This window comes from Silene latifolia, chromosome 2 (assembly GCF_048544455.1).
Source record: "Silene latifolia isolate original U9 population chromosome 2, ASM4854445v1, whole genome shotgun sequence".
NCBI lineage: Eukaryota > Viridiplantae > Streptophyta > Magnoliopsida > Caryophyllales > Caryophyllaceae > Silene > Silene latifolia.
The window spans coordinates 132646589-132718677 of record NC_133527.1 but is presented as its reverse complement, the minus strand read 5'-3'; the positions used below and the strand labels follow the sequence as shown (position 1 = coordinate 132718677).

At 37.9% G+C, this 72089-nt stretch overlaps 2 protein-coding genes and 1 non-coding gene across 3 annotated transcripts; 2 read left to right on the top strand and 1 right to left on the bottom strand.

Annotated features, from left to right (window-relative positions):
* Positions 1–16950: 16950 nt before the first annotated feature.
* On the top strand, positions 16951–24232 carry LOC141643001 (beta-galactosidase 3-like). Its single transcript, XM_074452020.1, has 19 exons — positions 16951–17342; positions 17524–17619; positions 17707–17819; positions 18176–18242; positions 18371–18463; positions 18819–18962; positions 19414–19502; positions 19603–19708; positions 19784–19871; positions 20140–20258; positions 20352–20516; positions 20634–20812; positions 21083–21192; positions 21547–21656; positions 21743–21853; positions 21943–22056; positions 22254–22456; positions 23068–23416; positions 23682–24232. Exons 1-19 carry the CDS (start codon positions 17184–17186, stop codon positions 23835–23837), a joined length of 2571 nt encoding a protein of 856 aa, XP_074308121.1. The 5' UTR covers positions 16951–17183; the 3' UTR covers positions 23838–24232.
* A 5440-nt stretch (positions 24233–29672) lies between these two features.
* On the bottom strand, positions 29673–32519 carry LOC141643002 (protein RTE1-HOMOLOG). The gene is made up of 3 exons (XM_074452021.1): positions 32364–32519; positions 30664–30939; positions 29673–30296 (listed from the first exon to the last, which is right to left on the bottom strand). Exons 2-3 carry the CDS (start codon positions 30928–30930, stop codon positions 29871–29873), a joined length of 693 nt encoding a protein of 230 aa, XP_074308122.1. The 5' UTR covers positions 30931–30939; positions 32364–32519; the 3' UTR covers positions 29673–29870.
* Positions 32520–58269: 25750 nt separating this feature from the next.
* Positions 58270–58377, top strand: LOC141645197 (small nucleolar RNA R71). The gene has a single exon (XR_012544781.1). It is a non-coding gene; the product is annotated as a small nucleolar RNA R71 (small nucleolar RNA).
* The last annotated feature ends 13712 nt before the right edge of the window (positions 58378–72089 follow it).

Genomic DNA, 72089 nt, shown 5'->3' with positions numbered 1-72089 from the left:
TCCTCATTTTTCCTATTTACCTTCAATTTTGCGATTTTTCGACGCAATTTTCAGTGCGAATCTTACAACAATGGCGACGAAGTACATTATGGTCGAAGCACTCCCCATATCTTTTGTAATTGCTTATTACTGCGATAATTTAATGTTTGATCAGAAGATTTTCGGAGGTAAACCCTAATTTTATGCAATTGTTTTGACGATTAAATGGAAATGTATGTGGATGATCTGATATGAAATTGTGCGTAGGAATGACGCCGTCAACGGTGTCGAATAAGGAATTGTGGCCCGAAATGGACAAGGCATGGCTGAGAACTGCGGGTCCACCTGTTGTTATGAATCCTATCAGTCGTTAGAACTTCATCATTAAATCTAGTGATGATTCTTGATTGTGCTTCTGTGTTTTCGTTATTATTGGCATCGTTATAGTTTATTTTTGTAAATGAAAGCTAATTGAGTTAGCTTTGATTTCCACTTTGAGTCACACAATATAAGCTTCTAGGTTATGAGATTTACTCATTTCTTTGCTGACTGACCTGTAGAGAAATCGTTCTGCGCAGTCTACTTATAATGTCCATATTTATAGTTATAGAGCAGCTATGCATATGAATCCAAGTTCTAGACTTAAATGACACTTCAAACTTTCCAATGACATAATAATCATAGGATTTGAATGATTATAACTACTTATAAAGCCTCGAACTCGGTTTTGTAAACTGAAGGTTACTGTACAATGTTGCATTCCAATTGTTCATAGTGTTTGGGTTGTCTCAAGGCCATTTGTATTAGTATGTAGTTCAGCGGCCTTACCCTTTAGCTCCTACTGTAGTTGTTATCAGCATTAGAACTCGATAGAGTCTTATCACTGGACTTAAATTAACACATGTTGAGGCGGATATGATATGTTCCCTAAGGTATGATTATCCCTTACAACGGAATGGAGTGTGCCAGTAACGTTGTTACTTTCGAGCTTCTATGTATGACGTTGTTAATTCGATTTCAGGCATGTTCATTAACTGTCTCTGCCTTGGTGCGCATCTTCTTGGCCAAGTCCCGCGAAGAAAGGATTGGTGTGGACTTGGATACACATTTCAGTTAGGTTACCAACTACCTTTTCTCTGATAATGCTGTAATGCATTTTGATTGAACGACATTTAATTAAAATGTTATGGCAACATGGCGTGTTGAGCAGAGAACTAGACGATCAATTTTGTATCAGGTAAGAACTCTGAAATCCACATACCTTTGTTATCTATTATATTCAGTGTTTGAAATCAGTTTTATTTTTGTGTCATTCTAATATAATTAGAACTCAGAAATGGCTGGTTATCCGATTGATCAAACCGCTGAGGGCCTTACGGGTTCCCTTCTCTGCTTATTGTTTGCTTCTAACTGCAATGTGGAACTGAAGTGTTACTCTTGCAGGAATATGTGACGAGTATTGCAGAAAACGGAGTGCAACCTGATCATGCTTTTCTAGGCCAATTCGGAGTATGTTGGAGATACAGGATAACCCAAAGAGAATATGAACATATCTGATCCGGCAGGTTCCTCGTATTTTTCATTCACGGGAGGTATGTTTTATGCACTAAATAGGGGTGAAAATGTGACGGGCTATGCCGCCATTCAGTGTGCCATTTAACGTGCCACGCTCAGATTTTGTCAAAAATCACACCTTATACAAAATAATAGCACTATTTCACAAGTGCTTTAAATGACACTCCAATTTTGTGATACTATGAAACAATATCAAAACCATTAAAATAAAATACCACAAGTTCTTAGAAACAATATCACAGTTTGTTATTAATGTGTTTAACTTACTACTGACATTATGTTTTTGTTCTTTGTTTTCTTTTTTTTGCAGATTTATTCACTTGCGGATGTTGATTAAGAGCTTGTATGCATGCTGAGAAAGTCTATATTACATCATCAACTTAGCAATTTTGTCTTTTTTTACTCATTATACGCACATATACAAATTTTTTTATGCTTAGATGTAATTCTAAATGGCAACAATTTTGTATTCTTTCTCCATTTTTGGTTAACAATATCATAAAACTTTAGAATCAATAATATAGTGTTAACAAGATTTACCTTTTGTATTTTACAATATCACACGTTATTGTAAACAATCTCACACTTCATTTGAAACAATATCACCATTCTTCAGAAATAATATCATCACATCACGCTTAATTATAGACAATACTCCTTGTGTGATATTGTTATACAATATCACATGTACTTATAAACAATATCACTCTGTATACAAAACAATATCAAGGTTAAAAGTGTTTTAAAAAGAGTCTCCAATTTTGTGCTACTAAGAACCAAAATAATAACCAGGTATATAAAATACCACAAATCATTAGAAACAATATCACACTGTGTGTAAAACAATATCACACTATATACAAAACAATATCATCACATCACGCTTAATTGTAGACAATACCCCTTGTGTGATATTGTTATACAATATCACATGTACTTATAAACAATATCACTCTGTATACTAAACAATATCACGGTTAAAAGTATTTTGAAAGGGGTCTCCAATTTTGTGCTACTGTGAAACAATATCACAACCAGGTAAATAAAATACCACAAGTCATTAGGAACAATATCGCACTGTATGTAAAACAATATCACACTATATACAAAACAATATTGAAGTAAAAAGAATTTTTAAATCCCTATCCACTTTTGTTATATGAGAAACAATATCTAGTACGCTTGTATCATTGTGTCTGGCTGCATTATAGTCTAGATAACTAAGCTTCAAGCCAATACAAGAGAAACAGTGGATAAACAGCTTTCATTTTCACATTTGCTTGAGAAATTAATACATCTTAATATACATAATAGTGTGAAATACATATCTCAATCTGTTCATCGAACAAAAAGAAAATGGAATGTACAGAACATCGGTAAAAGAAGCAATAACTTGGGTATTCAGTTGCACTATTCATCTAAACCCGCCTAAAGATAACTATTAACGTAACGGGTTGGTACATAACATGGTTAATTCTATTGTGCGTGCTTCAACTGTGATTTTGATGTTGTCTTTCTAACTTTAATCTGCAATAACAAGTTCAGAAAATTAAAAAATTAGGACATTAAAATTAGAGTTTATAGAATAGTCTTCTTTTTTTTTTAACCAAAAGAAAAATGTTCCAATTATCAAAATCCGAGACAACACTAATGTGTATGTAAGTAGAAAATTAAAACTTGTCAAAAATAGTTTTGTTGATAAAGATGATATTTGAAGTAAGCATGTTCATATTACTGTGCCTCTCTTGTTTGATCAACCTGCGAATTTTCAAAATAAGAAATAGTAGACCAATTAAAAATTAGAATGATATACCTTTAGCTTACAGATAAGCTAGTCAGTATAGCGATAAAACCTTATACCATCTCACTTTACTAGACATGAAGTTGTAGTAAGGTATACATGAGTCCTAAAATAGCCTCCGCAATGTAACTATAATGCTAAGCGGAAATCTGACTGACTTGTACTTACTTTTCTAACAAGAAGGGATTATTATACTCAGAGATAAGACCAACTATAGGGATTTGAGATGCTAAATTCTTAAACAACACAAGAATGATATCACAAATGTCAAACAGGTTTTGCTGCACATCATCGAAGTCGCATTTGTCAAACACCAATCAGTAGACCAAGAATATGGAACAACAAACCAACCAAAACACATCAGACCAGATATGCTGCACAGCACAACAATCAACTTAAACATGGTCTTACCTAGTTTTGAACTAAAAAATCAATAGAAGAAATCAACAAGAGATTTGAGTAATATACCTATTAACAACCATCTTTATTCTTAGGATACTGATTCAAAAATCAAACTTTAATCTCGAATCACACATGAAATAATCAAACAGAAAAATGAAATACATGTATAACAAAGAATTACAGTATTCGTGTTATTCACTCAAAACAACCGATAATATCAATTGATTAAATATAGCACAAGTAGCCGAATAAATTAATCGACAAAGACCTAATTTTTCCAATCTAATTAGTTGAATGAATAATCAATCTATACATAAAGATGAATATTTAAAATATCGAATCAACGAACCTCTATCACTGCGAAACTCAAATTGAGAAACTGAAAATCGAAGTTGAATCTCCAGTGCGGTAGTGATTTAGGGATAATTATCGATTAAAAAGGAAAAGAAATGAGAACAATACATCAATTAAATAATAAAAGATGATAACAATACCTGACATTTCAAGTGCTAGAAGTGATGAAATCAAATTTTATAGCTTGATTGAGAAGAAAACAATTGACGTAGCAAGTTAGGTCATGAACTAAGAAGCGTTAGAGAGAGAGAGAGAGAGAGAGAGAGAGAGAGAGAGAGAGAGAGAGAGAGAGAGAGAGAGAGAGAGAGAGAGTGAATGAACTAGAATGAAGGAATTACTGGTTATGATAGTATATATAATAAGCTGTAAAATGACGAAAAAACCCTTACTAATCCGCGAGTGATCTAAGTCGTTGATCTCTTAGATCTAACGGATGGTATTAATCCTCAATCTCAAATATATGAGCCATACTTACATGATTCCATTCCCATATATATATATTTATATTATACATAATAATAAGTTTCTAAATAATCAAATTAATCAAAATCAATCGTTATAATGATTATTATTGTTATTGTTGTTAAATTTGGAGGTTTTAAATTTGGAGATTGTTGATTTTTCGAAAGTTAGGATTTGTTTGATTTAGGGGTAATTTTTGGGACGCGAATAACTAAGTTGTTATTCCGGCTTAACGAAATAAGTTTAATGAATAATTACAATGATGCAAAGGATGATCTGTGAACTCTCTTTTTTTTTAGCTTTTGGTGAGCATTGTTAGTCCAACTTATTTCTGGTGCCTTTTAATGTTAATATATTTTGCGGAAAATATTCGGTTTGATAACTATGGCGAATAGTATTGTAAGACTCGAATTTGGGTTTATAATTTGGAACCTTTGATATTTTTATTTAATTTTGTAAGACTTGAATGCTTATTTAAATTTGGGTTTCATTTAGAAATTTGTAGTTTTTAAGACATGTTGATTTTAACGTATAAGACATTAATATTGGTTGTCATTTTACGATTTTGTGGCCTTTAAATTACCAAAGTTTAGATATAGGTTATAATGTTCTTCAAATTCCCTTTATTTTAATATGTATATTGATTTTTTTTTTTGCCATGTCCGTGTCCTAAAAATTTTAAAGTGCCGCATCGCGTGTTCGTGTCGTGTCCGTTTTCGTGCAACCTAGACGAACACGAATTCAAATGGCAAATGACATATGCAAATATCCAAATATTGCGAGACCTTCACTACTCTTAGACTTATTTCCCCCCATTAGGACGACGATAATATAATACGATACTGGGCTAACCTGGCCAGACTCTCGGGATGAACGTTTCCCGATTTGACGTGCGATAAATGTTTTGCATCCAAGACTCGATCGACAAAACGGAAATCGAGTACCCCAATTTCGGCAGAACTGCATGAAAGAGGCGGAAATAGAATGAGGTAGCCAAATCTCGGCAGAACGGCACGAGAGAGACGTAAACAAGTCAAACAAGAATGTATAGCATGATAACATTTCCACGAGAATACGACTCATCACAAGTAAATGTTCAAGATAAGCATTCCATACTTGAAACTTGATAAACAGCCGATATTGAACAAGTTATAACTCGAATATAAATTATACTACGCCATTTCATACTCTCATAACGTGAATAAGCATTAAAGTTTATGTTTGCACGTTACTTGAACAAAATATAAATAATGATGATTAAGTTAAGCGTAAGAATCACAAGTTGAATTGGCGCATAACTCGGGCGGGATGTTATCATCTCGGGCGAGTTGCGAGTTGGTCCTTAACTTGGGCGGATTAAGACTGTCACGGGCGAGTTGACGCTCAACTCGGGTGGGTTGCTTCCAACCCTGGCGGGTTGACGAGCAGCTTAAGGGTGTTTGGTCCCTAGTCAGTATCTCGGGCGAGACAGCCCTGGCTCAGGCGGGTTGACCCGAAACCCGTGAAAGAAGGGGTAGGTCAAGCTTAGGACGAGTTCTTTTGAGACGGGACTCGTTCTAAGTTCATTCCACCCACTTCATATACGAATGAGACGGTTTTATTCATATTTTTCTACCCATTTAAGATCATAAACATGTCTAACTCAATCTCTTCCAATTAATTAACTTGACATGTAATTAAAACAAAGCAATAATCATATGACATAATGAACATGTTAACTAGGCATATTTAAGACAAATTTTCACTAGTTATCATATGTAAACAACCAATTTCACCCAATTAAAAGTAATTATAGCGACATGCTCAACATTCCTCATATATTTAAGACAACATTCAACAACAATTATGCAAGTAAGAAACACGTATTAACATGTAAAGTTACCAGCTTTAACAATCAAAAGACTAATCTTTCACAATTAAAGCACATAATTGATGTAATATCTAGTAACCTATCACCGTTACCTTTTTGCTCTTCTAATCCTCCAACGACTCGTCTATCTCGTAGCTATCCGCTTCCAGGTCGTCCAAGTCTCTTCCTAGAACGCACAATTCAAAGAAAGTTTAATATACTTCAACCCTAAAAAGATGAGTTAAAGGAAAGTAAGAAAAGCTGCATATTTCTTACTTAGGAAGATGGAGAGCGAGAAGAGAAAAAGAATGGCGCGAAAATGGAGGAATTTGGTTAAGAATTGGAAGAGTTATGTGAGGTTTAATGTTTAGAAATGGTGGGTTTTCAATGGTAACTTGAGAAGAAGAAAAATTCAGAAAAATAGGTTGAAGAAGGAGATGTTAGGGAAGGGTTTTTATGTAAAGAAGGTGGGCAAAGAGGCCTAATAACAAGTATAGGTCCAAAAAAACTCAATTTGAGTCGAGAATGACTAGAAACTCGACCAAAGACTAACAAAGTGTCCTAAATGGCCAAGATGCGTGGTCATTATTATTATTACACATCTAAAGCAATATTTTTATAACAATAAGTTTTAAATATATTTAGTAAAATAAAACGACTAAAGCATTTTAAAACTATAATGTGGAAAGCGCGGGTGTTAGAGAGAGAGAGAGAGAAAGAGAGGTTATTGTGTCAAGGAAAATTCGGTCATTCGTAATGAAAACGTGGTCTACAGTTACTAAAACGTCGTCTACATAAATTAGCTCCTTTTCATAATCATAAGAAATCCAACTGCAACATGAAATGCAAGACACTTAAACCAAATAGGAATTCAAACTCAAGATGATCCACAATACTTAACCAAGTATGATAACAAGTAAAGGAATCACAATACTAAATGACTAAGAACAACATCAAGGTTAGACATTTATGATAAATGACACAATACCAAGCAAACCAAACCAATACGATAAAACTCAAATCCTCCTGATACAGCTACGATACCATATATGTCCCTAGTCTAAACCCGGTATCAGACTCTCAGTACGAACGTTTTCCAATTCGACGAGCAATAACATATTGCATTTACGTGGCCCACACAACCATGACCAGGGGTCGAGTAATATTAATCTAGAAATGTGACCAGCACTACTATGGCTAGAGGTCCGAAAGGAGACGGAAAGTACAAATCAAATAAGTAAAGCAAAGTACCATGACACCGTATCGCACAAGCACATTTGACGATCGGTTTAATCAAAGCAAGCGTGAGTGTGAGAATGGACAACCACCATACAAATATTCCTCTTATTTTGAGCCGTTGCAAACGAGAAAAGGAAGAATTTTCAGAATTTTAGAGAATTTTCATTAATTTGTCTCTCATCCCTTTAAAAAAAAATTGGTAAATTTTGGTAAATAGCTTATTTTTCCAAATAGTTAACTGAAATAAAAAAAATTACGTAGGTTAAAGGCAAATATTTATTTTTATGTTGTCTTTCTTTTTTACCCCTTTAATTTGCAATATTAAATAACTTTTATGTAAGTTTAGGTCAACTTTACCAAGTATTAGCTACATTTTCAACCTGTTTGTCAAATATTTTTTCTATAATCAACTAATTTATCCGCTCCTAATTTCTGACTACCTTTTCAACATGCTTTGTAGTTTTTAACTAATTATTTATGTTTCAACTAAATTATTAGTAAGTTTTACCAAATAGAACCGATTACCTAATTTATCATTTTCCATCAAATTCTTCCAAAATAGAAAGAGTAATGACTTCACGTAATATTTTAAAGGATTGATATCTAACTCATTTCAAAATTGAAATTTAAGCAAATTTAAATAATTTTTTCACTTACCTCATTTCATGAATAGATCATTTCCCTAAATTTTTTTCGCACTCTAGCAACAAATCTTGTTCTGCCACTACTCAAACAATCCCTCAAATTCTTAACACTTTTGTTCATATTCAATAACGATATGCACTCATATCAGAATACCTATCGGTTCAATTTATCATTTCACCAAATAATACTTCGTCAACCATGAGGCACTCACCTCATAATACATTTGTTCAAAAAAAAAGTATCCTAATTAATAAGATTATTATGTCAAAAATATAAAACATAAAATAAATACACTGATAGAATCTTTATTAATGATTTAATGTATTAAAAGACTAAAAGTTAAAAATTCCAAATAATCAATTTAATTTTGTTTCGCAGTATATTTTCTACTGGGTATAATATATTTTGTATCGTACTTTTCATTTGTCTACCCTTTAAATAAATAAAAACATATTATATCTATTTTTTTATATTTTTAGCCGTACTCCTCTCAAAATAAACAAATTCATTCAATAATGGATAATAATTTGAGTATAAAACATTTGTTAATTGTATTATTATTAATTAATTTAATATTTTTTTTATGGTCTTTGTAATTAATATAGGGTTTGTGTTTCAATTAATTTAGAGTCTATGGTAATTGGCGAAGGAGGTGGTGGTGGCTACCTGGTGTTATACAACGGTAAAGTGATGTCACATGCTGCTGGCGAGAGAGGCGGGAGAATGAGTGTTTTTGATGAATGGGAGAGGCATGACTGAATGGGAGAGGGAGGCATTAGAGGATGTACGCGAGGATGGGGAGAGGAAGTCGGTGGCCGATAGTTGGCGTTTCTTAGGGACACTAGCGCATGTGGTCAGGCGGTGGACAAAATGGAAGATGATCAAGGGTGGTGGTGTTTGGTGAATGGGTTTTATGTATTTTTACTTTTTTTTTGTTTGTTTTGTTTCCTTTTTTTTCTTGAGGTACTACACAATATGTTTGATTGTTACATTTATTTTCGCAAAATGTGTTATTTTTTCTTTTTGAATATTATTTACAAAGTACATTATATTAGTCGTAGTACAAACACGTCATACTATATGTACTACATCGACAAAAGGAAAATAATTAATGTACTACATTAAAAAAAAAGGTGACGGTCGTGACTCGTGGTTGACAATGATGGTTGACGACGGTGGTTGGTGAGAGGGAAAATGAAAGGAGATAGGAAATAGGAGGGAAAATGAGAAGAATATAATGGTCTAAAGTGTATTACAATGAGTAAATGCGTATTTGATGTGCCTAATTTAGATATGATTTTTTACTCCCTATTTTAGCTCAGTTTTATTTGATTATTGCACTTATATAAGTATATTTGTGAGCTAATTCCGTGTTCTAGGTGTTTTACTTGTATTCATCTCATTTTGTAGGAAATGAAGCATTCGGTAGCTTTTTCCCGTCAAGTTAGCAAGCACCAAAGTTCACGAGGCTAATGAAAACGAGACTTGACCATAGAGGGGCATTTTGGGAAATCCCGAGCATGGAAATCTCGAGCATGAAGAAACCGACTTTGGTTGGTGGACAATTAATGAAATGAAGCCTAAAATAAAGATTAATGAGCAAGCTTAGGATTCCCATTTTGCATTTAGACGAGGGAATTAAGAAGAGTTGAGACGGGTCATTAGATTCCCTATGCTAATTAATCAAGAATTATAAGAAAATAGTCGGAATACCATGACCCCGATCGGGGTGGAGTGTCCTCGATCGGGGTGACCCCTCTTTATGTCATTTACGTTTCAACCTCTAAGTCTTATATAAGGAGTGTTGAATCCGTCATTTAGGATATACTTTTCATACACTTTTACATACTCCATACGCTTTATTTCAGTTTTCAGAATAAAATTTAGATTTCCTTTAACTTTCTTTAGTTGTTACAAACATTTCCTTTAAGAATTTGAAGTTATAATACAAGTTGCATTTCAAGTTATTTGGGTTTTTATCTTGTTCTTCATATTCAAGTTCCATTTACATTGTTACGGTAATTTAATTTCTAGTATTGTTTCGTCTAATTTATATGTCATTTTGTTGTTATATTGTTATCACTATCATCATGTTTATTATATCATTTGTTGTTAGCTTGGTTTTTAGTTTGTGTGAGTAGTTCATTTGTCTAGGGATTAAGGGAGTCATGCATAAATAGTACTTGTAATTATTGAAATAGGATGCTATAATATCGATTAAAAGTTTCTATCACATGCTTGTATTGTTTTAATAATCTTTGGTTATTGATCACAATCCTAGATTAAATTTGTTAATTCACTTTTAAAAGTCGAGAGGCACGAAATTGAATTAGACTAAGTATGTTTTAGTAGACCGATCTAGTAATAGCGAGAGCTCGCTAGAACCCGTTCTATGGTTGACAATATGGCCGAGAGGTGGTTGTCATTAGACCTAACCAATTATCGTTATTAAGAATTCCTAATTTGACATGAGCAATTACATATTTGCATGCGTGACCCGATTCCCCTAGGCTCTTTATTATTATTGATTTCTTTCATTATTTTATCATTGTTTTACTAATCAAACCAAACATCAATTGTAACCAACCTCTATAAAATTCGCTCCATGACAACTTGTTTAGCAACTCTCGTCTCCTTGTGTTCGATCCCTATTACTTTAGTACATTCATTTGTTAGCCAAGTCTAGGGTATCTTTGTTAGGTGTGCGATAGCCTATCAGTATTGCGAAAATTACCACTTGTACGTAAATATCAAATTCACAACTAGCTTGACAAACGAGTGAGGCATGAAAGCAACCACGATCCCATCATACAACGTTTTAAGTCATCCGATCGTCCCACAAGGATCCCCATGATGAGCAATTTTCTCGTATTTGGAAGTACGGGCACTTCTATAATCTAGTGTATTTGTGTCAGACACGGATACTTACACGATAAACGGAAATACGTGTCAGACACTTAACAAACTGTGTCTAATTTTTTATTAATATTTTTAAAATTTGACTACTTCAATCTCTTCATATAATATAGATATTACATGATGCAATTTAAAGACCTTCCATAATAGAACTATGATTATATTTTGCATACATGACATGTTTTCATATGTTGGGATATGGTTCTTATTAATCAAACCGTTAGGTTTTAATTAATTAGCATATATAGTAGTATATAATTAATTTAAATTTTTATTTAACATTTAATATGAAGTATCTTTACAAAAATAAATTCTTCTTTTATAGCTAAAAAATATACGTTCTCCGATTCTTAGGAATTGCCCCATTTAACCAAATAGTGTCCTCACAAGCCTTAGAGAAATGGGGCAATTCCAAAAAAATCGAAGGTAATACTACATTTTATCAAATTTAAAAAAGTGTCGAATCGTGCCCACATTTCATGTGATAGTGTATCATGCGTCCGTTTCGTGTTTGTGTTGGCGTGTTCGTGTTCGGGGCGAATCTAGAAATAAAATTTTAGGGTAGCGAATGTTTCTAATATTATTTTATATTTATGTTAAAGTCAAAGGATATAAGAATTTTGGGGTAGCAAAATTGTAAATTTTAACTATTTTCTGAAATTTTGAGGAAGCCTCTACTAGTTAACTTCCCCTCTGTTCGTGTCTATATTTGTTTCGGTGGTACCTAACTTCGTACTCTAAATCAACAAGGAAAATGAGATGGCGCCACCCGGTGGTACCGATTTTGAATCACCAGAGGTAATTTTGTAAATTTAACCATATTTTAATATTTTTTAAAATTAGGCAAATAAATTACCACAAAGGTAGAAATGGAATATTACGTGCTTATGTTTAGTGATCCCTTCCTCCAACTTACATTTGCCATGCGACAACCACCATATTTAATCTTTGATGAGCCACCGCTAATTATACACTCCACATTTCAACCGAAATGCGATAATGAAACATCTCAAGGAAATCGAGTCATGATTATTTGAAATAAAATTGTTTAATAAAGTTGCACGATGACGGTTGTCGGCGAAGGCGATTCCAATAAAATCATGGCAGAGAACTTGTTTGATTGTAGTTAGCTAATTATAATTCCTATAATCGAGATTTGCATAAGCTTTGTATGAGTTAGCAGGAGGCTGCATGTAACTATGTCAATTCCACGACAAACATAAGGTGAAAACAAACAATCTTCCGTATCTGCCCTTCTGCTGAGTTAGCAAAAATCTTAATTAATTTTAAAATTATTTATTATTTAATTATTTTAATAGGGTGGCATCGAGTTTGTGTGCCACCTGGTGACGCTCTATCATTGTCCAATCAACAATTTAACATATCAACTCACTTACTCTTACACAGTAATCTTCAAATGGTATAAACTTAAAATTATCAACAATTTAGGAGTCGTTTGGTTACATACGGGAACTTACAATGCCTAGGAAGTGTCATATCACATGATTTTAGAATTCATGTGAATTAGAAAATGTTGTTTGGTTACATGTAGGCATTGTAATTCACGTGTGGCGATTACACTTACCAGGAGATCTAGGTAAGCAACTTCCTCCATTATGGAGGAATTGGAATTCATGGAAAGTTCCAATTCATGTGAATTGGGGTAACCAAACAACCTACCCATTTTGCAATTCACATGAATTAAAGTTCATGTGTAATTTAGTGGGCAACCAAACGACCCCTTAAACAGCAGGCGTACCTGAATCGGAAGTTTAGATTAGACCTTTAAACTTAAGTTAATGGAAGTCGTTTAAAATGACGATTCCTTGATTATCGGCTGATTAGATAGTTGGTCCATTTTAGTTAGTCATGAGTCGCAAACAAAGTAATATTAAAATATTAATTTGATCCCATGTCAAGTTGTCAGCCCTTGTAAATCTCGCCGTTTATTCCGGCACTAACTAACAACTGTGAGTGAAAGCAAATACGTACCAAGTCAATTAAGCTTTTTTTTTTTTTTTTTTGACAATTAAGCTAATACAGCAGAATAAAAGAAAATTTGAAGGTAAGAGCATTTCTAATTTTTTTTTTTTTTTTGGTTTATATGGGTGAACAATGCTTCGGATAAGAATAAAACTAAAGTTGATGTGAGTGATGAGGACTCGCATCTCTAAAACAAGTGGTAAGAGATTTGATTCATAACCCTTGCGAATGAAAAAGTCAAACTTGAAAAGGATTAACCATTAAATTGTCTTCAGTGCCCGAAGGAGATTGCCCCCGCTGTCGGTAGGGATACTTTTGATCAACACCAAAAAAAAAAAAATTGAAGTAATAAAGCTCTTACTAATTTAGCTAACTCTTGTTCTTTAAAATCAAAATTGTGATATCACGCCACCTGTTTTACTTGTTAGGCCTTGTTCTTTCTGGCTTATTTTTACTTACTTTGATTCAAACTCAACTCTATTCGATTCGATTGATTCATTTCGATTGACAATTTTTCGATTATTCTATTGATTCGATTCGGCTTCGGCTCCATTGATTGATTATTCGATTCGGCTCCATTCGATTCAGTTTATTTCGATTCGATTCAAATTCGGCTCGGCTCCATTGATTGATTATTTCGAGTTTAGTTGATTCACTCCATTCGGTTCAACTCGGTTGATCACTCTAAAAAGCAAGAAAGAACAGGGCCTTATACCCCCTATTTTTTCAATTATTCCTAATTTGCCCTTGAACATCCAAATTAAATTTAGTAAAATTAATTATCGTTTTATCGCATATGTGTTTTAGAGAGGGTTTTATAATAACTAATTATCGTAATGAAAAAAAATAATGAACTAACAAATTAATTTTTCTTTTACATATTTATCAACGACAATTAATAACAAAAATAATAACAATAACGATTTTAAATTTGCTATTTTTTGCGATAAAAACATAAAGCTTAAAACGGCCATAAAAATTGGGACAAAAAAAATTGACGATTAAGAACAAAAAAACTTAAAACGATCATAACTTTACGCTCGGTGTCCGTTTTCGATGAATTCTTTTTCAAATCGCTTATCTCGACGAGACGAACGCAACGGAGAAAAAAAAAAGTACTTGGTCCAGTCATATGAAACACACGACCTGGCCTAGGCTGCGTCATGTGGTTTACCCCTTAGTTCGAGATCTTAAATCCAACCTTTAATTGAATAATGTACATCTTATCATATTGAGTAGACAACTTGTATTAGGAGTAAAAGTTGTAATCTTCTGCTTTAGATTATGGTAATTTTTCCACTAATCTTGGATTCATATAAGATTATGGAAGGCTAATTTCATTTCTTGGTGTAATTTGAACAAGTCCCAATTTCCTTAAGCTTTGTAAGAATTCCTAAATTTCCTCTTTATACTTAATACATTTTTCCTTAATTTAATTGTTATGCCGGTAAATATGTGTTAGGATTAGCTAACCTTACATATTCATGAAATTATTGCAATTCCTAGTTGTGTGATTTAACATTACTAGAAACACAAATTATAGAAGCAAACTTGTTTGTTGTAGACTTGGTTCAAAGTATGCAACTTTATGTGTAGAGAATGTATGTTAGTCTTTAATTGGTTGAGCTAATCCCATGAAAGCATTAGTCTTCGGTCCGTTTTTCTTAAAATCATTGCTTTTGGTTTGAAATAAGACGGGTAACATATTACCCGTCTTATTTCAGACCAAAAGCAATGGTCTTAAGAAAAACGGATCGTTATTTAGTGCGTCTTGCTTCAGACGGGCCTTTTTGGTCTGAAATAATAAGACGGGATTTTATAACCATTTTACAGTTAAATGTGACCACTATTGAAAAACCAGTTACCATAAGCTGTAACATTGTCTATACCATTGTGGTTACATTTAACTATAAAATGGTTACATATGCCCGTCTGAAAAATAAGACGAAAAGTGTCCGTCTGAAACAAGAATTTGTATTTTTATGATTAATGTATAGTTTAATATAGTAGTACTGTAGTAGTAGTGTCCATATAGAAGTGTGAAATCCCTGGAATTAGCAAACAAAACCTAAGTCCAAAACTGGCTTTTGACTGCCCAGAAAATAGTTAACTGTTGCGTTTATTTTATGTAAGTCGAGCTTACAGTTTCAGATGGGCAAAGTGGCCCAGATTTAATGCTTCTCTTTATCTTTTTGTCAGAATTTCGTGCTTCCTTGTTTTTTCTCCTCCACCACACCCCCTCCTTCTTTTCCATATACTTCCTCCATTCAACTCCATTCTACCATCTTTCCTTTTTCCAGGGGCGTCTTAAAACAAATGGAGGCCCGGTGCACCGAGAAAAAATGAGGCCCTAAATATGAATGCACAAAGGTACTATACTTCGATTTTTGTATTGAATTTAATCAATAAGGCTTATCAATTCGGTGTTCAAAACCGGAGGCCCGGTTCCTCCGCCCGTGGTTGCACGGGATGTTAGACGCCCCTGCCTTTTTCATCCATTCAACTCCACTCTACCTATTTCCTAAAAAAGAATGCCAAATGACCATTTTGTCCTCATACCCCATTACTTATTTACAATATTTACCACTCATACCCCACTACTTCTACATCAAACTCCACCCTTTTCCACTCATACCCCACTTAATTACATTATACTCCCTCCAATTCGCCATATTCTTCCCTATTTCCTAAAACGGTTATTCAGGTTTTCTTCCCCTTTCTATTTTTGGTAACTTTTTACTCTTATTTTATTCATACCTCTCTCCTATTACCTCACCCACCCAACTCTTTTAATCCTATTTTATTCCTTACTTTAATATTTGTGGCCCACAATTCATTATTTAACTCTTAATTATTCATCCCTCTCTCCTATCATCAAACCCCACCCAACTTTTTATCAATATAATACTCAATTTCTTAATTCTTGTGCCCAAAGTAAAGAGGAAGAAAATAGAGGATTGGAGGGAGTACCTCATTATTTATTTACAATATTTTCCACCCAACCCCACCCTTCTTAATATTTGTGCAAAATACAAATAGGTAGAGTGGAGTTGAATGGAGGAAATATATTTTTTTAAAGATAAAATATGCCATTCATGAAACGTGTACGCAGTACAATGGAACCCAATACAAATGTACAGTTGTACCCAAATCCTCAAATAACTCCTTTATTTTTTTTTGAGGGAACAAATAACTCCTTTATAGTATGAGTATATATATATACAAATGTGTCTGTCATGTGACGTGAGATAAAGAAATAAGTGGAAGCTTGGAAGGGGTTTGTGGGAGGATAAATGAAAGAGGGTTGGGAGAGGTCACAAACAAGATAAGCTGATAGTACATATACAATGGTTTATAATAAGAGTAATTAATATTACCATAAAATAACTTACATTGTACAACAAAAATAAAAAAACAAAAAGATAGACACAAAATCTGAATATCAAATTTAAAACATCAGATTAAATATCAAATATGATAGATGTAACAACAACAATACATTGTCAAGAGATTAATAAAAAAAAAAAAAGAGTTCTCTCTTGTGATAGGGAAATAATGTGACAATTTTATGATAAAAGTAATTATTCACTAATTTTTACTATTAGAAATGTTTATGTTACAAATAAATGATACTTAACCCGTTTTAATAGCAGTATAGCACTATAACCGAGAAATAAAATAGTCCGTATAGGGAGTAGTGACCGTAGTCCTATGAGTATTGAGTATTTCATTTGCATATATAGTCACGGCCTCCAAGACACATGAAAGTAAAGGGAGAGAGAGAGAGAGGGAGTGAGAGTGTGAAAAGGAAGAGAGTGTGAAAGTGAGGGAGTGAGGTCAGATTGAGTCTCTACTCAATACTCACAGAGTCACATTCACGGCCAAACTACACCGCTCAATATTTTACTTTTACATCCAAAACAACAACCTCCCCCGCCCTATATTCTCTCTTTCTCTCTACATTTTCAAGAGAGAAAGATGAAATCTTTGTTGTTGTTGTTTTGGGTGTTAATCTTGTTTTTAAATCTACATTTGATGCAATGTAGTGTTACTTATGATAGAAAATCACTTTTGATTGATGGCCAAAGAAGAATTATCATTTCTGGTTCCATACATTACCCCAGAAGTACTCCCGAGGTACTACCTACTACTACTACTACATTTTGTTATTAATTTGTCGCCTTTTATGTTAGCCCACCCCCAGATCATTTCCGGACTAAGTTCTATGACTTGAACCCTGTCGGTGCTACTGTCTTTTTTCTTTTTAAAATGTACAACTTTATTTCTTTATTTATTTATTTATTAATATCCTATGTAGATGTGGGAAGATCTGATAATCAAGGCAAAACAAGGAGGACTTGATGCTATTGACACCTATGTCTTTTGGAATGTTCATGAGCCTTCTCCTTCCAATGTAACTCTTTTCTATTACTTTTTTTTAAAATCATTTATTTTATAGTACTAATTTGGATCTATATGTGTAATGGGTGTGTGTTTTCAGTATAATTTTGAAGGAAGAAATGATCTGGTTAGATTCTTAAAGATTGTTCACAAAGCTGGCTTATATGCTCACCTTAGACTTGGACCTTATGTTTGTGCTGAGTGGAATTTTGGGTACTTTCTCTCTTTCCCTTTTTTTCTTATGCTGTATTAATTAATAAATCGGTGTGGTACTTAATTATATATCGCAAATTCTCATTTTAGACGGTTGTATCCATCTGAAATTAAGATGGATAAAATGTGACCATTTTACGGCAAAATGTAAACATTTAAAAAGTTACCATCAGTTTATTGTTAGAAAGTGACAATTTTAGTTATATTTTTTATCATTAAATGGTCACTTTTTATTATTATAAAATGCTCAGACTAACTGTTACAGTGAAATTCCGAGTAAGACATCAGGTAAAAGTAGGTCAGTTAGTAATGAGTAATCTGATTTGTGATTGAGCTTTTGTGTTGTGATTTTGTAGTGGGTTTCCAGTATGGCTAAAGTATGTTCCAGGCATCAGCTTCAGAACTGACAATGAACCTTTCAAGGTCTGCTACTCTGATTTTGAACACTTCACTCCCAAAATACAGATCCTGTATGCTAATTTACTAGTCGTACAAGGATTAACATTTTATATACGGAGTAATTGTTTGAAATGTGTACTGTTACTATACAGATAGCAATGCAAGGATTCACTGAGAAGATAGTGAGCTTGCTCAAGAGTCATAACTTATATCACTCTCAGGGTGGACCGATTATTCTGTCTCAGGTAAAAATCTAGAACCATTCCCATTAATTCTACGGAGAGCGGACAGCAGAGGGCTTCTACTTGTAGCCTATTGCACCTAATAGATAGAGTTAGGTGGCAGACAATGGGGAATCCAGAAAGTAATCTTTTTTGGAGTCCTTTTAAAAAGTTTTATTATTATACAAAATTAGAATTGTTTTTATTTTTTAGAATGAAAATCGCCGAACTGAACAAAAATGATTAGCGTGCGTTATGCTATTTTGAGATCCCAGATGCTAGCAAAATGCATCAATATGTGTAAAAGTTTGTAGTTGTTCTGTACTTTTTTTAAGAGAATGAGTCTTCCTAAACTATGGTTTTGGATCCCTTATGCAAGATTGAGAATGAGTATGGGAATCTAAGAACACATCTTGGCCAAGAGGGATATAATTATATGAGCTGGGCTGCTAAGATGGCAGTCAGTATGCAGACAGGTGTTCCTTGGACTATGTGCAAGGACGTGTCAACTCCTGATCCACTGGTAAGGGCCTTCTTACATCATGGATACAAGATTCTTGGTTTAATTAAGCATCTGTATTCTTGTTGCATTTACCATTATCATGACCCAGGGGACTTCAACTCAAGCTCGGGTTCCCAAGTCCGACACTTGGTATTCGGACACGAGTATTCGTACTGGAGCTCTTCGTTTTAACCAGAAACATGTGGATATTTCATATAGAATAGCTGAGCTGGACATTTAGACACACACCCTTATCGGACACTTGTAGAACGAGTCTGAGTAACATAGCCCATTAGAGGAAATGGGAGTGTATGAGACGACTATTTGCCATTTTAATTTACAGCCATTTGCATTCTAGTTTATATTGCTGCAAAACATACTGAGATAACTGTGCATGGTGGAATTACTTGTAGTGTAAAATATATTTTCCAAATTCTCATGGAAGGGTTTCGTGCATTGTTCCTGAGGACAGATTAACACCTGCAATGGCTTCTACTGTCATCAATTTACGCCAAATAGACCATATAAGCCAAAACTGTGGACAGAGGCTTGGAGTGGCTGGTACTGTTCTTTCCATGTAATTTTGATTGTTTCATCAGGCCATTTCCACGCTTATAAAGTTGAAAGAGTCACTCACACTAGAACTGATAAATCTGAGCAGGTTCAGTGAGTTTGGTAAGTCGAGCTCACAAAGACCGGTACAAGATTTGGCTTTTGCAGTTGCACGGTTCATACAGACAGGAGGATCCTTGGTGAACTACTACATGGTATGTTAGCACTGTGCGGTTCCCTCTGCCTTATCTTTTGGGATTTGTGTTTCTAACATCTACCATGTGAAACAGTACCATGGTGGGACAAACTTTGGACGAACTGCTGGGGGTCCGTTCATAACTACCAGCTATGACTATGATGCTCCTATTGATGAATATGGTAAAAAAAAAAAAACAATATGCTTGATGTTTTGTTAGTTGCACTGTGTTACTGCGACTTTCTTTTTTCTCATGTTCCTGTGTTTGATACTCGACTATTGGACATGTGTAAAACACTTAAGACACTTCATTTAAGCCAAAATTATAGATACTGTTATCAAAGTCTAAATAACATAGAAATTGAAGGGTTTAGGAGAGTTATGCACCATTGAGTTGCAATGAAAGACAGGGAACCGTTTTAACTAATTCCTTTGAATTCCTGTACACAGGCTTAATAAGGCAGGCAAAGTACGGTCACTTGAAGGAGCTTCATAAAGCTATTAAGCTATGTGAACCTTCTTTGGTTGCAGCTGATCCTATTGTTACTGAATTGGGGCCCAAACAGCAGGTATTCCATCTCCTGATACACTATCTACCTCTCTTCTTAGACATCATTCACTTATGGCATCACCTGACTAACTTGAATCTCTGTCTTATTTAGGCCCATGTATTCTATCCAGAGAAGGGGAGTTGTGCAGCCTTTCTTGCAAATTATGAAATCGACTCTGGTGTGAAAGTTCTGTTCAATAATAAGCACTATAACTTACCTCCTTGGTCCATCAGCATTCTACCTGACTGCAAAAATGTCGCATTCAACACTGCTAAAGTACGCTTCTGGAGGCTCCTTGCTTCATATTTAAAGTCTGAAGTTAACAAATGAAATTACTTGATTCTCTATTCTGACATTTTAATGATTTAACTATACTGTTGATTATGATAAAAGGTGGGGGAGCAAACTTCGCATATGGAAATGATGGCAAGCAACGCCAAAATATATTCATGGGAAAGTTATAATGAAGATGTATCAGCTGTTGATGATGGCTCGACTATGTCTGCTTTTGGTTTGCTGGAGCAGTTAAATGTCACTAGGGATAGTACAGACTATCTTTGGTACAAAACTAGGTAAGCATTGTTTGATTACCTTATTTATGTTTATAAAACCCCAAGTATTGTATGAGAGTGTCTCGCACTCTCGCTGCACATAAATGTTTGATTTTTCTCGTGAAATTATGTGTAATAAGACTGCCTCGCCTTGAGTCAGTCTCATATCAGTAATCAGAAGTCCTGTTGATGAAAATATTATGCCATCAGAGAATTTTTGAAGTCTGAATCATCACTATAGACCTCAGTGTGATTGTACAAGTGACTTGTTTTTCCATGGTGCTTCTACAGTGTTGATGTTAATCCATCAGACTCTTCCCTCCACGGTGGGGAACAACCCACGCTCGTCGTGCAATCTACAGGACATGCTGTTCATGTCTTTATAAACGGGCGGCTTATTGGTACTGCCTTTGTCTCATCCTTTTTTGGAACAGTTTTTTAATGCAAGCAAAAACATGTGGGTTAATGGTAATTAATAATGGGTTGATTAGATTTCAATAATGGTGGGTCCATTTGACACATCGTACAACTCAGAAAAAAAAATTCAGGGTTGATCAGTCTTCATACCACAAAAAAAAAAAAAAAAAACTCAACTAAACAGGTAGTGTAAACTTGTCGGTTGAGGCGGACCAAATAAGAAATTTTTAAACAAATGGGTAAGACGAAAGGAGTATTAGATACTATGAGTAACAAGTTCTTTGCACTTTCGTATAAGAATTATTTAGTTTCTGATCTAATGATTGATAACCTTGCAGGATCTGCCTTTGGGGACCGAAAGTCGAGAAGATTCACCTTTCGCAAAAAAGTGAATCTACAGCCGGGAACAAACAAATTCGCGCTACTGAGTATAGCAGTTGGTTTACCAGTAAGCATTCCCCCGGTTTTCTGCGTTTGTACTGAATATCTTTGTTTATTTGATTCTCACAATATTTCTAAATTTGATTACTGAAGAATGTGGGAGGACATTTTGAGACATGGGACACGGGAATTTTGGGTCCAGTGGTACTGGAAGGTCTTGATAAAGGCAAACTCGACTTGTCTTGGGAGAGATGGACCTATCAGGTGAGCATATATTAAACCAGTTACTACATTCTACTATTTATTTCTCTAACAAAAGGAACTCCCGGATAACGTGAGCTTCTTTCATACAGGTTGGTCTGAAGGGGGAGTCGATGAATCTTGCATCACCAAACGGTATATCCATGGTGGACTGGATGGACAGTAAAATAGCCATACAAAAAGGGGAACCGCTTATGTGGCATAAGGTATTGGGACATTACTAGAATTTACGTTAAACCTTCTTACAATAGCAACGTTGGCGAGCTTATGAAATTTCAAGTTGAAACTAACCCAAAACTTTAAATGCTCATCACATCTTACTGTCATTTCCTGTGACGATCTTACCCAAAAACTAGCTATTAGGAACATCCATTTTCATTCTTGGCTACTTCGATAATTGCAGGCTTACTTTGATGCACCAGAAGGAAATGAACCACTAGCTGTGGACATGCACAGCATGGGAAAGGGCCAGGTTTGGATAAATGGGGTAAGTATTGGTAGATACTGGACAACAATTGCCCAAGGAGAATGCAATGGATGCAGCTATTCTGGGAGATTTCAACCTCCCAAGTGTCAAGTTGGATGCGGCAAGCCGTCTCAAAGATGGTAAGTTGGTTACTCCCCTGTCTCATCATAAAACAAAATAAGATTGAAACATGGGCCAATCTTGTGCTCCCTCTGTACCACACCAAAGGTAACGTAGGGAAAATTGGAGTATTTAAGAAAAAGTGGAAAAAGTAAGGGTAAAGAGGGAAAAAATAGGTGGGGTATGTAATTGTGGGTTGGTAGGTGAGGTATGTAATGGCATTTTGTGTAAATATCAAATGGTTATAAGGATAACTTGGTAATGTTGTGGGCCAAATAAGGAATGTTACCTTTGGTGTGTTACGTCCGTTTATAGTAAGTGTTACCTTTGGTCTGGTACGGAGGGAGTATAATTTATTGTGAGACAATCTCATATGAGAATTTAACCTCACCTTTATTTTGCAAGACTCTGCAGATGTGAGGGTGAGGGTAAATTATGGTTAGAATCTCGTCTAATCTTATCGTGAGACCATCTCATATGAGAGTTTAATCTCACCTTTATTTTTCAAGACTCTGCAGATGTGAGGGTAATTTTATGGTTTGACCATATGATAGAAGTATCATGACTATAAATTGTGATTGTAAAGTGATCTAGTTATTAACGGAATTGCCAATTTTTTTTTTTTATCCAGGTACCATGTGCCACGGTCATGGTTAAAACCTACGAAAAATCTGCTTGTTGTATTTGAGGAAATAGGCGGAGATCCGACAAAAATTTCTCTAGTAAAAAGATCATTGAGCACGGTTTGTGCTCAAATCTCAGAATACCATCCGAACATCAAGAGCTGGCAGATTGAAACGGCTGAAAGCTATGGCAGCACACAAGAATTCCACACGACACCCAAACTCCGCTTACGTTGTGCAGCCGATCAGTACATCTCTTCCATCTCATTTGCAAGCTTTGGAACTCCTCTTGGAACTTGCGGCAGGTTTGAGCAAGGAACTTGTCATGCTCCCACCTCATATTCTGTTCTACAAAAGGTACAAATCACAGCTCCTTTTTCCTTTCTTGTAAGTATGATACTATAGTAATACGAATGACGTTTTAACCTAAACCCACAAAGAACCCACCACACCTTATCCAAATATATGGATGAAACCCCAAATAAACTAAGTGGAAGATGGATGGCGGGTCTGATCGGATTCAGGTACCTCCATCATACGCGGCTTGAACCTGACCCATTGATATCCCTATGTATAAACCACTTTACTCAGACGAGTGATTTTTGTTGTGTGTTCCCTACAGAGGTGCATAGGAAAGCGAACTTGTGCAGTGGCCATTACAAACAGCAATTTTGGGCGAGACCCTTGTCCAAATGTGCTGAAGCGACTATCAGTTCAAGCCGTGTGTTCTTTCTCGACATCAGCTATGTCGACTAACCAAACAAATCTACACAATTGATTACAAATGTTGATAAATTGTAACTTCAACCAAATGAGCTAGAGAAAAAAAGACGAGGATGCTCAATCTCAAGTGTAATTTCAATAGGTAGGTCACAATCATAGCTACCTGAATCATAGTTTTATTTCAATAGGTAGGTCACAGTTTGCTTGGGTTTGTGTAAAGTAATAGTTTTGTTTTAGGGTTAGCATGTTTGTTGAGAGGTTTCATTCATAGTCCCATTTCAATTCCGTGGTTCAGGAATCCGATCCCGGAGCCTTTAAACAAAGGCTAGGTGCTCTTTTAGTGTTAAAGACTCGAGTGTGTTTTTTTACTTGTTTGTATCCAGAAGTAAAAATCTCTATACTACGCTCAAAGTAATGTCTACAAAGGGCCTTTGGTGGTCATTGCATTAACTTGGTCTTTTCTTTTAGTTTTGTGCAACAGAATTCAGGATTTCATATTGAAATCGGAAATTCTATACACAAATTGGGACAATTGTAGGAGAATTTCTCGAACAAATTGTATTAATTGATTGAGGAAATTACAGAGAGAATTAGAGGAAGAATTACAGATTTTGAGAAGAGAAAATGATTACAAAATGATGAATGAATATTATTCTACAGAAAGTTAGTTTATATAACCACTTCCAACTAATTGACAGCTGTATTCTAACAACCTAACAACCCTCTAACTGATTTAGGCGCCATTCTTGAGTTTGTTATAGTTGGTTATTTAGCTGTTTGTTACAATACATTCCCCCTTTTTTTTAGAAGCTTGTCCTCAAGCTTAAGAAATCTGAAATGCAGGAAACTTATTTATGAAATCATCTGACAGTTCCCATGTAGCATCTTCAGTAGTACCATTAGACCAATGTACCAGAAAGTATACCACAGCCCCATTGCCTTTCTTCACCATCTTTCTTTCCAGTATAGCTATGGGCTCCGCCCTCAGCTGTAGATTGTCATCCATGGTAGGGACTACACTAATGACAGGCACACTTCCATGGTGTTTCCTTAACTGAGAGACATGGAACACAGGGTGAATTTTGGACTGTGCAGGCAATTTCAGCGTATAAGCTACCTTGCCCACTCTGGCAGTCACCTCAAATGGCCCAAAGTACCTTGGTGAGAGTTTCTGACAACTTCTGTATACCACTGATTGCTGTCTATACGGCTGTAATTTGACATACACCAAGTCTCCCACTTGATATTCTGTATCAGTCCTATGCTTGTCACTTTGACTCTTCATCCTATCTTGAGCCCTTTTTAGATGAAATTTTAACATTTGAATACATTCTTCCCTGGCATGTAGACTCCTATCCACTGCAGCTACTACACTGTCCCCATTAATATAAGGAGTATGTAATTGAGGTGATTGCCCATATACCACCTCATAAGGAGTTGTTCCTATGGCAGAGTGGAAGTTAGAATTATACCACCACTCAGCTAATGGTATCCACTGTGCCCAATCCTTAGGTCTTTCCCCTGTCATGCACCTAAGGTATGTTTCAAGGCATTTGTTGACCACCTCTGATTGTCCATCTGTTTGAGGGTGATAAGCTGAAGACATCAGTAAGTCCACCTTCTGTAGCCTAAAAAGTTCTTGCCAAAATTGACTAATGAAGATCTTATCCCTGTCACTCACTATTGACTCACTATTGACTTGGGATTTCCATGTAATTTGAAGATCTGTTCCAAATACACTCTTGCCACATCAGAAGCCTTGAAAGGGTGAGTGAGTAATAGGAAATGGGCATATTTGCTCAATCTGTCTACTACAACCAGTATGGTATCCTTCCCTTGTGACTTAGGAAGTCCTTCTATGAAATCCATGGAAATATTCACCCAAATTGCTTCAGGTATTGGTAATGGTTGTAGGAGACCAGCAGGTGATTGTAATAGGGCTTTATTGTGCTGACACACCCCACACTCTTTAACCCATTGTCTCATACTTTTCTTCATATTTTTCCAATAGAATAACTCTGACATTCTCATGTAGGTGGCATGAACACCAGAATGCCCTCCAAGAGAAGAGTTGTGCATTAAGGAGCAAATTTCCAATCTTAGGTCAGCATCAGGACCTATAACCAGTCTTCCTTTTCTTACTAATTGATCATTTTGCCATTGGAATTTGGTACTTGCATTAGGATTACTTTGGATTTCTTGTATTAACTGTATTATTTCAGGGATTTTCCAGCTGTCTTTGATCCTTTGTAAGAGGTCAGTTCTTACTTGAGACACCAAAATAGTCAATAATTCAGCCCCTTCCACTCTAGAAAGTGCATCAGCCACTGTGTTTTCCATTGCTCTCCTGTATTGTACTTCATAGTCTAATCCCATTAATTTTGGTAAACATTTGCTTTGAAATGAACTTGTTATTTTCTGTCCCAACAGGTACTTCAAACTGAAATGATCAGTTTTGATGATGAAATGTTGGCCTACCAAATAAGGTCTCCATTTATCAACAGCCAATATTAAAGCTAACAATTCTTTTTCATATGTAGACAAGGCTTTATGTTTATCAGCCAAGGCTTTGCTTATAAAGGCAATAAGATGACCCTTTTGAGCTAGAACAACCCATATGCCTACATCCGAGGCATCAGTTTCCACTTCAAACTGTGAGTTAAAGTCTGGTAAGGCAAGTACTGGAGCTGCTGTCATTGCTTGCTTCAAGGTTTCAAAAGCTATTTCTGCCTCATTACTCCATATGTATGCATTTTTCTTAAGTAAATTAGTTAGAGGTTTACTGATAATCCCATAACCCCTAATGAACTTCCTGTAATACCCAGTTAAACCCAAGAATCCCCTGAGTTCCTTAACTGACTTAGGAGATCGCCATTTAAGCATGGCTTGTATCTTGGTAGGGTCAGTAGCCAATCCTGTGGCAGACACTATGTGTCCTAAATATTCCACATGATCCACTCCAAAACTACACTTGCTCATTTTAACAAACAATTGATGTTGCCTCAAAATGGCCAATGTTATTCTCAAATGCACAGTATGAGAAACAATATCAGGATTGTACACCAATATGTCATCAAAAAACACCAATATGAATTTCCTCAAATGCTCACTAAAGATAGAGTTCATCAAACTCTGAAATGTTGAGGGAGCATTGGTAAGACCAAAAGGCATTACTACAAACTCATAATGCCCTACGTGAGTTCTAAAAGCAGTCTTCTGAATGTCTTCAGGGTGCATTCTAATTTGCCAATAACCAGATCTTAAATCTATTTTGGAAAATATGCATGAACCATGTAATTCATCTAACAGTTCATCAATGACTGGAATAGGGAATTTGTCTTTAACAGTATTTTTGTTTAACTCCCTATAATCCACACAAAATCTCCATGTACCATCTTTTTTCTTGACCATAACAACAAGTGAAGAAAATGGACTTTGACTAGTCCTGACCACACCAGCTTCTAGCATTTCTTTAGTAATTTGTTCAATGGCATTCTTTTGTACTACAGGGTATCTGTATGGTCTAACATTTATGGGTGGTACTCCAGGATTAAGATGAATCCTATGATCATGATTTCTATGGGGTGGCTATTCTTCTGGTTCAATGAATAAGTCCTCAAATTCATGTAAAACTTTCTGAATTTCAGGAAGTACAGTAGCTACCTGACTTTGTATTGGGGGTGGTGTTGGTTGAACTTGAATAACAAAGAATTGGCCCCTTTTATATGCTTCCCCTTTGCTTAGTTCAGCCACCATTTGCTTACCAGAAATCCATTTCAGACTGCCTTTTGTGAGGCCTCTAAGGACCACTCTTCTCCCTTAATACATGAATTCCATCTTTAACTGCTCAAAATCCCATATTACTGCCCTAAAGAGGAGAGCCATTGGACCCCTGTCACCATTTCACACCCACCCAAAGGCACCAACATGACATCAGTTGTGAACTCCTCTCCATGGAGCTGCCATTTGACCCCTTTGCACATCTTTGAAGTCACAATCTTCTCCCCATTGGCAACAGAAACTTCTAGAGGATATGTTGTTGTGATTTTACAGCTAAGCTTTTGTGCAATCTCTGTATCACAAAAATTATGTGTACTGCCAGAATCAATGAGAATGTGGACTGCATTATTCTTGATCTTGCCTTGCACTCTCATAGTCTGGTATGAACTTTGACCAGAGATAGCATTCAAAGATATCACAGGTTGTTCTTCTCCCATTTCTTCCATTCGAACTCCACTTTCTTCACTGAATTCAGGTGTATCCCACATTTCAGGGGTGTCCTCTTCAGCATCCACAGGAACCAATACCATAGTGAAGAGCTTGCCCTTGCAGCTGTGCCCTGCCACATATGGTTCATCACATTGGAAACACAGATTTTTCTTCCTTTTGTCCTCTATTTCAGCAGGTGTCAGCCTCTTGAAAGGTCTAGGCCTTGGTTCAGAAGAACTTGGGTTTGATTTTTGGAATGGTTGTGAAAATCTTGTATTTCTGTTATTCTGAAAATTGGATTGAAAATTGGATGTAGGATTCTTGGTGAAAGTTTGACTAGAAAATCTGGTGGAATTTTGATTGCTGTTTATGGACTTAGCTGCTGACAAACTTTCCTCCTGGCATCTTGCTAACTCCACTGCCTCTGCTATTGTTGTAGGTTGCAAAGCTCTCACAAATGGCTTAACCATGGGTTTTAGGCCCCCAACAAAGCTATCCAAGAAATAAGTTTCAGGCAACAATGCATTTCGCTGTAGCATCAATCCCCTCAGGTTTTCAAATTCATCTAGGTAATCTTCTAAAGATCCTTTTTGCTGCAATTTGTTAAACTCTTCTACCACATTACTCCCCAAATTCTCCTTAAATCGAGCACACAAATCGAGTACAAAATCATCTCATTCCACATTTGGTCTTATGGTCATATAGCTATGCACCCAAGATTCTGCCTTACCCACCATGTACAGGGAAGCCATGCTTACCCTTTGATTATCCACCAATTTACACAACTCAAAATATCTTTTGCATTTTTTTACCCAAATCCTAGGGTTATTGCCATCAAAAACAGGAAATTCCAATTTAGGTGAAAAATTGAAAGTTCTTTCCTGATTTCTGGGTGGAGGAGTTGGTATTATAGGAAGTCTGTGTAGTAATTCCCGAAGTTGATTACTCAATTCTGTCATGCTTTCCTGCTGTTGTTGCTGCAATTGTTGTTGTTCTTGTAACCGTAACTCCATTGTTCCCAACCTTTCTTCCATTTTCGCAGATAATTGGAGTACAGTAAGTTTCGCCAGTGTTATTACGAATTCCAGTAATTTGAAAGATGAAAGAATCACAAAAATGTTGAAACAAGCTTTTTCAGAGTGTTTTAATGTCGGAATTGTAACAAAAAGAAGGATATTCAGGACCCTGTAGAGTCTCTGATACCAATTGTAACAGAATTCAGGATTTCATATTGAAATCGGAAATTCTATACACAAATTGGGACAATTGTAGGAGAATTTCTCGAACAAATTGTATTAATTGATTGAGGAAATTACAGAGAGAATTAGAGGAAGAATTACAGATTTTGAGAAGAGAAAATGATTACAAAATGATGAATGAATATTATTCTACAGAAAGTTAGTTTATATAACCACTTCCAACTAATTGACAGCTGTATTCTAACAACCTAACAACCCTCTAACTGATTTAGGCGCCATTCTTGAGTTTGTTACAGTTGGTTATTTAGCTGTTTGTTACACTTTGGTTTATAATTTATAATTTATTAGGTTTGTTCGGTTTTCCCCATCTATCTGTTGATAAATTATGAAGCAACAACTATAACAAGGGTAATCTAAATATGCCTTAATTGATTAATGTTATCATGTACATTTTATGTTCTACTCTTGTTTATTTCCCCTAATTTGAACCGACAAGTATTTCCCATTGCACGGCAACCTCATTAAACTCAGATGAGGAAAATGTATGACCACAGCACAAGTTCAAAAACATTTGTGCATGTTCGGCTCAAACTTCAAGCAATTCGAATGAATAAGCCTAAAACACAAATCCAACACAACAATACAGATATTTACCACTCGGGTTTTAAGGTTTTAGAGTTTCACAGCTGGATCAAACCCTTGAAACAATAAGAGCCGAAGATAAACCAACCAACTAATAGAACAAGAAGCATGGCCCAAAATTGCAGGAAAGTCCAACCTCCGAGGAAAAGACCTAGAGGAAATACGATAACAAAGGGCAGGTAAGATTTCACCATGGAAGCTCTGTCTACCCACCGGCCCTTCAGAAGTATCAGCACAGCTAGGCTCACCACATTCCATCTGCCACCACCAAAACCCAGGCGGTTTAGATTGTTCGCGACAAAAGAGTGGCAATTGCAGGTCAACAGACTATAAGAACGGTGTTGGAATTCCAGCAAGCTTTTATGAAGTCCATCATCCCAACTCAAAATCTCCTCTTCAGATCCACAAGAATTTTGTTGTTCTCCATTTCTACGAGAAGCCATGAACGTAATTGCACGGCATAGCTGAAGACAAGTTAAAAATCAGCGCTTCATCTGTGACAAATTTGTTTACAACACATTCCTTATCGGCTCGTCTTAGCAATTTGTCAGACTCCTATTTAGAAAAGATTTACAATCAAGGATGAAAAAGACTATTTTTGCCCCCCCCCCCCATGTGACCCCGTTATCATTACACTCTAACTACCCATTATGAATTCGCCTACCAATTACAGGACATGCATAAAAAATTGATCCAAAACCAAAGGTAAGCAAATGGGAGAGACGGGAATACAATCAAGGCAGCAGGCAACGCAAAACAGGACTACAGGAGGGAGGATAGACGAAGGGGAAGATAGCAGGAAGAATAATACGACTGACAATATGTGCATACCTTTTCATCTATTTGAAGGTATCGGGTTGCTGAGCCGAAGGCAAAATTGTCTACACAAACAAAGTTTGGTCCCGCAAAGTCTAAAATGACGCCATCTTCTCTACATATACCAATATGACCAATGAAAGGAATCAACCATGAAAGAACAGGAAGCGGCGTCCAAACAATGCAGAATGGAAATCGTGCTCTTTTGGGATCAATTTGCATCATTTCGGCAGAACTGTCACTGATCATTGACTGCTGCTCTGTATCCACATTTGATGCCATCGATAAAAACTGAGGAAGAAGCATAACTTTTCAACAAACCTTCGACAAAGTAGTAAGAAGAATAATTGCACAGAAACAAGACCAATAGACCAATAGCCCCCTATAATACTTCCACTATTCATTTTATATTTTTATTGGTCATACCGGTGTCAGAAATGACACTCAGGATATGCGTACGAGATTCTTGCTCATCACCTAGCGATCCAACCATTCTCCTAGCTGAGAAGGTTGGAGGAGTCGTGATAAAAGTAGAGGGGGAAATGGGTATGTTGGGAAGATCTCCCGAAAGTCCAAGATAGTTATCCTCACCATGACCAAGTTGGAAAGTAAGGTCCAAGTTGGAAGTCCCAACGTCCAACTCTAACTCCAACTCGAACTGGGTGAGTACTGAGTCCAATGTTATTGGAAATGCTTGTGTGGTCTTTACAGTGGTGTTATTACAAATCATACGGGTCACAGGAAATGTAGTAATGACAAGAATTAAAAGGACATGCATTGTAGTGATTAGTGAGCCAAGACTCACGTATAGATGGACGTGGATGGCAGTAAGGCAAAGTGTGCAAGAGCAAGTCTTAGAAGAGGTGAGATCAATTGTTTGTTGAGGGGGCACTTATTGAGAGAAAGTTAGAGTTTTCGAAATCCTCAAAAAAGCGTAAGAGAGAGTTACAAATTGGCTAAGAGGTGGCTTATCCGATTACTCAAAGGTGGTCTATCGATCTAGAGGCGGTTGAAGCTACAACACTTATACAGTGACACCATATAGGGGTGATCATGAATAGGTACACTCGAGGGTTATTTGGCGTAGTGAGACACACCATTGACTATAGACTATATACTCCCTTTGTCACGTCATTTGTTGTCCTATTCTATTTTTGGATGTTTCAATCAATTGTTGTCCTTTTTATTTTAGAATTGCATTTGATAATTCACACACAATTTGGTCCACTTGTCATTTAGAAATTGGTCTCCTTCTCTTTCCTTGATCTTTGAGCCAAAACCAAAGGGCAACAATTGACCGGGACGGAGGGAGTATATAGTTATACACTTGTTGGTCTGATGATGGTAGTGGTGGTGGTTGTAATCCAGAATATTGAATGTTTACTAGTGGATTGATTTGCTAAGTCTAACATGTAAGAATGAGTAGCAAGATTAAAGTCTAACATGTAAGAATGAATGGGTAGTTAATTAGGCAAGAAACCTTAATTAGGAATGACATGGAGCAATGAATCAGATGGGGTTTTACAACAAAAACATCAACATCCACAATGAACCCATCTGATTCATTGCTTCTTTTTTATAAATGAACGAAACCCTAACAAACAAAAGTGTGTATCAGAGAAAGGATGATTAGTAGATACAATTGTACAGAAAAGTAAATGTTGATTGATGATGATGATGATGATGATGATGATGATGAGAAGAGGGAAATGCACCTGGCTCCAGTGAGAGTGAGTTTTGATCAACTCTTGATTGTTTTCACGGAACACACCCAACTATGTGCTCAGTATTTCTGAGATCCGCATTGCCCAAACTCATTTCAGGCCTGTTCTTGTTGACTATTTAACTCAGTCACACACTAGGGGTACCGACTACCGAGGCACAAAAATGGAAACTTAAGGGTGTTATAGTCCATAGGCAGATTCTTAAAGGTAGGGCAACATGAGAAATCTGACAAAATTAAGGGATATCATGGTAATTTTCGTTTTAATTTTCTCTGCAAATTTCTCATTCATTATACTCCCTCTCATACAAACCACCAAAGTAATATTTACCTTATTCGGACCATCCAACCAAATTAGTCATTCCTTTTTGGTAAAAAAAACATTACTAAAAACTCCTCATACACTCTTAATGGCCTTCTTTTAATCAAACTACAAGTGGTGCTACTTTAATTCTAACTAGTGTAACACCCGTAAAAATTCACGGGGTTATTTTATTTTTTTGTAAGCAAAATTTATTATAATGAATTTATGAAATGACCGTTAGGTGGTATATATTATTATACGCGAAAGTGGTAATTAAGCCTCTTCACTTTGCTCAATTGTAAAACTAAGCTCCATAAGTTTCATTTGAAGCAATCAAACCCCTTATGAAATTCAACCCCATTTTTAAAATTTTCACAAGAATTTTAATTAAAAACATTTTATATTATTATTAAATACTAAAAATTACTAATTGCAACATTAAGAATTTCTACATAATTTATTAAACATTTAAGAACACTTTTACATACATATTTAGTAAATTGTTTATAATTTATATAGTATTCATACATATATAATAAATTGTCTATATACTATAAAAAAAAAATCTCAATATTTAATATAAATATAAAAGTTCTAAAATCATAAAAAAAAAATTTATATTTGATAAATTGGATAAAAGTGATTTTAATATAAGAGTTTGGTGAAAATTTAGAAAATGGGGTTAAATTTCACTTTTGGTGAAACTTATGGGGCCTAATTTCTCCATAAGTTTCTCTTAATGTGCAATTAACCACATATCTTATTTTTAAGAATAAAAGTGATAATTAATTATTTTACTATTATTGAAAATCAAAATTATTGATTAAATTTTAATCCTAAAATTCCTGATTATTAAAAAGCATGTTCAATTTTTTTTTATTTTTTTATTTTGGTAAAAAATGTTCATAATATGGAATTGTTAATGAAGTTAATGAAAAATTACATGACCAAAGTTTTGTTTATACTAAATTTGGTTCGCATTTTTCGTTAAATATGTAAATATTATATTTAATTATTTAAGAAATATATTTATAATAGTTTTTATAATAGAAATCAATAGGTTTTAATTAAAAAATGGTAAAAAAAAACTTGATTTGTGCTTAATTGCACATTTTTGGCAAGTTATGGGGCTAATTTGCTACAAGTGGAACTTAAGGGGCTGATTTGCACATAGTTCATAAGTTATGGGGGTAATTTGCTACATCCCCGCTTAATTACTTGATAAATTTGTGAGATTATATTTTCTGTAGCGTTCATCTTTTTCAAGGCTATTTCAGGTCAAGTTCAACGAAACTGATTTAACAATAAACAATATCTATCTGAATTATATAGTCATAAAATATGTTCATACAAATTGCTCTCATTTAAAAATACTCTCATCTAATGTGGAGTCTATCCTAATTACGTGTTGTTATTCTTGATGGGGCATATTCTGCACCGCTGACCAAGTCAACATATTGAGCAAGGTCAAAGATATCCACAAGCAAGTCAACGACTTAGACAGCCTTACCGACGCACTCTGTCGGCCTGTCTCTTGGGTTCCGGCCGGGGCAACTAGCCAGCCAGGGCACACATCCACGTACTCATATCCAAGACCCTCGGCCGGCCTGCCATAGGTCCATCGGCCGGGGGTAGAACGGTCTTTCCACCTGCTAGCCACTTAGCCACTTGGCCACTACGTGACAAAAGGTGAAAGTCTATAAATACTCCTCAACCTTCATTGAGGAAAGGATCCATAAATTAACCTAAGAATCACTATTCATCTGGTAATATCTTCCTTATCTCTCTACAATACGTCCTTAGCCAAGTAACAACAACTTATCCCTCTAAGTTTACTGACTTGAGCGTCGGAGTGAGTACGCTTGGCACAAAGCCAAGCCCTCAGTTCGTTCATTGTTACAGGAGAGGCCGAGAGGAACGATAGAGACGAGGAAGGATTCAACTCAAGACATCATTCTACAAGCCACGGGTGGTAACAATACTTGCTCTGGAATTACACCCGGAACAATTGGCGCCGTCTGTGGGAAAAGATACTAGAATCTAGTCACATTCATTCCCAAAAAAAAAAAAAAAACAAAACAAAAACCCACCCAAAAAGCTAAGAAGATGTCGAAACAACCAGAGAAGGTGTTGGTGGAAAACAAATTCTACCAAGACGACACATTCCACAACTCAGAAATCGGGCAGTCCCCCACCGGCCGTATCACCAATACGACGAACGGGACGCCAAAGGAACAAGATATGCCGCTGCCGTCACGACCAGGTCACCATCATGGGACATGTGGTTGATGCAAAGAAAGTCGAAGCTACTCCTGGACATAATTGCTAATACGCCGGCTCACACTGTCACACCGACAAGAGCGGCGGAACCCGTCCAGGAGACCAGGGCCCAGAATGTGACTCCAAGAGACTTGAATGGAGCACTGGAAGAAGCTGACCCTGTCAAGACGCCGGGGGAGCTAAATGCAATCGAGCCAAAACCTCGATCACCTCGGCTAAAGCCGGGAGTGACGGGGGAACGAGCCGAAAGATGCAATCGAGCCAAAACCTCGATCACCTCGGCCAAAGCCGGGAGTGACGGAGGAACGAGCCGGTAAATGCAATCGAGCCAAAACCTCGATCACCTCGGCTAAAGCCGGGAGTGACGGGGGAACGAGCCAAAAGATGCAATCGAGCCAAAACCTCGATCACCTCGGCCGAAGCCAGGAGTGACGGGGGAACGAGCCGGTAAATGCAATCGAGCCAAAACCTCGATCACTTCGGCCGAAGCCAGGAGTGACGGGGGAACGAGCCGGTAAATGCAATCGAGCCAAAACCTCGATCACCTCGGCTAAAGCCGGGAGTGACGGCGGAACGAGCCGAAAGATGCAATCGAGCCAAAACCTCGATCACTTCGGCCGAAGCCAGGAGTGACGGGGGAACGAGCCGGTAAATGCAATCGAGCCAAAACCTCGATCACTTCGGCCGAAGCCAGGAGTGACGGGGGAACGAGCCGGTAAATGCAGTCGAGCCAAAACCTCGATTCCCTCGGCCGAAGCCAGGAGTGACGGGGGAACGAGCCGGTAAATGCAATCAAGCCAAAACCTCGATCACCTCGGCTAATTAAAACCGAGGGCGACGGGGGAACGAGCCGATATGCCTAGATATTTACAACGGCAGTCAGAACGTAAACTCGATCACCTCGGCTAACTAAGACCGAGAGTGACGAGGGAACCACGACTTGCCCTCGGCTAATTAAGACCGAGCTTAAGAATGTATAAGTACCGTTGAGACGCAAATCTGACACCTCGGCGAATTAAGACCGAGCGTGAACGAGGACGCAATAAATAATGGTCTATAGATACGAACGCTGTCGCGCCGTAACCCCGATTCCCTCGGCCAAGGCCGGGAAGCAGTGGGGCCACAACGACCGATACGCTAACATGTTTACAGCGGCGGTTGGGACACGCTCCTTGACAGAATGCCAATCGACGTATCTTCTTCAACACGCTCCTTGGTATCTACTTGCCAAACGGTCCACTCTCAACCCTGGTCTCGGCCAACGTCTCTCTCTTTTCCACATCGGATGTCCATTACACATCCATGTGGAGGGGGGATAGGGTACGGCCTAAGCAGAACCAAGCCGAGGTAGAAGAAGCCGGGGCAGAAGAATTTTTGGAAATTACTTGCGCAGAATATACGCTCAACATACATCGGAGCCCATACCACGGCATAGACTACGCTGGGGGCAAATTGATGGGGCATATTCTGCACCGCTGACCAAGTCAACATATTGAGCAAGGTCAAAGATATCCACAAGCAAGTCAACGACTTAGACAGCCTTACCGACGCACTCTGTCGGCCTGTCTCTTGGGTCCCGGCCGGGGCAACTAGCCAGCCAGGGCACACATCCACGTACTCATATCCAAGACCCTCGGCCGGCCTGCCATAGGTCCATCGGCCGAGGGTAGAACGGTCTTTCCACCTGCTAGCCACTTAGCCACTTGGCCACTACGTGACAAAAGGTGAAAGTCTATAAATACTCCTCAACCTTCATTGAGGAAATGATCCATAAATTAACCTAAGAATCACTATTCATCTGGTAATATCTTCCTTATCTATCTACAATACGTCCTTAGCCAAGTAACAACAACTTATCCCTCTAAGTTTACTGACTTGAGCGTCGGAGTGAGTACGCTTGGCACAAAGCCAAGCCCTCAGTTCGTTCATTGTTACAGGAGAGGCCGAGAGGAACGATAGAGACGAGGAAGGATTCAACTCAAGACATCATTCTACAAGCCACGGGTGGTAACAATACTTGCTCTGGAATTACACCCGGAACAATTCTGTTAATAACAAAAGAATACTTTCATGTAAAACTGCCCTTTTCACGTCAAATCTTATGAAGGAATTTCGGTTCAAATCTCCCAAGGGCAATCTTGTGAAGTTTTATGGACTGAGGCTATATGTTCTAATTTTGAGATTGTCACTCTCGGGAAGCTTACATGATATACATAATTTGCAATCTATCACGTGTTTTTGGGGGTTTACCTAGTGGCCAGTGCACAAAAGGCTTCTCATACACGAGGCGTATGAAAAATCTCATACACGACCAATGAAATTGCGCCATGTGGCAAACTAGAGTTAATCATATGTAGTTAATTAAGGGTTATATTACTAATTACACATATGTAGTTAACTTGCTAACCACATGTAGTTAACAATATTTAAGATAATTTTTAATTTCCTTGTTTCAGATATCGTGATTTATTATTATTATTATTGTTTTTAATTTTTTTTTTGTATTATTGTTATTATTATTATTAATTATTAATGTTAATCATTTTCGACCTCTCCATTATCAGATAGCAGAATCATTTTCGACCTCTTCATCAGATTCGTTGGTCACATATTCTTAATCAAATTAAATTAATCAAATCGTTTTCTTAAGCAATTAAAATCAAATGATCCCTAATTTCATTAGATTAATCATAACCTAATTCAATTCGATTAATCAAATCGTATTCTTAATCAATCAAAATCGAACGAACTCTAATTTCATTAGATTAACCATAACCTAATTCAATACTAAATTAATCAAATCGTATTCTTAATCAGTCAAAATCGAATGAACCCTAATTTTATTGGATTAATCATAACCTAATTCAATTCTATTAATCAAATTGATGAATCCTAATTCAGTTGATCAAAATCAATTATCCCTAATCAATTTTTATTAATCAAGTTGTAATCCTAATCAATGAAAATCGAATTAACCCTAGCATTGGAGTAATCAAAAGCTAATTTAATTCTATTAATAGAATTAATTAACCTTATTCTTAATCATTGAAAATCGAATTAGGGGAAAAAGGGGAAAAAATTTGATGAACCCTAGTTCAATTAATCAAAATTAATCAATTACTTGATGAACTCTAATTCAATTTGTCAAAATCAAGTAACCTTAATTTTGTTCTTTTAATTAGAACGTAATAAACTTGTGTTAATCAAATGTATGAACCCTAATTGAGGTAGTATTTTAGCTAAAGTTAATCGAAATAATTAGGGCATAAAGAAAAAAAAAGAAAAAAAACGTTGTGGCGGTAAAGATTCGAACACAGGTTGACATTAGAAGCAAGTAAGTGTTTGCAAAGAGACTAGTAACCAACTATTTAATGGGTATCAACACATCTATTTACTAATTACAATTCAATATATTTTTTTGGTGTTGACCAGGAGTATCCCCTACCGACAGCTGGGGCAATCTCCTTCAGGGTACTGAAGGCAATTTAATGGGTTGACCCCTCCCAAGTTTGGCTTTTTCATTCGCAAGAGTCAGGAATCGAACCCCTGACCACTTGTTTAAGAGATGAGAGCCCTTACCACTCACACCAGCCAACTTTGGTAATTACAATTCAATATATTATGAATCAATTCCTTTAACTGATTTAGAAAAATCGTCCTTATTGAACCCATATTCGAATAACTTCCTTATTTACAAATTCCGTTTTTAAATTCTTAGAAGTTTCCTTTTTTTTTGAAAAAAAAAATATTTTTAGCTTGATTTTAGGCGAAAGCTTTTTTAAATTTAAAAAATGCCTTATTTAAAAAAATTCGGTTTCAATTGATAATATATCCTTTTTTGAAAATATTTTTGCTTGATTTAAGGAATAATATTGTGAAAATGTTATCTTTTTGTTGAGAGATTTTTTTGACTAATTAATATTAGGGTAACTGTTCTTGAAATTAGGGTAATTGATTTTGGAACTAGCTTAGATCCCGCACAATAAGTGCGTGGTATTTATAGAGTTCTTATTTTTGTATTACTAAATCATACTAAATTAACATCTCATTAATTTTTTATATTTATGTAAAAAAAAAAAATCATATCTCACGTTATTATATTTTGATATGAGAAAAAAAAATCGAGCCGTAAAATTATTCAAGAAAATTGAGTAAAATTGAACTGTAGAATAATAGTGGTATCTCATTAATTGTTCATTTTTCTCGTTTTATTTTGTTTCGAGCAAAAAAAATTAAAACTGAAAATTAATCAAAGTAAATTGAGTAATGTGCTTAAATATATTTTTTTTTAAAAAAGGTTTTTTTATACCACAAAACTAATGGTTTATAATTTTATATTGTGTATACTTTAATTAAAATGTTATAGTTTAGTATTCAGTGAAAATTATATATATTGACGAAGATTAATTTTAATGAAAAGAAATATATAATAAAATACATTATAATTATTAATATCATAATTTAGTGAATACAATTAAATTATCAATAGTTTCCTTAATTAAAAAGATGCTTTTTGGAGGGAAAACTTGTGAGTTCACCTATTCATTTAGTAAATCGGGGATTTTAAATTTTGAGTTAGTGTAATTCAGAAAGGTAATTAGGATTTGTAATTTTCGATCTCCCCAATTCATATTCCTTGCAATCCTCGCCTAATAACTCATGTCTTTTCTTTAATTTTTGATTTAGTATAAGTCACATTTGTGTGTTTCGATAATTCGTTCAGAGTAGGTCCTTATGGTTTGTAATTTACTGTTTAAGATTTTCATGTAAAAGAAACTAAATAAGTAAATAATTTATTGGAATATAATTAAACGATTACAAGAAATATAAAATGAAACTAAAAAACGTGGTAAACAGACTAGAAAATTAGAAAACGATATGCTAGAAATTAACTAAACACTAGAATTGTAGGCGCCTTATGGTGTTTCCAACCAATCTATATCATCCTCCCGACCTCCATTGGGGATTCGTTGGAGGGGGAGTAGCAGGGGCATCAAAATTATCCCCGCCTTCAACCCTAACCAGTCTATCATCAGCAACGGGCATCGGAAGAAACTCATGTTGCCCTGCCTGGCGCCATTTCAGTTTATCATCGGGTAGCGATGCCGAATAATACTTGGCGTTAAATTCTTCTTCGTAGATGTATTCGATGTTTTTCCACCGAATACGGCCTAAAACCTCCTCTATTTATTTTACGACTTTGATTTTTTTCTTGTCTTCGAGAAGGTCTAAGATTTCCCTAAGAAACATTCTTGTCTCCAAAAAATCCCTAGCATGCTCATTCCTTTCCATGGCAAGCTCTCTATTTAAAATTGCTAATTAAAGTTGATTAGCCATGACAATAAGTTAGAAGTTTTTATGTATTTGAAGGATTTATATGTTTCTTATGAGTTTGATTTGGGGATGGAGGTAACCTCTAGCAAGTTGTGTATTTATATAGGGTGTTAATCAAATGTCTCACTCCAAAATTTTCCCTCCTTATTCTCCCACCAAAGCAATGAAATCCGAGTATTTAAGCCTAATTTAAATTAAATATGAATATATTTTAAGAAGATATAAGAAAAAGATATCATTGAAATAATTAGAATTGAATATTAATGTATATTATAGGAATTATGGAATTATAAGAAGATAGAATATTGCATGAATCAAGTTAAAAACGAGAAATGTATGATGCGAATTCAATAAACTGAAATCCGACATAGAATATAATGAAATTTAACTGATTAGTAAACGTGCTGATACCCATTGCTCAACTGGTTTCTAAAAGTAACTCGCTACATTAGTCAACCCGTACTCGAATTCGCGTAGACACATTCTTATAACTTTTTTTTACCAAATTCCCCAATTTTACACTATTGGCGAAAAATTGAATAATTTAAATTTAAACTAAGTTTGATTTTTTGAATTAACACAATTGGCACAAAACTGAATATAGTTGTTTGGGTTTGGAATATAGGGTTTAGGGTTTCTAGGGTTTTTAAATTTTAGGGGTCAGGGTTTTTAACTTATAACGATCCTATCATAAAATCGATTTTTTTATGTAAATGTGTACTAACTTATACTGATCATAGCTTAAAATCAACATTTTATGTAAATACTTACTAACTTATACCGATCACAGCTTAAAATCGACATTTTATGGAAATACTTACTACCTTATACCGATCATAGCTTAAAATCGACATTTTATGGAAATACTTACTATGTTATTCCGATTATAGCTTAATATCGACATTTTATGTAAATATACTTACTAAGTTATTCCGATTCTAGCTTAATATCGACATTTTTTGAAAATATTTACTAAGTTATTCCGATTATTGTATCATTCATATCTACCAAGGAGTCTTAACAAGACCTTTCCTCGCAGATACGAGCATACCATCCTGGTTGCCCGAGGAACAGTATATCATAACATCAATAAAAGAACTATTACACTTTATTACAAGCTTTAACTCAATAAGAAAGATACAACTGATAAACAACCAACTACGGTGATACTATCCATGCCAAGACTCGGTGAAAGACTCGTCCTTCCAACGCAGCCCAAATAAGCTCCACATATCAACACCTGCTAAGACTGGCTGCTCACCATAATGGATCACCGCAGACGCATAACAAGAAAAAAACACAGACAAAACCACACAAGGTCAGTAACTGAAGAACAACATACAAAGCATAATAAAACACACACACAAATCTCCAACTCCAATAATCCACCAATCACTTGACTAAACCGAAGGTATAGTCCTGCTAGATTACCAGTCGCAACCAGTAATCCACACCGCCAGTGGGGACTGTAACCTTACCACCTAAGCCCCGCTCAAAACCATAGAGCGAATAACCCATGTCCATTAATGTGCACATCCCCCTTGTGACGGGAACCACAAGGGGTGAATCAAGGGCATGAAGCCATTCCCGATGATGACTCCACTCAGCCAGGGACGCACCCCGCACACAAACACAATGATTCTATTACACAATCAGAGATACCACGCACCACACAAGAAAACCAATCGACAGTACTGAGTAGGAAAACCTACCTTTAGCAATCAGCAGCCACCATTGTATACATCCATATGAAGGCAAGGCAACCTCCATCAACACCTATCACAACCAGTAATAAAACCCCTATTACTAACAACTATAACCACATCGAAACCTAAGGATGATGATGATGACTTACCTATGCTCGGCATTCCGGCTACAAGATCGCGACCCGACTCAAGCCTCCGTCCCCATGGTGTCTCCAAGTGTGAGGGATCTCAAAAGGTTGAAGGATGGTGAGGGAGAAGGTGTTTCATCGATTAAGTTTTGAAAGAAAAGAAAATGAAAACTGATTTGGGTTTACGACTTCACGATTTATAACTTAACGCTGAACTTGCCGCACTCGATTGAGTATGTAGCCTACTCGATCGAGTGGCCTCTACTCGATCGAGTCACTAGATTACTCGATCGAGTAGCCTACACTAGACCAAGTTCCCATCTCCCAAAGGTTACTATGACGCAAGGCTGATAGAGTAAAGGTTCCAATAGGTCAAACATGTGTCTAAGGTCAGTCATTAGGCAGTCAACGAGTCCCTAACAGGGCGGGTATTACAGTCTTCCTCCTTTAAAAAGAACTTCGTCCACGAAGTTCAACTCATCGCCTCCAAGCAACCAAAAGTGTATCCTAAGCCAAGTTGACCAACAAATACCAAACCTGAAAAGAACCACAAAACCATACCCGAAACATACCACCCAACATCTCATGCCGACTAATCATCATCATCCTCTCTCGCGAATATAACTATCAAAACACAAGTCCATCACGAGCCATCGTCCAAATGTTAACAACCGAAAAGATACATAGATACAAACTATTACATCCATTTACCAAGCGATTTCAACACCATTCAACACCATACAAATTTAACACAATTAAATTACTCAACATAATTCATATCTTCATAACAATGCAACAACTAAAATTACTCCACAAAAGATTAAATCATTGAAACAACATTTTGATTACTTAAAAGAAATAACAATTAAATCACTTAAAAGAAATAGCAAATAAATTATTTTAAAAGACGACATTTTTGGCATTTCACGCGCGACATTACTCTTCCCCTCTTAAAAGAACTTCGTCCTCGAAGTTCACCTTTAAGATGAGCTATATTATGATGAAACGAAAACCACAACCTATCCTTTAACATTACAAAACTTGTAATACTACGGATTTAATAGTTATATAATAATAATAATATTTTATTATATTTAGCAAGTTGGGCTTGAGACGGAATAATAATAGTAATAATAATAATAATAATAATAATAATAATAATAATAATACGTAATACATGTATTATATATACTCCCACCTACCATTCTACCCTTATATATACCCCCACCCATACTACCCTATCCTTATCATTTCATTTATCACATTTCCACCACAAAAATAGAGAGAAAAAGGGAGAAAAGAGAGAGATTGGAAGATATGGGGATTTTGTCCCTCCGCCTCGAGTTCGTAAGGTATGACCGTCTTATACTAGCCTTTATATTATTTAATTAGTACCGTTGATCCGCCTTGACCAGACTCATCCTTGACCCGTCATTGACCACCCATTAACGGCCGTTGACCACCCAAAAAGGTGTTTGATCGAGTAGAAAAAAAAAAAAGAAATTTGCAAGGATCAAACACGGGATAAGTGACACGGCTGTCGCAACCCTATCAAAAATAAAACCAACAGGCTCTAACTAATGCAGCAGAGGCAACTCGGGTATCGTATCCACATGGAGGCGGTGACTATCTACTCGTTATTCGGTCTGTCTACGGTCACAAAGTAGGGGGTTTAAGTTGTTTTTACTAAACTAACAAACTAAATTAAAAGCAAGGATTGAGGGAAAATAGAAAGAGAGATGCTAGGATGTCGGTTCACCATGATATTATACAAATTAGCTAAAGGTAGGTCAGTCGGTCTGATGTGAGAAGGGTAATGAAAAGGTCCTCTCGGTCCGCTATCCGCCCCAAAATACTACTAACTTAGCTTTCACCCTCATTAGTGTAGTCTATTGTCCATAGCAGGTCTATTCATTCCAATCTCTCGATCTAGGTTTGAATTTAACCAGTTTAATTACTTCAGTTGCATGTATTCAACCTAATAATTACAGTTATGTTGCTATCAAATAATTCTCACAATAAAGCCTACTAAACCAATTATCGCATCATTGCTATACTACCATGGTTCCTCTAATCCTAGCATTAAAGAATTAGCTACGCATAAATGTAAATAAAACAAGAACGAAAGATAAAGCAAGAACAAACATGATAAAGAGATGAGCAAAAGAGAAATAACATAAAAGAGAGAAAGGAAATTACAAAGAATGAGATCCGAAAAGGGAAGAGCGACGAAACGTTCAACAGTAGAAAAGCTGAGATAAAAGTCCAATAAAAGATAAATAAACCTAATTGAGTCTCTCCTATTTATAGGAGAGATATTTTTTCACCTAAGATACGATAGTAAGATATTAAAATCTTGCGTCAGATAGAAAAGTACTCGATCTAGGACTTTAGAACTCCTCGATCGAGTAACTCCTAGCAAAAACCTCTCGATCGAGGACATTAAGTACTCGATCGGGCACTATCAAAAAGGAACCTCTAGATCGAGGACTTTAAGTACTCGACCGAGCATTATAGTAATCGATCGAGTGGTTTTCAGCGCATAATTCCTGCTTCACGCATTGAACTTCAAACGACCACAATTTCTTTGTTACTTGGGCAAATAAAGCGTTTTCGGTGGCGTTGGAAAGCTAACAGGACAAGATTCATCTCCAATTTGAATCACTTCAATATCAGTTGTAGAACTCGAGATATGGCTCCTCAAAGTAGGCACTAGTAATTTGAAGCTCTTATTTTGTTGGCCTAGCTACCTTACTTCTATGCGCATCACAAAATATTAGTTTCCAACCTCCGACTCAACTCATTTCCTAAATGCATGCATAGGGACATGTATTAAGCTTAATTATGCTCCTCTCCGGTTCATACCTGCAAATAATACAAGACAAACCAAAGTAGCCTATTCGGGGGACATTTGTAGCTAAACACTACACAAAAATGCATGGAAATGCGTGCAAATATGGTACAATAAGTCTATATAAAATGCACGCATCAAACCTCTTCAAACTAAACCTTTGCTTGTCCCCAAACAAACTATATTCAAAACTAATGGAACAGAAAAGAAAACTCAGAGCTAGCTACAAATGTCCACTTAAACCGATTTAATGCAAACAACTAATACTTATAGGAAAACAGTCAAGTGCAAACGAGTTATAAGATGTTTATAATAGAGCTGAACTGTCGACCTTGCAAGACCTTTAATGATGGACTCTCACGGGTCACTCTTCTCTCATGAAGCAAAGGGTAAGCATATGAATTGTAAGAGATGAAGAAAAATAGTCCCTCACCTAAACTACGACCAACATAAACATGCATGCAACTATTATGATAGACAATTCTAGCTACCGTACACATACATTCCAACCAAACAAGATCCCGTCATAGCCGAGGGCTTAGAAAAGTATGGAATAGTGAGGTAATGGGTAAGAAGGGGCAAAACATTTTTGGGAATGTGAGGTTAATAATCAAGCTAGTTACCTAACAAAACCAAACTAAACAATATCCGATTCTTAATCATTAGAAATAAGCACAAGTGCCCCTTATTTTGGCACACAAACTCGCAAACCAAATGAATACATACTCCTCATAAGATATAAATTAAGCATAGGAGCGAAAACCGTCATTCAATCAAACTTTTTTTTCTTTCTTCACGGTTTTTTTTTTCTGATTTCCTTTTTCTGTTTTTTCTTTTCTTCACGTTTTTTTTCACTTTTTTTCTGTTTTTTTTTTCTTTTTTTTTTCATCATTTCAACTCCCCGTCTTCTTCATAAATTACCAACTCCTAAACAATACAATATAAACCAAACTTGGCACAATAAATTATATACCGCAAAACATACACTAACTAGCTTGACAAGGCAGGCTAAATTTGGAATGTAGCTAAGGGTCAAAAGGGCAAATTCGGCTAAATGTGGAGTTTAATGGGTAAAAATGAAGGAAAAAGGGAATGTAAGCACCTCCCTGCATGTGACACCAACCACTAACCCGAATGTATGTAGGCAAAAAGCAATTGAATCTCATATACGTGCAAATTAATGAAATATGTTATGCAGGGAGTATACTACTCACAATCCTACATGAAACCAGTCACAAATGACACCAGTTTTAAGGCTCTAATATCTTAGAAATTATTAGTAGGTTGCCAAAATTTCAGGTCAAGTCTATTTGTTCAGCTAAATTTTAACATAAACTCGTAGATTATGCAAATGACCAAGCTAATAAAATATCAATTTGTTGCAAGGCTTAAGTGAAATGACAAATTATAGTGCAATTTCATCATTGAAATCTACCGTTCCGACTCGACTTATATGCAAAAGTAAACGTGAATAATTTTTTTTGACTTTTCCAAATTTTTTAATTTTTATGAACTTGGACTTTTATAAAAATAAACAACAATGCATACAGAAATTAAACATGATAACAGAAATGCAATAAAAACAAAATGCAGACACAGATATGGATGCATAACCTCCCCAAACCAAACCGTACAATGCCCTCATTGTACCAAAAATAGGGAAAGGAAATGCAAACTGAAAAGAAGAGAGTGAAGTTCGGAAAACTTACAAGATAGCGCGAAGTATGGACCTCCCCAAACCAGCCAGCAACAAGGGAGGTCGCTATTAGCTCCATAACAGCATCACTGAAAGCGAGTCAAAACAAGCCTACTCGATGGTACTCGGTCGAGGTACAAAAGTACTCGATCGAGTCAAATGGGCTGCAGAAGTTGCTCGATCGAGAACAGAAAGTACTCGATCGAGGGATCCTTGTGAGGTACCTACAAATACGCAATGAACGACCCACAGGACTAACAAAACAAGCCTAACGTTCCAGTCTATCAGCTAAAAACCAATTATTACACACACAGCAAAAACTGAAATGTTTGAAAATCAACTAAAAAGTTTTAAAACTCCGGGTTGCCTCCCGAACAGCGCTAGTTTCGGATAGGTCCCAGCTCGACCTTCTTCTCTTCATCCACCAACAAAAATTAATGGCCCACGACAAGGCTTCTGACTGAACGCAGTCCCTTCAACATCCATAACTTTCACCTTCGGTCGCCACAACACTACATTGGAAGAACATCGAATTTTTACAGCATCGACCATGCCACCACCTTTCTTGGCCTTATCCCACGCCCTCCTCTTATATGGGATGGAATCTTCAAATTCTCCTTCCGGGTCTTCTAACCTGTCATGACCTGTATAAGAAGAAACAAAACGACATTCTTCCAAATTGCTCCCAAACTGGGGCGGAGGCGTTAAATCAACAGCAGTATATGATTTAACGGAAGGAATAAAAGGAATCCCATTGAGTGCAATAAAAGGAATAACATTACCTCCAATTTGATAGGATTGATCTTCAATTACCTTCTTATCATCATCCAGAATAGGCACAAATGACGAGTCAACACTGTTCACAGCTGAATCATTCGATCGAGAATGCAAAGTACTCGATCGAAGGGTTTCTTCCTAAAAACAACTCGATCGAACGATTGCATCAGTTCGATCGAGGTCTTCCTCGTACAAAACGTTCGATCAAATGGTGTAAACTGTTCGATCGAACACTTCCTCCTCATATAAGTCATTCGATCGAACATTGTAGGCTGTTCGATCGAATTTTTGTTGCTGTACAGTACAGAAGTCTTCGTATGATGCTTCATTCTCAGCTAAATTTTCGAATTCCGAGTCATACATATCGTCAATAGGCAACTCTGATTGCCTAGAATCCAACTCGGCAGCTAATTGAGCTATTTGAGATTCAACTAGCTTGAAGTGAGCCTCTCTAGATTTATCAGATTCTTGCACTTGAAGTGCAAGTGCCTTCACCAAAGACTTCAATTAAGCAATCTCTTCATTCTTTTTAGTGGGAGGAAGAGTTTGTTGTTGCGGCGGCCAGATAAATGGAGGCTTTTGATAGCCTCACTGCTGAAACGGATGTGGCGGCACATATGCATAGGATTGACTAGCTTGTCTACTGATACCGTCGTTTAGTACCAAAATTAAATTTATAATTCCAAACTAAAACTATAGCTAGTGATAGTAAGGGTCGAACCACAGAGAGACAAGGTTGATTTTGTTTGCTATTTTTTAGTCTATAAAGTAACGATTAATTGGGGGTTTTGAAATTGATTGATTAACTGGCTAATTGCTAAAATGAATATTCTTAACAAGATAAAAAGAGGATCGGGAATTTCGGTTCACCATGGCAAATAACAGGTCAGTCAAGCAACAGAGGTCTTATAATACGGTCTCAGGGAAGATAAGCTAGTCTTTCGATCAAAGCTCAAATAACCTCATGGTCTAATAATTCCCTAGAATTTATCAAAGCTTTCACTCAAGAGAAATTCTGAATCTAACGATAAATAAAGTTACCAATCTTTCAATCTAGCAAGGAATTTATCAAAAGATAATAAGACCAATACGGAAGAACTCATGCTACACAACAATCCTAATTTCATACCATGGCTCACCTAATTCCCAATCAAAGGAATTACCTACGCATAATCATAACTACACTAATTGCGAAATTAATAATAAAGAACAAATTCAACATGATGGAATCTAACTAACACAAAGGGGAAGAAATCAATTGCTGAAATTAATTGATGAAACAAGAATCAAAATAACAAGTGAAAGTAAGAAAAGGAAGAATTGCATAAAAAGCTTACTAATTGAATATCAAGAACCAAGCATTCATACCAAAGGTTTCCGTCTCAAGCTAGATCTGAAAACTAAGTTTTTTTCCAGAATGAAAAACATAACCTAAAAGTTGCTGCGTTCTACTGATAAAAAGATACCGAAAGTTAATTACAAGTTGGGCTTTTAAAAGTCTAACACGGAAAATTAAACGTCGCTCGAAAAGGTCGATCGATCGATCGGTCAAGACGGTCGATCGATCGACATGCGGAACAAAGAGCTTCGCATCGAGCTCCGGTGGTCGATCGACTGAAAGGCTTAGTCGATCGACTGAAAATGCTGTGCAGTGGCTCCTTGTTGCTTCCAATCAACTCTTCACTCCTTGCACGCATCCCAAGGTGAGTGAATGAACTCTCCTTCCTCTTGGCTTCCTTGAACTTGCTTCCGGAGGACGAACTTGGCTTGATTCAGCCTACTTCCACGCATTCCTACGATAAATCATAGAAAATGCAAAGTAAACCGTTTCGGGAGAAATAGTAGCCTTAAGCTATCAATTATGCATGGAAATACGTGCCAAAACCACAGATAAAGTGTATAGAATATGCACGCATCAAATCTCCCCAAACCAAACCTTGCTTGTCCCCAAGCAAGCACTATGACCCGTAAAAAAAACTAAATGGAAAGGAGTACATTTCAGAGCTATCTACAAGTCAATGCCAAACCATTTAATGCCCAAAGTCAACTACTGCAAAGCTTAAATCAAGCGAACAAATTTATGCATATCATAGAATTAAGTCGGGCGTTCGACCTTGCAAGACTCATACAATCGGACTCTCCCGGATCGCTCTTCTCTCAGCAAAGCAAATGGTAAGATAATATGTAAAGAGAGAGAAGAAAAGTATAGTCTCTCACCTAGACTGCGACCGACAAAACATGTATGCTTGACTATCATGAATAATGATTCTATTTACCATACATACGCATAACCACCGTCAAGGACTATCACATGCCGAACTATTGCAAAATTTTGATAAGTGAGGCTAAGTGGGAAAGAAGGGGCAAAACAATTATGGGAAAGTGAAGGTAAGAGCCAAGCTAGTACCTAACGAACCATCAGAAACCGAATCCCGTTCTTCCAACTTAATAAAAAATAACCATGCCTTTATTGACTAGGCAACACAAAAAAAAATCCAAACGAACGCCTCCAAATCAAGAGGTAAGCGCATGAGGCGTGTCTTTATTTCAGCCAAGACTCTTTTTTTTTCTCATTTCTGTTTCTTTCCCCTTTTTTTTTCTTTGATTTTCATTTTTTTTTTTCAAAATCTGAACTGGTGGTCGATCGACCAATGATGGCAGTCGATCGACCACCCTGCACACTTCAGAGCATTCTGCCCAGGTAAACAACTTCCTCTTTTTTTTTTCATTTTTTTTTCTGAATTTTTTCTTTCTTCTTTTTTTCATGCTGAAGTAAATCCTTCACTTCTCAAAAATACCCGCTCCAACATTACAAGAGCGAACCAAAACAGCTTAAATCAACAAATTCCTCTACTACCTCCTAGCTTGGCACAATGGTAGGCTAAGTATGGGATGTAGTTGAGGGCAACTGGCAATTTTGGCTTATAGTGGAGTTAATGGGGTAAAATGAGAAAGGGGAGGATGCAATGGTTCTCTAAACATGAAATACCGACCACAAACCAATGCGTATAGGCAATAAGCAATCAAAACTCATACACGTGCAAAACATGAAATGAAGTGAGTAACTACTCTCAAACCTAAATTAACCGGTCATAAATGTCACCAGTTATAGGCTCTATATCTCAGAAGGTATAAGTAGTTTGCCAAAAGTAATGAGTCAAGTCTAATTGCCCGAAATGGATTCCATAACAAAATTTGAAAGATCACTTCTAATTCTTGCTAAGTAGTTATGAAAAGGCAAGGAATGGCATATTTGACTAATAGAGCAAAATCATCATTAACAACTCCAATCCGACTCAACTATATGCATAAGTAAACGTGATATTTTTTTGTTTATTTTTCAATTTTTTCAATTTTTTTTTGAATGGTGAAAATAAAAACAAATGCAAGCAGAAATGCACTAAACATGTGACGGAAATGCAATAAAAAAAAAAACAAATGCAGATGCAAAACAAAAGGCATATGCAAATACCCTCCCCAAACCAAAACGCACAATGTCCCCATTGTGCTCAATAGCAAATCACCAGCAGAAAAATGGGAGAATAAAAGCATAAAAAAGTAGAAGGAAGCGAAAAGAGAAAGGAAAATAACTCACAAAATACGACCTCCCCAAACCAGCCAAAAACGGGGAGGTCACCAGCATCTAATCTCCACCCTCGTAGTCAGAGTCTCTGTCCTCGTCGGACCCCGACTCACTCTCCTCCTCCTCCTCAGCAGCAGGAGTAGCTCTCCTGGAAACGGAGGGAGTGGCTCTCCTGGAAGTGGAGGGACCAGTAGTGGTGGTGGTAGGAGGGGGTCTCCTAGCAGCCTGAGGGTAGCCATCCACAGGGGGAATAAAGTAAGAAGGGTGAGCCCAGTCACCCTGTGGAAGCATCCCCCCCCGAGCTAGCTCGTCGTAGACCGGGAACAGGGCGATGGCCGTGTCCAATCTGTGCTCGTTGAAGCTCCTGCACAAATCACCCAAGACACGTGACATTGCCCTCTGGTCCATGACCGGAGGGACAACTAAGGGAGTAGGTGGTCGAAAAGTGGAGGTAGGGGGTGCCTGTGAAGAGGAGGCACGAGCCCTCCTCGAAGTGCCAGCAGAAGGCGTGGCCGCCACCAAAGGAAACCTGTAACTAGGCAAGGGCGGCCTAGCAGCCCCCTCAACAGTGGTGAAGGGCAGGACAGGAGGGTAGCCGGTGACAGGGATGCGGTCACAGATGAAAGAGTCAATCTTCCACCGCATCTTGTCTATCGACCCAATAGACACCCTGCGCGTAACGGAGGTCCATAAAACGCAGCTCAGGGTCAATGGGGTCCTCCTGTCGAGGGAAAAGTAAAACAAGGCGGTTGGCGATACGTGTCACCAAACCGCCACAGGCAATGGTGGTCAAGGTGCCCTCACTTACAGTCTGAAAGTGAGCGGCGGTTAAGTAGGCAATGTTATAGATGCGGGCTCTCCGACGCTCAACGTTCAGATAACCCGCCAAAATCGAAAGCTCAATATTATTCACGTTATTGGACTCTTTACGGCCAAAAATGGTATTACCCATTAGCCGTAGAAAATAACGAAGAGGGGGCAAGTGGACGGAAGTGCCCGTTCTCCTCGACCCGTAAGTGTCACCGATACAAGACCACATGGTCCGGTGAGTGTCAGAGGGGTCCGAGGTTCTGCCCTCGGAGTAAAGACCCAGAAAACCCGCAAAATCAGCAAGTGTTAGAGAATAATTGACATTAAAAAGTCGAAAGGAAATGCAGGGTTTGGTCTCATCAGCCTCAAAGGCTTCGGAATCAAAAGCGTAAGAGGAAAAGAATTCAAGGGTCAAAACATAATATGTGAACTCAGCCATGTCCACAAGACCTATCATACCCGTCCCATTTAGCAGGGACACGACCGACTCGTAACAGCCTAGTTTCTCCAAAGTGTCTTTGTGAAGAAACCGGGTAGCTGTGACCTTTACAGTCGAAACAAAGAAGGAGAATTTAGCGCGCTGAATAGGTTTATCAAAGATAACCTGTGGATAGTCAGGTAGACTATCCGTAGTGGATTCTATCATCAGAGGCGGTCCGCGTGGCCGCTTAGCAGGCCGTTGGCTCGACTACCTTTCCTGCATTGGCTCCTTCCCTTTTGTCATTCTTGTGCCTGTAAAAGAATCAAATTAGCAACAATTAACCAACTTAAGTTTCAATTTCTAGAAACCCGAATCAAAATCAGACGATCCACGCAAATTAGGGTTTCGAAATTTTTGGGGCAAACTGAAATAACCGTCTCCCAGTTGCTAATTAGTGTCGAAAATCAAAGGGGAAAGGCTAGAATAAGCAATTAAAGTATATAAATGACCAGAAATCACACCCTAAAATCGTTTTCCCTAAATCGATTTTTTTCGTCTCAAGGGCACATTACTCGAAAATTTCGCATGGAGCTTCAGCAAAACTCGAATAAAAAGCATGAAGATGGAATTAGAGACATACCTTGAAGAACTTTGAAGATTAAAGCAATAAAAATCAAGTGATTAGGACGGGATGTAGGTGAAAATCGCAGCAGGGGAGAACTTAGGGTTTCTTTTGTTTTTCAGATTTTTGGGAAGTGAATGAATGAGAAAATAAGGATGAAAACTTCCCTTATTAAGTGCCTCGAACTCATGGGACTGGTCGATCGACTAATTGACCCGATCGATCGACCACCTCTCTATCACAAGATTCTTCTGTTTTCTTTGTGTCAGTCGATCGACTGAACCTCCTGGTCGATCGACAAAGACCTGGCAATTTAGCTCAAATTCGTCAAACTTGTTTCCCGACTTAATCCCCGTTTGTCTCACAATATCCAGTAAATCACTTACGCACTTTGCATAAAATAAATTCCTGCGGAAATCATCAAAGGCGTACAATTTTCCCAAACCAAGAAATCGCAAATGCATGAAATGAAAGGAAACAAGACAAGAAAACTTAAAATGCAAATTGAATAAAATAACAAAAGTGAAATCCTAAATTACAAAATAACTACAACCTGGGTTGCCTCCCAGTTAGCGCTGGTTTAAGAGGTCCCGCACGACCTTGTTACCTCACTTTTCATCATCTGATAGCGGATCGAAGTACAAGACCTCGACCTTCCCAACATATGCATCTGATCCATGATAGTGCTTCACATATTGGCCATTTACCTTGAACCTTTCTCCAGCAGAGGTCTCCAATTCAACTGATCCGAACTTTGTGACAGCTGTGACCGTATAGGGGCCGGTCCACCTGGATTTCAGCTTACCAGGAAATAAACGGATACGAGCGTTAAAAAGAAGTACCTTATCGCCAATATGGAACTCGCGCTTGATGATTCTCTTGTCGTGCCAGCGCTTTGATTTCTCCTTGTAGATCCTTGCATTGTCATAGGCCAGCAGACCTAAATTCCTCCACTCATTCAATTTGTGTCATGCGTTTCTCACGAGAGAGGTTAGGATCCAAATTCAAATCACAAATAGCCCACCAAGACTTACGCTCTAGCTCAACAGGTAAATGACATGTCTTACCATATATCAATCGGTATGGAGACATCCCGATTGGCGTTTTAAACGCAGTTCTATAAGCCCATAAGACATCATCCAACTTAAGACTCCAATCTTTCCGTGATTTAGAAACAACTTTAGCTAAGACTTCTTTCAACTCTCTGTTAGAAACCTCAACCTGACCACTAGTTTGGGGATGATACCCCAAACCTCTACGATGTTGGACACCGAATTTAGTCAATAAAGCACTAAGTTGTTTCTCTTTAAAATGCATTCCTCCATCGCTAATGACAACCCGAGGGACACCAAAACGAGGGAAAATGATCTTTTTAAACAGTTTAATCACGACCTTTGCATCGCAGTGGGGAGTAGCAATAGCTTCTACCCATTTGGATACATAATCTACAGCTACGAGGATATATTTATTACCTTGACTGCTCGGAAAAGGTCCTTGATAATCGATGCCCCAGACATCGAAAATCTCAACCTCCAGAATGCCTACCTGTGGCATCTCATGTCTCTTGGAAATATTCCCCGATCTTTGACAAGCATCGCACTCAAGAACAAAATCGCGACAATCTGCATGCAAAGTTGGCCAATAGAAACCAGATTGAGTATTTAGCTACGGTCCCGGACGGACCGTGATGACCACCATAAGCAGAAGAGTGGCAAGCCTCTAGGATATCCTTCACCTCCCACTGAGGCACGCATCTCCGGATGAGACCGTCTGCGCATTCCTTGAAAACATAAGGATCATCCCAAAAATATTGTCTGGCATCATAAGCAAACCGCTTCTTCTACTGCCATGAAAGCTCGGGTGGTATCCTACCTGTCACAGCAAAGTTAGCAAAATCAGCAAACCACGGAGGTGGATAAGACCCTGAAGTACTGATAGCTAACAAACTCTCATCAGGAAAAGAATCATTAATAGGCAAAGAATCCTCCCTTTCTGTCAGCTGCAGACGAGATAAGTGGTCAGCTACCACATTCTCTGCTCCTTTCTTATCTTTGATCTCCAAATCAAACTCCTGCAAAAGGAGTATCCACCTCAAAAGCCTTGGCTTTGCATCTTTCTTAATAAAGAGAGTCTTCAACGCTGGTATGGTCGTGTAAACAATAACCTTAGAACCTAACAAATAAGACCGAAATTTGTCTAAGGCAAAAACAACAGCTAGAAACTCTTTCTCAGTGGTAAAATAGTTGACTTGAGCCTCATCCAGAGTTCGGCTCGCATAGTATATGGCATTCAAAGCTTTATTCTTTCACTGTCCCAGAACTTCACCGATCGCATAATCGCTGGCATCACACATGATCTCAAATGGGAGGTCCCAATCAGGCGGCTGAATGATTGGCGCAGAAACTAGGGCCTCCTTTAACCTGTTAAAAGCGACATGGCACTCATCAGTAAATTCAAAGACAGCATCCTTAAGGAGCAATTGTGTAAGTGGTTTAGCAATTTTTGAAAAATCCTTAATGAAACGCCGGTAGAAACCAGCGTGACCTAGGAAACTCCTCACTCCTTTAACATTCACGGGAAGAGGTAATTGCTCAATCACCTGCACCTTTGCCTTGTCAACATGTATACCTTTATCAGAAATGAGATGCCCTAACACAACTCCCTCATTGACCATAAACTGACACTTTTCCCAGTTTAAAACAAGATTAACATCTATACAACGCTGCATGACTTTATCAAGGTTAGCTAAACAACGATCAAAGTCACTGCCATAAACTGAGAAATCATCCATGAATACTTCCATAATATTCTCTATATAATCAGAAAAAATCCCCATCATGCACCTCTGAAAGGTAGCAGGGGCATTACACAATCCGAAAGGCATTCTACGATACGCAAAAACACCCTGTGGACAGGTAAAAGTAGTCTTACTCGATCGTCCAGGATGAATAGGGATCCGAAAGAACCCGAATATCCGTCTAGAAAAAGAAAAATTTGTTAGAAGCAAGTCTTTCAGTCATTTGGTCAACAAAAGGGAGGGGGAAATGGTCTTTCTTGGTGGCGGCATTTAACTGTCTATAATAAATGCACATCCGCCACCCTGTCACTACTCGAGTTGGTATTAATTCATTTTTATCATTTTTAACCACGGTAGTCCCTCCTTTCTTCGGGACCACCTGAACTGGGCTAACCCACTTGGAGTTGCCAACTGTATAAATAATACCGCATCAAGTAGTTTCATCACCTCACCATGACAACTTCCTCGCATCTTCGGGTTCAACTTGCGTTGACCCTGTCTATAAGGCTTGTGGCCTTCTTCCAACTCTATCCTGTGCATACAGACATGGTGATGCCCTTAATGTCATCCAAGGAGTAACCCAAAGCCTTCCTGTTTTTCTTAAGTACACACATCAAAGGCATAACCGGTCATCATTGAGCTTAGAGCTAACGATAGCCTGGGTCCGCTCCGTATCATCTAGAAAAACATACTTAAGATTAGGGGGAAGTGGCTTACGCTCTGGCACCTTTACCTCTACAGCATAGACAGAATCAGCTTCAATGGTGTAGCAAGTGTTCACCAAGTTATCGTTGGCCAGGCTCAAAAGCATCTCATCTTCTTCCTCATTGAGCTCGTAGCTCTCCATTGAGGCAACCAAAGCATCTGGCTCCTCAAAGATTCTCCATCAGATTACCTGCACACTCATCTAAATGGGTTAGATCAGCTAAGGGATCCTTGGCTAAGGATTCCCTCCAATTACAAGTAATAACCCTGTCAACAATATCGATGGAATAACACGTATCCTCATCAGCAGGTTCAGTTGCCTTGTGAGCAAGACTGAACTCAATGGTGTCATCCCCTACCTCTAAGGTGATGGTTCCGCGTTTGACGTCTATCACAGCTCCAGCTGTATGTAAGAACGGTCTGCCTAAAATAATAGGTATCTGACTATCCTCTGCAATGTCCAAAACAACGAAATCTACAGGAATAAAAAACTTACCCACTCGAACGGGTACATCCTCTAGAACACCTATAGGTCTCTGAGTCGATCTATTTGCCATTTGAACGGTAATATCGGTCACCTTAAGTCTACCAATGTTTAACCTTTCGCAAACAGAATACGGCATGACACTAACACTGGCCCCTAAGTCACAAAGGGCCTTTCCAATTACGTGGTTACCTATAGTGCAAGGAATTGAAAAACTACCCGGGTCCTTTAATTTAGGTGGCACATTAACTTGTGAAAGAGCATTACATTCCTCCACAAATGCAACATTACCATCATCACGAAAATTTCTCTTACGATTCAAAATATCTTTCATAAATTTAGCGTAAGAGGGTACCTGGGTAATTAAATCAGTGAAAGGAACCGTTACCTCGAGATTCTGGACCATCTCCAGAAACTTACCAAACTTACGCTCCAGCTTGGTAGCCTTCAAACGCTCCGGATACGGGATCGCAACACCGGCCGTAGGATCGTAACCTTCGGCTTCCGTAGGTTTAAAACCCCCGTCAAATCATCAATGAGTGACGAATCATGCAAACTAGTTGACGGATTTGCATCTTGCTCTGGAGATCCAGTCGATCGACTGGTATTGGTGGTCGATCGACCAAGTAAGTCGGGCGTGAAAGTTGTGTCATCCCGTCGTAATCAACGTCATCGTATCTCGGTCGATCGACTGAGGATGTTGGTCGATCGACTGGATGTGCTAGGTGTGAATAGTTTCTGACCAGAAACTATTTCGTCTGACAATTCAGTCGATCGACTGGGAATGTTGGTCGATCGACCTGAATTACTGGCATTCAGACTCGTTTTTGCATCAGAATTCAAACGAGCTTCTTCATCATCTCCCGAGTCTTCCTTTGGCTTGTCGGGACTTCATAAGAAAGGCCACTTCTGAGATTGATGGCATTGATCGTCTCAACTGGCCCTTCACATTTAATTGAAGAATTAGCGGCTTGCTTAGCCTCCATATCCTCCAATTGTTTCACAAAATTCCGTGAGGACTCAATCCCGGCTGCTTCCATATTCGCCACTTGAACCAAAAGGAGTTGGACCATCTCTCTCAACTTCTCGATCTCATCAGAGTTTTGAACAGGAATCTCGACTTTCTCCTTGGAAGCTTCAGAAATCTCGTGTTTCTCGAGACGGGTAGAAATGGAAGTTATAAGTGTCACAACAACAGTCATGTCTTCACTTTGCTTTCGTGACTTACCACGTGAACTTCCAAACTCAGCTTTATGGACTGCCATCTCCTCAATGGTGTTCCAACCTTTACTTTGACCGGTATTATTTTGAAACCTGCCATTAGCAAATTGCATCCAAGATGACCTTGTAATCATCATATAAAGCATTGTAAAATAGATTGCAAAGATACCATTCTTTGGAAACCATGATGAGGGACACTCGGACCAAAATTTTGAAACGTCCCCATGCTTCACAAAAATCTTCGTCGGCTCCTTGCTGAAAACTCGTGATTTTACTCTTCAAGGCATCGTCTTGAAAGCGGGAAGTACTTCTTGTAGAAGGCTAGTGCTAAAGATGTCCAATCGGTGACTCACCTGCTACTCTATCGAGGTAGCGATACCAATCTCGCGCCGAATCCTTCAAGGAGTATAAGAACATGAACCCCTTTACTTCATCTTGAGTTACCCCCTCCGGTATAGGTATTGAAAGCAAGAATAGTCCGTGAAAATTTCCATATGTTTCAAGGGGTCTTCATCTGGTAGACCCGCTGAATCGATTCCGTTCCACTAAATCAATATAAGAGGAACGAAACTCGAATTTACCGGTAGAAGGGGTAGGTAAAATCGTTGCCCCTTTGGAAGGTGGTGCTTCTTTGGTGAAAATTATCATATATCGTAGCCATAACTTCCAAAATGAGAGTACTCAAGTCTTCCTCTCAAAAACCTGTCTTCTAACTGTGCAAAAGCAAAACTAGAAGCAAAGGTAAGCAACGGCCTCAAGGAACAAAAGTTCCTTGAGACAAGGAAAATAAACTAAAATAAAGCAAACAGAATTACACCGTCTCCCCGGCAACGGCGCTAAAATTTGATACCGTCGTTTAGTACCAAAATTAAATTTATAATTCCAAACTAAAACTATAGCTAGTGATAGTAAGGGTCGAACCACAGAGAGACAAGGTTGATTTTGTTTGCTATTTTTCAGTCTATAAAGTAACGATTAATTGGGGGTTTTGAAATCGATTGATTAACTGGCTAATTGCTAAAATGAATATTCTTAACAAGATAAAAAGAGGATCGGGAATTTCGGTTCACCATGGCAAATAACAGGTCAGTCAAGCAACAGAGGTCTTATAATACGGTCTCAGGGAAGATAAGCTAGTCTTTCGATCAAAGCTCAAATAACCTCATGGTCTAATAATTCCCTAGAATTTATCAAAGCTTTCACTCAAGAGAAATTCTGAATCTAACGATAAATAAAGTTACCAATCTTTCAATCTAGCAAAGAATTTATCAAAAGATAATAAGACCAATACGGAAGAACTCATGCTACACAACAATCCTAATTTCATACCATGGCTCACCTAATTCCCAATCAAAGGAATTACCTACGCATAATCATAACTACACTAATTGCGAAATTAATAATAAAGAACAAATTCAACATGATGGAATCTAACTAACACAAAGGGGAAGAAATCAATTGCTGAAATTAATTGATGAAACAAGAATCAAAATAACAAGTGAAAGTAAGAAAAGGAAGAATTGCATAAAAAGCTTACTAATTGAATATCAAGAACCAAGCATTCATACCAAAGGTTTCCGTCTCAAGCTAGATCTGAAAACTAAGTTTTTTTCCAGAATGAAAAACATAACCTAAAAGTTGCTGCGTTCTACTGATAAAAAGATACCGAAAGTTAATTACAAGTTGGGCTTTTAAAAGTCTAACACGGAAAATTAAACGTCAGCTCGAAATCGGTCGATCGATGGTCAAGACGGTCGATCGATCAACATGCGGAATAAAGAGCTTCGCCTCGAGCTCCAGGTGGTCGATCGATCGAAAGGCTTAGTCGATCGATCAAAATACTTGTGCAAAGATGGCTCCTTGTTGCTTCCAATCAACTCTTCACTCCTTGCACGCATCCCAAGGTGAGTGAATGAACTCTCCTTCCTCTTGGCTTCCTTGAACTTGCTTCCGGAGGACGAACTTGGCTTGATTCAGCCTACTTCCACGCATTCCTACGATAAATCATAGAAAATGCAAAGAATACCGAGATTCAGAGGAACGATTAAAAATAAGAACAGAAATCCAATGCTAAAACGATGTTCCGAACCCTAATTACTCGAATAAACTCAAACTCAAAGTACTGTATTGTGATAAAAACTTGATAGAAAACTGATATCTAACTTGACTGGTTATGCTACGTTATATAGCAATCAACGTAACACCTTATTTCCTAAACCTAAACTTCACGGGCTTCAAGATTCACAGTCTTTTAATTTACGTCTGGAATAGAAATCGTCGATCGATCGATAAGGTCTGGTCGATCGATCGCTTCCTCAAACAAAAAAGTAGCTTTTGGAACCCGAGCATTGGTCGATCGACTGAAGGTAACGGTCGATCGACTGGATGAGCTGCTACTTGACTTCTTAAAACACGTGGACTTGTCTTTTGGGCCTTGAATTGCGCACCAAGCTCGTTCCTTAAGCAATTCCTTTACGTCATTTGCAATGCAGATTACTCGGGGACGGATTTGGCTTGATTTCCCGTTGAATTCTCCACATTTCTGCAATAATGTACAAAATACGGAAGTAGACGGATATAGGGGGAAATGTAGCATAAACTACAAGAATGAGCTCTGAAATGCGTGTAAAATGGGATGTAAAACATCATATAACTAACACGCATCAAACTTCCCCAAACCAAACCCTTGCTTGTCCCCAAGCAAGAACTAGACTCGATCTAATGACCTAATGGAACGAGTTCAATCTCAGAGCGAAATGCAAACTGTAAGGCCTAAACCAATTTAATGCACAACCGACAATCAATTAGTAATGTGAATCATGCAAACGAGTTATGAAGTCGTTAAAAACTGCTGAACCGTTGACTATAGAGACTTATCAAATTGGACTCTCGCGGGTCGCTCAAATCACTCATAAGCACAGGTGAATATATGTAAGATAGAGAGAATTCATTTTGTAGTGACTCTCACCTAACTACGACCTATGAAAACATGCCAGCAATAAAATATGAAAATGACCTCTACGACCGTACATACGCATTCCAACCGAACAGATGACCAATGACACATGCCGAGGTATATATGGGATATGTGAGGTATGGGTAAGAAGGGGCAAAACATTTTATGGTAAAGTGGAGGTACAGGTGATCAAGCTAGTACCAAAACGGAACCAAGTGGCAACATCCAACTTCTTGCTCATAATCAAACGAAGCAGTGCTAAAGCAAGCACAAAACTCACAATCTCCAAACTATCAAATCAATAAACTCCCCATAGGATATAAATGAATCATGGGAGCAAAAATCGCCAAAAGATAAGGATTAAATTATGCGAATTGACTTCTTTTCTCGAATCTCAGTCGATCGACCATATGTGGCAGTCGATCGACTCATTTGAACAGTACAGAACCTCTCTTTTTTTTCTTTTCCGAATCATTTTTTCATCTTTTTTTCTTTTTATATTTCTTTCTTTCCTTCTTTTCATTTTCCCAACCGTCGTCTCAACAGAGCATATGCCACCAAAAATGAGTAACAATCCCGAAAACACAGACTACTAGCTTGACAAGGGACAGCTAAATGTAGGATGTAGTAAATGGGACAAAAAAGGATATTTTTGGCAGTGTGAAGCTTATGGGTAAAATGAGAAAAGGAAACCTCTTCCACATGTGTCAACAAACCACAAACCGAGTGCATACAGGTATTAAGTAGATCAAATTCATATTCATGCAAATTAAGGAAACATGTCTCATAAGGAGTACTACTCACATTCCTAGGTAAACTGGTCATGAATGTCACCAGTTATAGGCTCTAAATCTCAGAAAGTATAAGTAGTTTGCCAATTATTAAAGTCAAGTCTCAAGTTCAGCAAGAAATTTAACAAAAACTCGTAGATATGCATATACGATTCTACTAATAACATGTTAATTTAGCAAGGCTCAGGCAAAACAGGTGCAAATGCAAAATCATCATAGAAATACTACCGTTCCGACTCGACCTATATGCTAAAATAAACGTGCATTTTATGGGAATTTTTTGAAATTTTTCAAATTTTTTTTGAATTTTGTGTATATATAAATAAAGAAACAACAATGCAAAAACATAATATAAACGTGAATGCAAGCATATGATATGCGACGCAAAACCCTTCCCCAAACCAAATCGCACAATGTCCCCATTGTGCAAAATCATGTAATGAAGAAAAGAGAAATGGGAATTTGCGAGAAAATAAATAAGCAAGACGCAAAGGAAAGATATGGAACTCACAAGACTTTAAGCGCAGCAAAGGAAACCTCCCCAAACCAGCGTGAGCTAGGAGGTTTCAGTAGCTAGCAGTGCTTCCAATAAGAGTGCCTGAAAGACAGAAAATACCACGCATAAGACTGAGAAAACAATTCGAGGCGTAAAAACTGTGCACAAATGAGACAATAGAAGAGATAGATAATTCGACGGAAAATAAAGTGGAGTAGAAGACTCCCTTAGGTTCGCATATCGACCAAACACAGCAGGGGAGAGGTCGTGAACGAATATAGCAGCAGCAGTGGTCGATCGACCAAGAAGATCAGTCGATCGACCAGGTGGGCGTGAATGAGCTCTCGTAAACCCGCAATTGATCGATCGACCAATGGTGCCGTCGATCGATCGAAAAAACACTTCTTGCGGCGTCTTATTTCTTCGTAATTGCTCAATGATTTGAGCTAACAAACTCCAAATACCTGCAAATGCACAATAATACGCGCCCAAAATTGCGCAAAACCCAGAATAAAGCCTAAAGTACTTAAAAATCTTAGCAAAAAGAATAAAAGCGAAGTTTCCGCGCACACAAAAGCAATAAAAATGTCTTAACAAAACAAATAAAATGAAGTTTATAACGAACTTGATCAACTAGTAGTTGATCAAGAAGGACCACGGTATGGCCCACTTCGTCGGCTTCTGGCTACTAGAGGTAGCCTCATTGGTGCTTATGTTATCAGTTGCACCCTTCTTAGCTTCAACAGTCGGAGAGCTCAGCTGATCAACTTTGTCACCTCCCCAATCAAGGACTTCCTTGGAATCGTCAGACTCCAAATTAGACCATCTCACCTTAACTGGCCCATCTTCCACTTCCTCATCAGTCCCATAGCTTAGGCATCCAAGACCGCCTCTTGAAATGATTTGCTCTCTCATGGCCGGAATAACTTGCACTTGCTCTTCCCCAAACCAGCTCCGCATTATTAGAAACAGACAAATCTTCCTCCGTTTGCTCCGGTGCAGGGCGGAGGGGTTACAACAGGAATAGAAATAGGCATATCGGGAAGTACAAAGTACGATTTCTTTTCGTAAACCGTATTACGGGTTACGGGCCACATGGGATCCTTTTTCTTAGCTTAGTGGGCAAAGACAATAGAGTGCTTTCCCACTTTGAAAGTCAAGGTTCCTAGACCGACATCTATAATCGCACCCAAGCGGTGTGCGAGAAATGGCCTACCCAAAATAATGGGAATATGGTCATCCTCGGGCATGTCAAGGACAACAAAGTCAACAGGAAAGAAAAACTTCCCTATCTGGACGGGTATGTCCTCTAGGACTCCTATAGGCTCGACCGCAGATCGGTCACCATCCGAACTGTCATCTCGGTTATTGCAAACCTGGTCAACTTAAGCTTCCTAGCTAGACTCAAGGGCATGACACTTATCTTTGGCTCCTAAGTCACATAATGCCTTTTCGATAGAAAAGGTACCTATCTTTCGCAAGGAACCGAAAAACCGCCCGGGTCTTCTAACTTATGGGGCGCAGTGTGAGACAAGTAGGAGCAAGACTCTTTAGTTAACGCAACAGTGTGAACATGTTCAAGCGATTTTTTCTTTGACAACAACTGTTTCATAAATTTAGTGTATGCTGGCACTTGGTTAACTAACTCAAGGAAGGGTACCTAAACATTTAAGCTACGAATAACTTTCTCAAATTTACTAAAAGATACCTGTTCCTTCGTTGGCACGAGTCTCTCCGGATATGGGGCTGTAAGGAGTACCTTGGCTCTCTCCTCCAATTCACGCGCACCGGCATCCTTGGACTTAGGCTGAAAGTCCGTCACCTTCTCTTTGTTGAAGCTAGACCCCTCCTCAGACCGTCTCAAATGAGAACCATTGACCGTCATTGGATCGAACTTCGGAGCCGAGACTGACCCATCAGCACTCGGGTCTGCCCCCAAAATTTTCGGGATGGTGTTTCCCCGAAACAAGTGGTCTCGTAGATTATTTGGCATCAAAGGACGAAATTCTTCAGCATCAGCAGCGATCTCGGTCGATCGACCATTCTCCTCAGTCGATCGACTGAGATGTACAGATTCGAAGCTCCTCAGTAACCCGTGCTTGATCGATCGATGGTATATATCGATCGACCGGAATACAGCGGCGTCTTTTTCTTTGATTTGTTCGTTGAAGCTTTCTCTTGACTTGTTTCCGGCTCATCTTTTCCAACAGCATCCTCAACCATGGCAGGACCATCAAGGGTGAACCCGCTCCTCAAAGTGATGACATTTAGGGTCTCCTTTTGTTCGGGTTGAGTGGGTAAGTGTCCGGGAGCTCGAGTGTTACTTTTACTAGCCAGTTGAGCAATTTGGCTCTTTAGTAACTTCATCCCGGCCTCTCTTGCTTGGGACTCTTTCAGCAACAAATTCTTTAGCTCGGAAAATTCAGAATTTTGTGATTGTTTTCTTTGCGGCACATAAGGAGGCTTTTGATCTCTTTGTTGCTTTTGATGAGGAGGCACATATGGTCTTCTTTGTGGCGGAGGTTGGGTTGGATTCAAAACATTTCGGCTTCTCCAACTCAAGTTTGGATGCGGTGGCTCGTAGTAGGTGTTTGTCTGCCTATAGTGTTGAAAGGCAAAGACAAGATTCAAAGGGACTAGGGCAGTTTTTCGAGACATGGCCCTCAACTCCACACCTTTCACAGACGAAAGGACCGTCCGACACAGCATTGACTTGGTATATCCCACCTTTAGAAGCTCCTCCTAGCTCATACTTGTCAAATCTCGTGGTGAGAGCCTCAAGTGCAAAGAACAGAGGAAGATTCAGCAGCTCTCCTCCGGTTCCCTCTCGAATTCCCATATTCGGCCTTGTGGGTAGCTAGATCGTCAATGATCTTCCACCCCTTGGTTGCTCCCAAATTTTCAGCCGAATCTTCCATTGGGTCGCAAAGCATCCAAAATGGCCCTCGATCGTCGTACAACCCATTGTAAAAATGATTGCACAAACTCCACTTTTCAAACCCATGGTGCGGTATGGTTCGCACTAACTTCTTGAATCAGACCCATGCCTCGTGGAAATTCTCATCTGGCCCTTGTTTAAAGCCCGTGATTTGAGCTCTAATAGCGATCGTCCTTGAAGCAGAGAAGTACTTCTTGTAGAACGCTAATGCCAATGTGTTCCAATCGTGATCCCCGAGCGGTCCGGTCCAAATCTCTATACCACTCCCTTGAAGCATCACGAAGGGAGAAGATGAACATGGTCTCCTTGATTTGATCCTCGGGTCACGCCGGTGGTGGGGGAATGGAGCAGCAGTAGTCAATAAAGGTCTCCATGTGCTTAGCTGCATCTTCATTTGCAGCTCCCCCAAACTGATTTCTCTCGAACATAGTAATGTAGGCAGGCTTTGGTTCGAATTTCCTGGCATCTCCTGGTAATTCGAACCCTTTGTATAAGTTATCGGCTGTCGGCTCAGAATAACTAGCTATACTTGCTTCCTTGGCCATGACTGGAATTTCCGGAGAAGTAACTGTCTCGGCTGAAGAAGTGGAAACGGGTGAAGACTGTGGGTCTTCTTCGAACAGATCGTTCTCGTAATAGCTTGACAGAGTACTCAGCTCTTCCTCTGTCGGTAATACCCTTTGTGTTCGTCTCAACTCGCGCAAGGATCTTTCAAGCTCAGGGTTTAATGGTACTAATTCTCCACCCTATGACCTGCGCATAAGAAGAAACTACAAAAAGATTATAAGAAAAGTTCAAGGAACGGATGTCCCTTAAACTAAGAAAGACTAAAAATGAAAACAACTAAAATTAGGACTATTGCCTCCCCGGCAACGGCGCCAAAATTTGATACCCGTCGTTGTGAGTACCAAAGATAAAATTTATAATCTCCTATTAAGACTAACCTAGGCTAGTGGTAACAGGGTCGAACCACAAGGAGGCAGTTGTAAACTTTAGTTGATTTATGTTCAGTCTGAGGTAACTATTGTGGGGGTTGATTTGAATTGGTCTAAGACTAAGAGCAAACAAAGATAATAAACTAAAAAATACGATTTAAACAGATAAAAGAAGGGTACTAGGATGGTTGGTTCATTATAGCTTCGGCGGCAGCAAACTAAATCGGTCTAAATCAAACACAGGTAAGGCGGGAAATAAAGAGGTCCTCTCGGTCCACTCTTAACAAATAGCATCTCTCGGTCTCGCTATAGGTCCCTAATGCCACTAATACTGACTCTCGTCCTGAAAAGTGACTAACGGTCTAAACTATACCTATCTTTCGATCTTAGCACAGTCTAGTCGATTTAATTGATGGTCTAATAACCTCCCCTACCTTTCGATCTAATGGGTCAGTCACGAAATAGGTATCTAACTGGTCGCATGCATTCGATTCGTTAAATATAAGATTAAATTCAATTAAAACGAGGGAAAACCCTACGAGGTCAGTCGATCGACTGGTAATGTCAGTCGATCGACCAACACGCGAAACATCCCTTCCTAATCTAATGCCGCCTCTGCCATAAATCGCCTACATCCTAGCACTAAAGAATTAGCTACTCATGCTAAAGGTAAAAACAACTAAAACTAATAACGATTACTGAATTCATGCTTAAAGTAAATAACAACAATGATAATACGATAATTGGCTTTTGGGACACTAACTCAGCAAATCTATACTAATAAAGAAAATAAAGCAATAAACGGAAATTAGGGCAGAAAGAAACCAAAGGTTTCCGTCTCAAGCTAGATCTGAAAACTAAGTTTTTTTCCAGAATGAAAAACATAACCTAAAAGTTGCTGCGTTCTACTGATAAAAAGATACCGAAAGTTAATTACAAGTTGGGCTTTTAAAAGTCTAACACGGAAAATTAAACGTCACTCGAAATCGTCGTCGATCGATCGTCAGACGGTCGATCGATCGAACATGCGGATAAAGAGCTTCGTCGAGCTCCGGTGGTCGATCGACTGAAAGGCTTAGTCGATCGACTGAAAATACTGTGCAGTGGCTCTTTGTTGCTTCCAATCAACTCTTCACTCCTTGCACGCATCCCAAGGTGAGTGAATGAAATCTCCTTCCTCTTGGCTTCCTTGAACTTGCTTCCGGAGGATGAACTTGGCTTGATTCAGCCTACTTCCACGCATTCCTACGATAAATCATAGAAAATGCAAAGTAAACCGTTTCGGGAGAAATAGTAGCCTTAAGCTATCAATTATGCATGGAAATACGTGCCAAAACCACAGATAAAGTGTATAGAATATGCACGTATCATCTACGCTGCCTAAACGCATAGACTTCGTCATTCTCTGCCAAACAAATAACAGCATTGTGCCCCGCAGCACCACATCTCTCACAGTAGACCACCTGTTGCGCCATAGGATGGAACATAGGTGGAAGATCAAAGGTACTCAAGCCTTCCCTTTGAATATCTTTCTCCTAGAATCCTGTCTAGGTAGGACCTATCAAAACAATACTAAAGGAGAAAGATAAGAACTGCCTCAAGGAATAAATTCCTTGAGACTAAAGACAGACAAAAATAAAACAAGTAAATAAAATAGTTGCTTCCCCGGCAACGGCGCCAAAATTTGACACGGCTGTCGCAACCCTATCAAAAATAAAACGAACAGGCTCTAACTAATGCAACAGAGGCAAGTCGGGTATCGTATCCACAGGGAGGCGGTCACTATCTACTCGTTTTTCGGTCTGTCTACGGTCACAAAGTAGGGGGTTTAAGTTAGTTTTACTAAACTAACAAACTAAATTAAAAGCAAGGATTGAGGAAAAATAGAAAGAGAGATGCTAGGATGTCGGTTCACCATGATATTATACAAATCAGCTAAAGGTAGGTCAGTCGGTCTGATGTGAGAAGGGTAATGGAAAGGTCCTCTCGGCCCGCTATCCGCCCTAAAATACTACTAACCTAGCTTTCACCCTCATTAGTGTAGTCTATTGTCCATAACAGGTCTATTCATTCCAATCTCTCAATCTAGGTCTGAATTTAACCAGTTTAATTACTTAAGTTGCATGCATTCAACCTAATAATTACAGTTATGTTGGTATCAAACAATTCTCACAATAAAGCCTACTAAACCAATTATCGCTTCATTGCTATACTACCATGGTTCCCCTAATCATAGCATTAAAGAATTAGCTACGCATAAATGTATATAAAACAAGAACGAAAAATAAAGCAAGAACAAACATGATAAAGAGATGAGCAAAAGAGAAATAACATAAAACAGAGAAAGGAAATTACAAAGAATGAGATCCGAAAAGGGAAGAGCGACGAAACGTTCAACAGTAGAAAAGCTGAGATAAAAGTCGAATAAAAGATAAATAAACCTAATTGAGTCTCTCCTATTTATAGGAGAGATATTTTTTCACCTAAGATACGATAGTAAGATATTAAAATCTTGCGTCAGATAGAAAAAGTACTCGATCGAGGACTTTAGAACTCCTCGATCGAGTAACTCCTAGCAAAAACCTCTCGATTGAGGACATTAAGTACTCGATCGAGAACTATGAAAAAGTCACCTCTCGATCGAGGACTTTAAGTACTCGATCAAGCATTGCAGTACTCGATCGAGTGGTTTCCAGCGCATAATTCCTGCTTCGCGCATTGAACTTCAAACGACCGCCATTTCTTTGTTACTTGGGCAAATAAAGCGTTTTCGGTGGCATTGGAAAGCTAACAGGACAAGCTTTCATTCCAATTCGAATCACTTCAATATCAGTTGTAGAACTCGAGATATGGCTCCTCAAAGTAGGCACTAGTAATTTGAAGCTCTTATTTTGCTCGCCTAGCTACCTTACTTCTATGCGCATCACAAAATAATAGTTTCCAAGCTCCGACTTAACTCACCTCCTAAATACATGCATAGGGACATGTATTAAGCTTGATTATGCTCCTCTCTGGTTCATATCTATAAATAATATAAGACAAACCAAAGTAGCCTATTCGGGGGACATTTGTAGCTAAACACTACACAAAAATGCATGGAAATGCGTGCAGATATGGTACAATAAGTCTATATAAAATGCACGCATCAATAAGCAAAAAGACGAAAACAGGAGGAGTATCATGAGTACTCGATCGTGCCATAGCAGGATTGATCAAGGAACCACCGTGCTCGATCGAGTACATCACGGGTTCGATCGAGGCACCCCCCCAAGTTGACAAATTTTCGCGTGTTTTAGCTACGACATTGGAAGAAAATAGGATCTTCGATCGAGTGACTACTTGACTCGATCGAGTACAACCTGTAACTGATGATGATGCTTCCAAAGTTGCTTCTAAAGCAAAAGAAGCCGAGTCAATTAAAATTCAACTACCTTTTCCTCAAAGATTGCAAAAGTCTAAGCTTGAACAACAGTTTGGGAGGTTCTTGGAGGTAGTGAAGAATCTTCAAGTGAGTGTGCCATTTACTGAATTGGTCACTCAAGTGCCGACATATGCTAAATTTTATCTTATCAAATAAGCAGTGTTTTGATGAAATTAAGACGGTAGCATTCACTCAGGAGTGCGCGGCCGCATTACAAGCTAACTCACCACCAAAGCTAAAGGATCCAAGGAGTTTTTCTATTCTTTGTCATATTGGTAGTATAGCTATTGATAAAGCCCTTTGCGATTTAGGGGCTAGTGTTAGTGTTATGCCGTATTCTATGTGCAAAAAGTTAAATATGGGTCAACTACGTATCACTAATACGACCTTGTAAATGGCTGATAGATCTTTAAAGAAGCTTATGGGTGTCTTAGAGGATGTGCCAGTTAGAGTAGGGAAGTATTTTATTCCAGTTGACTTTATCGTTATGGATATGTCTGAGGACTCCCAAGTCCTTATTATTTTAGGTAGACCATTCCTACACACAGCGAGGGCGGTCATAGATGTTAGGGATGGCAGTCTTACACTACGAGTTGGAGATGATAAAATTATTTTTATTCTTGATAAAACATTAAAACATCTCAATTTAGAAGCTACTTGTCATATGACTAATGCTCTTGCTCCACTATTGATGATTCCTTTGCTTATTGTTTGGACATGAATCCATCTGACGCCCCTGCTGTTGCGTCAGGTCTATGGAGAAAGGAAGTGGATGAGATAGAGAAATTGATTTATGGAGATGAATCTCCTCCTGAGATGGTTTACAACTATGATGAGAGTGTTGACTTGGAAGCCGAGTTGGATGCTTTGGAAGCAGAGATATTTAGAGAGGACCCTGTCGGAATTTATGAGATGAAGCAAGCTCCTACGACGGATGAAGCACCCCATCTCCTTCCTCATGATGATAACTTGAAGAGCAATGAACATACTTGCTCATATTTTATATTAGACTTTGAGTTTGATGAGCCAGAACTTTATTCATTGCTTATTTTCTTTGCTTGGACTATTTATTGGTGCTACTTATGTCTGTATGTAGCACATGCGCTACTTTTTGATTTACTTTTACGTGCTTTAAGTTATATTGATTGTGATTTTTATAGGCATTTGTTTTAAATGCAGGAAATTTGCTCGCCAGGATGAGTACTCGATCGAGTGCTGCCAGGCTCGATCGAGTGCCTTTTTGTTTTGGGTATATAATGTAGCTGACTTGGTTGGAATTGCGCGGTTGATTATTTTCCCCTATTTTTGCAGCTGGTTTGGGGGAACTCCTACGCTTTTACCCGGTATTCTCTTGCCTTGTATCTACTTTTATTGTATTATCTCTAGTTATTTCCCATTCCTTTTGTTAGGTGTGTCCTTTAGGTTGCTGGAAATTTTGTGTGATTGTTATGCTGTAGGCGTCACAATGAGGACACTATGACATTTAGGCTTAGGGGAGGAGTTTAATTATGTTGTGTGATTTACTTATTGATGTGTGCATTTATATACCAAAAATCCATAAAAATTAAAAAATTTCAAAATACAAAAACAAGTTTTTCCTTTGTTTTAGGTCGAGTCTTGGTGAATTGAATAACAATGATGTTAAATTGCATTGTTTTTGCATTTGAATCCCATATAGTTATCCATGTACATTGTTTTGACCCGTTATTTATGAAAACAAAGCTCATAACTCAAGTCTTGACCGTATTTGACAAGCCTTATGCTAATTAGATTTGACACAATTATGCTGGTAAACTACTTAAATTTTGAGGTCTATAGAGCTTCCTAGGCCGTGAACATCAATAAACTGGTCTCATTGTCAATTAGGCTTGCGTGTGGTTTCTCCTTGTGGAATATGTAATATCAAACTGCATAAGTGTGACATTGATTTCTTGATACTTTTATTGGTTTCATTTGACTAAGTACATGTGGATGGGCGGTTCTTACCGTTCAAATAAGCCTTACATTACCTATTGTTTAGCCTGTTTGTACCCTTGTAGCCAACTTTAAATTACATCCTATGAAGCTACAATGCAGAATTTGCCTACCTTTTCGGGACAGTCGTAGTTGCTTATTTTTCATGTCTACTTTGCTATTATGGTTGGGTTGGGACTTATCGTCATGTGGGTATGGCAAAGTACTTTTTAGCAAATGTGTTGTATCCTTGTGTTGGAAAAGGAAAAAAAATATGAAGTAAAAGAAAAAGAAAGAAAAAAATCAAAAAAAAAAAAAGAAGAGAGAATTGAAAAAAGAGAAAAAAAAATTGATTGCTTCATTTGGTTTTGTCAAGGATCAAAAGGATGGTCGTTAGAGTCTAATGCATATTTGGAGAGTACTTCATTCGCTCTCATGTGTTGTAAAGTTAAGATTATTTCTCTAAGTTGGGTTCATTTTATCATAGATTTGGTTTTGGTTTTGGTTTA

Coding starts and splice junctions, on each gene's coding strand:
- LOC141643001 (XM_074452020.1), top strand. CDS start 17,184: ATGAAATCTTTGTTGTTGTTGTTTTGGGTGTTAATCTTGTTTTTAAAT. Junction 19,709..19,783: donor CCTTGGTGAACTACTACATG/GTATGTTAGCAC, acceptor CATGTGAAACAG/TACCATGGTGGGACAAACTT. Junction 21,193..21,546: donor TATAAACGGGCGGCTTATTG/GTACTGCCTTTG, acceptor ATAACCTTGCAG/GATCTGCCTTTGGGGACCGA.
- LOC141643002 (XM_074452021.1), bottom strand. CDS start 30,930: ATGGCATCAAATGTGGATACAGAGCAGCAGTCAATGATCAGTGACAGT. Junction 30,297..30,663: donor ACCTTCAAATAGATGAAAAG/GTATGCACATAT, acceptor ACTTGTCTTCAG/CTATGCCGTGCAATTACGTT.